Source organism: Pinus tabuliformis, chromosome 4_2 (assembly GCF_031772625.1).
Source record: "Pinus tabuliformis cultivar Carrire ecotype Pingquan chromosome 4_2, CPIR1, whole genome shotgun sequence".
Classification (NCBI taxonomy): Eukaryota; Viridiplantae; Streptophyta; class Pinopsida; order Pinales; family Pinaceae; genus Pinus; species Pinus tabuliformis.
In genome coordinates this window covers 10,935,421-11,007,509 of record NC_142304.1, presented here as the reverse complement: position 1 = coordinate 11,007,509, position 72,089 = coordinate 10,935,421, and the positions used below count along the sequence as shown (strand labels likewise).

Below are 72,089 nucleotides of genomic sequence, written 5' to 3'. Positions count from 1 at the left end.
CTCAATAATGTGAAAAAAGCACAAAAGGTACGTATGGCAACTGTATATTTGGAACCAAATCAGTTTGTATGGTATCAATGGCTTTGCTCTCGTAAACAATTTATCACTTGGGCAATTTTTACGGAAGAATTGATAGCACATTATGAAGATACAAAAAGCAACACTTTTTTTAGCCAATTGATAAGTCTCAAACAAAAGGGTTCAGTAATGGAGCACATTGAGGAGTTCCAAAAATTGAACATAAGGGTAAAAGATATTCCAGAGGAGCATAGGATTGATGTGTTCATAGGGTCTTTAAAGGATAATATCCAACATGATGTTCGCCTTTGGGAACCTGATTCATTAGAGAAGGCATTCAGGTTAGCAAAAAAATGGAAAGCAAAATTATGGCAACCAGGAAGCATACCACTCACAACTATAAAGACGGAAGTGTTGTTGCCCCTAGTCTTCCACAACCTATAAGGTTGACACCACAACAATTGGAAGAAAAAAGAGCAAAAGGGCTTTGTTACAGTTGTGATAGCAAATACACTAAAGGTCATAAGTGTGCTGAGAAGAAATTATTCTACATAGATTGTGAAGAGGAAGAAGAAAAGGAGCAAGAAAGGTCAAAAGAAGAAGATATACTCCAGGAACAAAGCCTAGATGAAGAACAAATAAATCTGACCATATCTTGTAATGCATTGGCGGGAATTACCACTCCTCAAACCATCAAGATAGAAGGACAAATCAAGAAGAAAAAGGTAATAGTGTTGATTGATTCAGGAAGCACCCACAATTTTATTCATTGTAGGGTAGCAAAAGAATTGAATTGCTTCCTATATCCAGCACCAGAGTGTCAAGTGATGATTGCAAATGGAGGAACAATAAATTGCTCTGGAAAGTGCCATAATATCAAGCTATCCATGGGAGAATATGTATTGACTAGCCCAATGCTTTCCATTCCAATGGGAGGTGCTGATGTTGTACTAGGAGTCCAATGGCTACAATCCTTGGGTACAATAGCTTTTAATTTTCAAGAACTTTTCATCAAATTTTCTACGGAAGGAAAGGAAGTTGAATTAAGGGGTATTGCAGGGAAACCAGGAAAGATAATCAGCTCTAATGGTATGACAAAGCTTCTAAAAAAGGAGCAAAGAGGTGTAATTGCACAATTATGTTCGCTAGATGTTTCCACATTGGAATCATCTATTTCTCCAGATCTCCAAAAAGTCTTGGACAATCATTCCAAGGTATTTGAGACTCCCCAAGGTCTCCCACCTATGCGTGATCATGATCATGCTATTCATCTGATTCCAGGAAGTGTTCCTCCAAACATCAGGCCGTACAGATATCCCTATGTCCAAAAAATGAAATTGAACGTATGGTTGCAGAAATGCTAGAGGCTGGTATAATTCAACCGAGTCAAAGTTCTTTCTCAGCTCCAGTAGTATTGGTGCACAAGAAGGATGGATCATGGCGCATGTGTCCAGATTATAGGGAGCTCAACAAGCTCACTATTAAAGATAAGTTCCCCATTCCTGTTATTGATGAATTACTGGATGAATTGCATGGATCAATTTACTTCACCAAGTTGGATCTTCGTTCGGGATATCATCAAATCAGAATGAAGATTGAAGACATTCCAAAAACATCATTTAGAACTCATGAGGGTCATTATGAATTTTTGGTCATGCCTTTTGGCCTTACCAATGCACCTTCAACATTTCAAGGTTTGATGAATTCAATTTTCAAACCATTCCTTAGAAAATTTGTGTTAGTATTTTTTGATGATATACTAATCTACAGCAAGTCTTGGAAGGATCATGTTGAACATGTTGACAGGGTGCTACAACTATTGGAGGAGAAACAATTATATGCAAAAAGATCCAAATGTTTCTTTGGAGTCCAGGAGGTGGAATATTTGGGTCATATTGTATCTCATGAAGGAGTTAAGGTAGACCCTAGCAAAATTAAAGCCATTAAGGAATGGAAAATCCCCACATCCATAAAGCATCTGCGAGGATTTCTTGGGTTGACAGGGTATTATCGCAAGTTTGTTAAGAATTATGGGAGAATAGCAGCACCTCTAACAACATTATTGAAGAAAGATTCATTTTCATGGACTCCGAAAGCAACAAAGGCCTTTGAACATCTTAAAGAGGCAATGTGCCAAGCACCGGTCTTAGCTACACCGGACTTCACAAAAACCTTTATTGTGGAATGTGATGCTTCAGGAAATGGAATTGGTGCTGTTCTAATGCAAGATGAAAGACCCATTGCTTTTGAAAGTCGTCCAATCAAGGGAAAGTTTTTAAGCAAAGCTATTTATGAGAAGGAAATGTTGGCAATACTCCATGCACTTAAGAAATGGCGACCCTACCTAATGGGAAGACACTTCAAGGTAAAAACGGATCATGATAGCCTTAAATACTTTTTAGAACAAAGATTATCCTCTGAAGAGCAACAAAAGTGGGTCACAAAGATGTTGGGTTATGACTTTGAAATCATCTACAAAAAAGGGAAGCAAAATGTGGTGGCAGATGCACTCTCAAGAAAGGATGAGGATGTGGAAGCATTGTTGTGTGCCATTTCTATTATCCAACCAGATTGGATAAACGAAGCAAGGGAGGAATGGAAGAATGACGAAGAAGTGTGGGCACTTATTCGAAAGCTACAACAAGATTCCAGTACTTCTGATACATTTAGCTGGCAAAATGATTCGTTATGGTACAAAGATCGCTTATACCTCTGTAAGAATTCCCAGCTAAAACAAAAGATTCTTATGGAATTGCACACTTCTCCCTTAGGAGGGCACTCAGGATTTTTAAAAACTTACCACAGGGTTAAGAAGGAATTTTTTTGGGATGGCCTTAAATCAGATATTCAAAAGTTTGTGGCGGAATGTTTGGTTTGCCAGCAAAATAAAGTTGAAACAATTAAGACACCGGGTCTATTACAACCTTTATCCATTCCAAGCCAACGTTGGGAGGAGGTTTCAATGGATTTTATCACAGGTTTACCCAAGTCTGAGGGAAAGAGTGTCATCATGGTGGTAGTTGACAGACTTACCAAGTATGCACACTTTTGTGCATTATCACATCCATTTAAAGCCAGTACAGTTTCTACTGCATTTATGGAAACAGTTCAAAAGCTACATGGAAACCCAAAGATTATTGTAAGTGACAGAGATCCCATTTTCACTGGAAATTTTTGGACAGAATTATTTTCTTGTCTTGGTACTCAGTTAGCTCATAGCTCATCTTATCATCCTCAATCTGATGGGAAAACTGAGATAGTAAACAAATGTTTGGAAGGATATCTTCGTTGCTTTGTATCTGATAAACAGACACAATGGGTCAAATGGTTGCCTCTGGCTGAATGGTGGTATAACACTTCCTTCCATACAACAACAAAAATGACCCCATTTATGGCACTTTATGGGTATCAACCACCATCCATCACATCATATTTAAGAGAAAATTCTAAGGTTCAGGCAGTGGAACATCACATCGAACATCAACAACAAGTCCTCCAACTCTTAAAGGATAACCTCGTGTTGGCACAAAATAGAATGAAACAACAGGCAGATCAACATCGCAGTGAAAGAAGTTTTGATGTAGGTGATTGGGTATTCCTACGGCTACAACCATATAAGCAAATGTCCCTAAAGCAAGCTAAGAAGGATAATAAATTATCACCAAAGTATTATGGTCCGTACAAGGTGTTGCAAAAGATTGGTACTATGGCATACAAATTGGAGCTTCCTGCAGCTTCTCGATTGCACCCAGTTTTCCATGTTTCATGTTTAAAGAAGGTTATAGGTGACAAGCTCCCAATTCAAACAATATTGCCAAACTTGATGAGGAAGGAAAAATTATATTGGAACCGGAAGCAGTCACAGAAACAAGAACTCGACAGCTACGAAATCGATCAATTTCAGAGTATCTTATCAAGTGGAAGAACTTATCCGCTGAAGATTCCACATGGGAGGATGAGAATTTTATACAGAAGTATCCAGAACTACTCAAGCATTGAGGACAACACTTTTTTGAAGGAGAGGGGCATGTTGGGTCCCTATAATACTAGTGATTACCCCATTACTATTGTAGTTATACCCCTTATTTATATTGTTGTGCCCCTATTACCCCCATATTGTTATTTCTGTGCCCCATAGAATCCCTCTATTGTTATTTTTGTGGCTTTATATTATTATTGTTAGGTCGGCTGGATTATATTGTGACTCCTTAGACTCCTATATATAGAAAGGAGGTTTTGTCATTTGTATCATCCAAGAATTGTTCATTTATGTAATGTAAAGGAGGTTGCCCCCTCGAAGAGGCTGAATTCTAAGGCGTTGATCTATCTTTTCTATCTTTTCTTGAGCTAGTTTCATAACATATTGGAGGTCTAAGTAAGTCTCCATGGATTCCTTGGATGAAGTGAAGTAGGAAGCATCAATGGAGGACCATTAAAGCTCTAAAAAAATGTACCAAAAGGCTAGAAAGGCCTCAAAATACAACAAAACTGGTCGTAGTTCCATAGATCAAGAAGAGACCAACATGGTTCAAATCCACATTAGAAGAGGTAGAAAGACATGTAGATCCTAATGGAACATTTAGAGAAGTTAAGAAACCCAAGAGTTTTTCTAGCTATGCAACTCTCATGAAAAACCTTACTAATGCATAGCCTTCAACATATAAAAAAGTAGCTACCCAGCAAGTGTGGAAGGAAGTGATGAATCAAGAGTACCAATCGATCATGAAGAATGATGTCTAGGAGATTATGCCAAAGCTTTAAGGGAAGTTGGTGGTGAATTCCAAGTCAATATACAAGATCAAGGATGCTACATAAGGTAGTATTGACAAATACAAGGTGTAGTTTGTGTCTATAGGATTCTCCCAGAAAGAGGGAAAAGACTATGTTGGGACCTTTGCTTCAGTTTCTAGGTACACCTCCATTAGATCCATCATTTCTCTTGTTGCTTCGTTGGGCTAAAAATTGCACAATATGGATGTGAGGACTACTTTCCTCAAAGTTGCGATTGACGAAGAGGTGTACATAGAGAAAACTCAATGCTTTGGTGTACATGGAAATGGGTCTCATGTTTTCTAGTTCAAGGAAGACCTTGCATGGACTCAAACAAGCTCCTAGAGCTTAGTATGCATGCGTTTACAAATGTTTGACGAGACTGGGATTAACTAAGTGTGATGTTGATATGAAAATTTACTCTAACGTTGTGAATAATAAACTTTTGATCCTATTATTAAATGTTGATGACTTTTTTTTGACAGGTGTGGAGCCACTTATCGTCTAGTGCAAGAAGAAATTAGCTTAAAAGTTCAATATGAAGGATCTTTGGTTAATGCATTATTACTTGGGACTAGAAGTATGGTAGAAACTTGTCGAAGTATTCCTTGGTCAAGGAAGGTATGTGTTTGAGGTGATTGGGAGATTTAGTATGATGGATTGCAAATCCATGGTGACTCGCATCATGAATAACTTGAAGAATTTCACAGGCCCCCACTCCAGAGTGGTAGATCCATCTATGTACTGGTGGATGATTAGTTCATTTATGTATTTGGTTAACACCAAGCTGAACATATGCATTGTTGTGAACACTTTGAGTCAGTTCCATGTTGAACCAAGACATGAGCATTGGATTGTAACAAAAAAAAGTTTGAGGTATTTACGTGGTACAATGAAGTATGGCTTGAGATTTGTTGCAAACAAGGATGTATAGCATTAGGGATATGAAAAATTTTATTGGGAAGGAAGTGATGAAGATAGGAGGAATACTTTAGGAATATGCTTTACTTTGGGAGTTGTTATGATATCATGGATGAGTATGAAGCATATTTTGATTGCACTCAACACTACTGAAGCAGAGTACGTCCTGCTCAATGAGGCTTGAACTAAACTTTTATGGCTTCAGAAGTTGTTTTCAAGATTCTTTGGCCAACAGTTGGAATTAATAGTGATACACTAAGATACAAACCACAGATCTCTTAAATCCATAATCAAAGCTACAAAACCTTTAGACAATCCCATGTTCCATGACAAGTTGTAGCATATTGAGATCAATGTACCACTACATCTGTAACATGGTGCAGAGGAGAGAAATAAGGCTTGAGTGCATCTCCATTAATGAGAATACAACATATGTTTTGACAAATCCACTGTTGAGAAACAAGTTCGTGTACTTTAGAGACAAGTTGGCGATTGTAAAGATTACCCATGTCATTGAGAGGGAGTACTGATATGTATTTAGCATAGATGGGAATTATCCTAAAAGGGAAAATGGGTCTAAGAGACATAGAGTTCTCAATAGGCTAGGTTGAGTGAGTATCTCTTGGAGGAGGACCCTGATCAAACACAAAGAATGGTGGAGTGAGGCATAGTCCTTAATCACATACCAAGATTTTTGGAGTGAGGTCCCTTAGCACTAGACCCTAATAACACACTAGAAGAGTGGAGTGAGCTCCTAGACCTTAATCACACACTAGGTAGGTTGGAGTTAGGTCCTTCTATCATCTATACCTCATAACCAATTAGGAAGGGTTTGAGTGAGGTATTGGCCTAGAGTGCTCATCAGGAAGTGTGAGTGTGTGATTGCTAGTTGAAGGTTTCAACTTTTTTCCCTAGGAAAAGGCCATGGGGTTCAAGGACTAATCAATCTACAAGAGTGGGTCTTTATATTCTAATGAAATTTCCATGTGTTTAGGACTGCCCTAGATATGGCCACTTGATGATTTTGATGATATATGATGATGCTATTCACAATGGATATCCTTTTTCTTTAGACAAATTTGTCAATTTGATAACATCTATGACAATGATTATGAATACCTCCCTAGTTAATAGGCAATGTGGAATTTATAACTATGGTTAGGTTCATAATGTGTATTTGGTAAATTTATGGAATTTTATTTATCATTGTAAATCTCATTTATGAATTCTCTAGTGAAAGAAAAAAAAAATTATTCAAACTCCCATTGCAACCTTTCAAAGATAAAAATTTGAACTTTTGAAATGTAAATTTTGGCTCCGAAAGTGACAAGAAACCTTCCCTCCATTTAAAGTTGGACCTAGCTCCAAAATATACCTATTTATCCTAAATAAATAATTGTATAAAGAGATAACCTCCTCCTCCACTTGGGCATTCGATCTCTCTCACAAAAGACAGTGTCTAAGCAAGCAAGTGAGGAACAGGAAGGAGGAATACATAAAATACAAGGATGAGCTCTCTCTCTCATCTCTCTCTTGCAACTCACACATGTGGATTGGATACTCTCTCTATGGTCCAAGTTTCTCCGAGGAAGTTTTTGTAGGGGACTGAAAATTCTAAGTAATTGGGGAAACTGTTGCAGGGCTAAAATTTATAGGGAATTGGTAACTATAGGAGGGCCGAAATTCTAGGTCAGATAGGAAAAAAAATTCTTCAATCAGATTTGGTGACGTGACTTGAAGGAGATGACCAAGCTTGAACGTAGGTATATGTGTGTCTCTCTTTGAACAAGAATAATTTCTCTATTGAAAAAGGTTGCTGGCTTTTTTCCTTTGCAGGATTTCCCCTCGCAAATATTGTCTTATTTTGTGTGTTGTGATATTTATTTTTCTATTGTTATTTATGATTGAACTTATGAAGTATAATTTTTTAATGGTATATTGGAATAAGTTAAAATAAGATCTAAATCAAAATTAATTATAAAAAATTCGGAAATATTGTGCTAACATTATTTTCACTAAAAAATCAATAGGGAAAATAATTGTTTTGATGATCCCCTTGTCCAACAACTCTTGTAGTTGCATTCTTATCTCGATCAATTCCGGCATGCTCAATTTTTAGGGTGCATTGGAACCCTGTGTGGCTCGCGATATTAATTCAATTATGAAATATATGTCTCCTCTATGGGAAAGTCTTGGAATCTCATGCAGAAACAAATCCTTAAACTCTTTGATCACTTCAAGGTCATTCATATTTTTGTTTTCTACTTTATGTGTGAATTATTCTATTTATACAACAAAAAAATTGTAGCATTTATGATCACATCTTCTTTACTGTAAAGATGAAATTTTCCTAGTGGATATGGGTATAGGTATTCTTATGATAAGCTATACATTTCCTTCCTTTGTGTTATATGTAAAAAATTTATCTAGACAATGAAATATGGACCTGTGTTTCTCTAACCAATATATTTGTATCAGTAGCTCATATGAACCTAGAGGAAATAAAATAATATTTATTTACGTTCGACATCAATTTAAATTTACCAGTGCCCAATTAAACCAACCATGAGTTCTTAATATTTTATTTAATTAACGTGTGTCTGTCCATTACATAGGGACTAACATAACTAAGGTCAGCTTCTGGATCGACTAAAATAGAAACAGGTTGGTCTAGAACCATACCTTCAATCTCAATCATTTTCAATTGGTGTTTTGCATGTTAACATTCTTATGCAATGTTGATTTAGCGTATTTATGTCCACATCATTCACTATAGACACTTCATGTCCTCCCTGTAAACCTTGGACTGATCTTGTATTATAAGGACAACTTCCAAGCAAATGGGGCACTCCTTAGCCCTAACACTTTAACGATTTTGAGACATTTTTCACTGATAATCACATCAAAATTCATTTGTCGACGCTTTTGAACCAACAAGTTTGGTTCATCGTTAGGACAAGATGAAGAATCAGATCATGGAAACAAGTTAATTAGAGAGACCGATCATTCAAACGGCTAGAAAGAAACATCTACTTTTGACCAAAAGAAACAGCTACAATTAACTGCACCACATCTACATTTGACTGGACCAAGAATTAGGGCAAAGTTAATTAATTAATAATTGATTAGTTAATTTGTTTATTAAATTTATTTATTTTCACTTAAAAATTCTTTGAGCTATGTTTATATATAAAACTAAATAAAAAATTAAAAATATATATTAATACTATCATATGAATTATTATGAAATAAAAAATAAATGTTAATTATTAAATAACTAATTTATTTATTTGTTTGTTTATTAAATTTATTTATCTATATGTTACTATATATTATCATCTTTTAAATAAAATAAATACAAATTTATATTAAAACTATTATTGGAAATATTATGGGATAAATTAGGATTAAAATTAACATGTATTAGTTAGTTAGTTAATTAATTAATTAATTAATTTGATTATTAAAATATATACGTAATTAAATATATTAGGAGTAAAAATAAATGTTTATTAATTACTCAATTAAATTTTTAATTAATTTATTAAATTTATTTATTTTCATTTAAAAAAATATTTTCAGCTATGTTTATAAACCTAGTTATCATGTTTAATAAAAGCAAACAGAAACTTAAAGATATCTATTATTAAAAAATTTATGTACCTAAACTAAGAAACTAACCTAATAAATAATTAATAAGGAACTAAATAAAACTATATTAATACGAAATATTAAACATGATTAATAGGTTTATAAACAGAGCTGAAATTTTTATGTATATTTAGTTACATATATATTGAAATGAAAACATATAAATTTAATTAATTAATTAATTAACATTTATTTTTAATCTTAATATATTTAATTACATATATATTTTAATAATTAAAATAACTAAATAATTAATTAACTAATAAACATTAATTTAATCCTAATCTATCCCATAATATTTCCTGTAATAGTTTTAATATAAGTTTATATTTATTTGATTTGAAATAGGATAATATATAGTTACATATAGGTAAGTAAATTTAATAAATTAATAAATTAATTACTTATTTAATTAATTAACATTTATTTTTTATTCTATAATAATTCATATGATAGTATTAATATATATTTTGATATGATAGTATTAATATATATTTTGAAGTTTTAATTGTTTTATATATAAATATAGATGAAAGTTTTTAAATGAAAATAAATAAATTTAATGAACAAATTAATTAATTAACTAATTAATTAATAAACTTTCTCTAATTTTTGGTCAAGTCAAATGTAGATGTGGTCGAATCAATTGTAGTTGTTTCCTTTGGTCAAAAGTAGTCGTTTTTTTCTGGCCATTTGAATGACCAGTCTCTCTATTTAATTTGTTTCCATGATATGATTCTTCATCTTGTTGTGACGATGAACCATACTTGCTGGCTCAAAACGCGTCGACAAATGAATTTGGATGTGATTATCACTTAAAACATGTCTCAAAAACTTGATATGGACCACAGAAGCTTTAATTCAATAACTTTAACGATTCTCACTCTTTTCATTATTATTTCATTTTCTATTTAAGTCAATTGTTTCTAGTACACTTTCTTGGTTGATGATTTTGCCCAAAATTTTTGACAACAAAAAAATTTGATTTTTTAATTCTTGCTACAAATCAGCCCTTACATTTAAAGCCCCATGGTTCTAAGCTTTCATTTTTCTCCTTGAACTAATAATAGCATATTTTGGCTTTTTGTAAAACGTAATTCATTATTTTCATATTATCAAACTCAATTCCTTCCTTATATGAAAGAGGAAGACAGTCTCATTAGGCTCAACATCAAATCGTAGAATTATTTTTCTTTGTCATCATAATATCTCTCAGTTAGATGTTGTTGCTCAAATTTATTATGGAATTCTTCTGAGTTAATTTTCTTTCCTTTATGTTGTGTACGATTCTCACCTTTTCCCACCATAATGGATTTTTCCCTTGCGGTTGATAGATGCATAGTCTAGATTTTAGGGTTTTGGAATATTCATATAATCGAAACTATTTAGTCATACTTAAAAACCATTCTTCTGATGCTTCTTCCATTTCACCATGAATGTGGGTGGTCTAATATTTTTTCATTTTCTTTGGAGTTATGTTTTCTATTTCTTTCCTAGATTATGAGGTTTTTGGGATGGTTTATCTGATTCCTCCTCATCCTCAAGTTTGTCATTCTCTCTCTCAACATTACCATTTGCATTTTTCCACTTGAAAGAATCCTCTATGTCTGCCCTTAACTTAGTATCTAGAGGTTTTTTATTGGACTCTATAGTCAAATACTTAATGAGCTTCTCTCAGTATACACTTGCCTTCAATAGACACTAATGTTTGGCCCTAATACTGGCCAACTCCTACTCCATTTTTTTTACCATTCCTAGTAGTTGTGTTGTAGAAGGTGAGGCTTAATATCCTATATGCACCCAAAATTGCTCTCCTTCACTAGGAGATCTAACAGATGATCTTGTCATTATTTTCTTCTCTCCCTCATAATTATGTGTATTCAAACAATAATTAATCAGTCTTAAGAAAAAATAATAGTAACTAAATTAAATTTTAGTTGTTTTCGCCCATACGACTCAATGTTGAACCTAAAACTCTAATAGCACATGTAATTTACCTCAAAACCATACATAATTTTTTTTTCCTACTATTTTATTTACAATTCCCTAGATGGTTCTGATTAGGGATGATACACATTTAAATGGCATGATTTGATCATTAATCATGTTTACAATAATATTTAGGCACTAGTGCATGTTAAATCCTACATTAAATCCTTCTCTAGTTATCAGCACATACAAATTCAAGCATGATCTTAACATTTTCGTAAGTATTAATCCCATATTCTATATACATGACTTGAACATAGGATTAATTTGGGATATGAAACCCTTAATTGTAGTATTGGACCCCTACTGATTTATACATGGTATGCACTAGCATTTGTAGAATGTGGCATTTCCCTACCCATTCCCCCTTATGTGATCATGGAGCTAACCCACTAATCTATAAATTTGTTTACATACCTTGTGATATAATACTTCAATATAATATAAACTTTGGTTTATGTTGGAAATATTTGAGAACTATTGAGAGGGGGGATCAATAACTAATGTGACTAATTATCAATTTTTTCCTTTTGTTGCTTCTCAATTGAATCACGCACTTGTTATTGCAAAAATTCATAATATGTTAGCAGCATATGAGTAAATAATAAACATGTAAACATATAAGGAACAAATACTAAATAAAACCATCAAAGCACAACCATAAAAATGATCATCACACATGAGAGACAAGATATCTAGTGGAAAACCCTTCATTAGGGAAAAAAAACTACCCTTGTTTCTATTGCGCTGCTCCAGATCTTCTATTAAGCATAATATGTCTTTTACATAGATTTTCTAACTCCCATTATCATGGAGACTCAACCTCATATACAATAAGCTGACTCCCATTAGCATGGAGACTAGATTCTACTCATCATCTTGGAATACTATGTTCTCCATGGATCTACGAACTACCATCCGCTGAAAGCCACTACAATCAATCGATCCTTTCCCAACACCAATTTAGCTATCCAACTACCATTGGATTGAGAAATTGTTCCTTTTGCTCAAACTTCGCAATCGCTAATCCACATCAATGAAGTCACTAGTACTCTACTCTATGCAGACCTCCTTTCATCTATTTTCAAACCTGATCGAAGACACTATGCTCAACCCTTATTCATCTCTGCTATCATGCTCTTTGTAGCAATATGTCATCATAAAATAAAATATAAGCACAAATATGTTATCTCAACTCAAGAAAAATAGTTTTCACATCAAATATGAATACTATCAAACCCTCACATCAATATAATATTTCATATTACAAGTAACATCATAAGACACTATGGATATGTACCAAATGCATCAAAAGCTTGTTGGGCACCAAAACAGGCTATCTTTCTGTTGCATTTCCATCACTCTTTTTGACCTTTTTGCATTTATTCACATATTTTTACTATGCTAAATCCATGAGGTAATCACCCCCTTTTTGTCTATTGGAATATTTTATTAATGAAGTAAAGTCACAGGTTTTTTCCTATTCACAGCACTAAAACATATGTTTGACCGTAGCTTCTGGAAAATAGATACCAATCTCGTAGTGTCCCACAGTAGATCCACAATTCACGACAACAACCAGTCATAAGGAAGCCATGTAGCTGGAGTCACAGATCCCCGAACCATTCTTGGACCACTCACTGATCTTGCTTATCTAGTGCTAGTGTCATTCCAAACTAATGTACATTTTTGGGTATACAGTTACCAGGTTTTGGGGAAAGATGTTGTTCTCCCTTTCTTTGTATAAAAGACAGCTTATTCCTGTAATTGGGGGACTCCCCATCGATGTTGTAATAGCCATTTACAGATTACTAAAATATCATCTCTTTTGTTGCTCCATTCTTCGGTGTGATTACTGCAGCCCTGATCAAAGAGCTGGGCCCGCTCTCCTGATTAGGTGTTGCGTATTTCTGTGTGTGTTGTTTGTTATTTTATAGTTGTTGTTACAACTTGTTAATTCCTGCAATTACTTTTCTTGAGTTCTATAGCTAGATAACTTTAACAGCAATGTTTTGAATCTTAATCATGAACCCTTGGTCGGTAGCGGATGGTACGCTTGCCCCTACATATACCTTATGCATTGCCTTGAAAGGATACACACGTGGATTGATAAATTAATGTAGGAAAAGAGTGAATAGATTGTTCATACCTGGATCCCAACACATCTCCTGCAAAAAAAAATGTGAGAGTCACCAAGATAAACACTATCCAGAAGCATACAAAAAGTCTCTAAACAATCTCTGCTCCAGCAACTTCAAATCTAATCTATTCTATAGCATGCTTCAAATCTGCTCACTATGAAGCCACTAACACTCGTACATTGAAGCATATATGCTCTCCAAAAGGTTTGAAGCATAATAAATCTATACATCCTCTTCTTACACACATACACTCAACATCAACAAATGATCAACTCCAAAATTAAGAATATAAAACATGTAGGGTGAAATTGAGCTTGGGGATAGGATCAAGGGTGCACAAATTGTACCAAATAAATCCATTAATCCCGCTACTTGTGCACTAAAGGTGTTTACATAATTGTAGGACCTTTTCAAACCATTCTTGATCTTTACAACTAATTCTTGAAGCGTTTGGGAATTTCTATGCTAATTTCCTTTCGATTTGCGCAAGGAATGAGAAAAAAAATCATGAAAATCCTTAGTCGCATGCACAAAACTGGAAAAACTTGATTGGAACCTTCAATTTCTCCCATAGGCATATCTTCCAGTGACTAGATCCTTTTAATCGCTCTCACGGTCTTTCCTCGAGGCGACTAGGGATAAGGATGAAGAAAAACGTGAAACCTTAAACTCCAAACCTCTACCACCTATTCAATGCTCTTCTTCTGATCATGTACATCCGTCCAGAACATTGACATAGCCACTGACACATATTCAAATCGATGAAACAATTCTCCCAAATATCACTTCTAGGTTTACCAAGAAGGCAAACAAATAAGGTTGGCGAGAGTGCCAACAAGTCCCCCACTCCCCAACTAACATATGCACAAGTTGCAACACCTCTAACAAGATCTGTAACACCTATACATCATCATCATCATCATTATGAGACCAACATACTACAAAATGTCATCTCCACCACATGTAGATCTGCATCATTCACATGTAGCAGCATCATCAACCAAACCAATTCCATCATCTCACGATCATGAGTGTGACATCATACGGTTGACATCAATGCTAACACAATCATCCAAATGTCAAAAAAATGAGACGAACCCATTCTACAATGAATGGCATCCAAACATTACCTAGGATACAAGGGTTGACATCAATGCCAACAGTAGCAAGCTTCCATCATGAACCAATTCCAACATCAGCTAATTGGGTCGATGCCCACCATAATGTGAACAATATCCCCCTTTGGCATTGATGGAAACCATACACAAACTCCAAACCATGATCCAATATCACTCCCCATTTGACATCAATGGAAAAGGGTAACTCCATATCATAAGATAGTAAGAACTGAACCTTAAATATTGGAGCAATTGATCTCTACATCCATGGTCGCAGAATGATGCACATCAACAAGCATCCATGTCTAGTAGTAAGTAGCACATATCCCAATCATCATATAGAGAAGGATACCAACCAACATCCTCTAGCAGCAAAAATAATATGCCAACATAAGGGAACCATAAGCAACATATGCAACATCATATGCAATAATATGCACATCAAGGCACATCCAACATCTCCATAGAAACCACATAGCAACAACCTAAAAACATCTTTGAACATGACATGAGGCCAAAACCCCAACTATCATATCATAGCATGAGGTACACCATGTCACCTATAAGTGGATCATAATGCCAACAACGCATGGTTTAAATGAATAAGAGTAAGTAAATTCTCCCCCTGAACACATGTCATCTCCAAGAAGTACTAATTGCTTCCGGTGTAAACAATTCTTCTTTTAAAAAATAGAAGCATCATATGCACCAAGAATCCACATGACCATAACAATATGACATATTCAATTATAAATACATGGATTTAGCAGCAACATAAGACCTCATACATTCTTTCATATGACCATAACATGACCTCATGACTATAAAACATAAAATATAGTACAATATAAGTACATGGCTTCATGAGCATTTTACAGGAATATGTCAGTTAATACATAGCTACTATGAGGATCCTCTATGTACTAATGACTCAAATACATGATACATCATGAATATTACATCATCATTAGCTCATATATATGGCTGAATAATAGACTCATGATACTCCTCCACAAGAAGCCTATCACCATGATGACTCATCATACTAGAGACTAGACTCTCAAACAATACATAATGATGATAGAATAACAAATGCATGGTTGTAGTAATCATCATACAATATCTCATACATGGTTGGTCCATGTCACATGCCATCTCTATACATCGATGGAGTGTTACAGATCCATTTGGGCACATCAATCCCATCATCCAGATCATTGTTTTAGGGCTCATCAAACCCTAATTTCAGTTGCTACATGCCTTAAACAAGTCACCCCTTTGAATTCCTCCTTCCCAAATAGTTTCGTGACTTAAAGACATCCATAAATGGCCTCTAGAGGGACCAACACATGTAGGTCCATGGTAGGGTGCTTTGCAAAGCACTTAGGCTCCCTTTCACCTACGCTGGGCGAGTTTGAGTGAAATTCACATAGGGTTTGGGGAATATTCTTATCTTTTGGAGTCATCTAGAAGGTTCCCTCACTTATCAACTCCTATGAGCTCGAAAATGGATGAGGAATGAGTTAAGATGCATCTTATTCTCTCATCTCTTCCGCCATGGAACTAATTCTAAGTATGGAAGGCCATTCAATACCACCATTTATGACAAAACCTCCTTCATCTCGCTATAAATTGACCACTCATCTAAGTGATCAGGGGTTTGATTATGTTGAATTGTAAGGAGATAATGTTGCTATGAGAATTGGCTTTGAAGCAAGTATTGTAATGCTACAATTTTGTCATGCTTTTGATGTGATGTGGATGGGATCCAAGCTATAGGACACAATGGTTGTAATTCCTTCTTCTATTCAATAGAGTATTTGAACCTTTCTCCCATACGTTTGTACTGTCTTATAATGCTTATATGTGTGAAATGTATCTGATTCCATTCACTTATATTTAGAGATATTTTTCTTTGATCGATTTGTTGTTTTCTATTTGTGTTTACAGGTACTTCTCAAGCATATTAAGTACAGAAAGGAGTGATAGGATCGATACAAAGGAGACGAGAGAAAATCAGAACTACAAGTAGGTCTTCTCATCTTCTCATTTTATCTATTGCTTATAGGAAAAGACTAAAATACTTTAAACTATTGTTCTAGATATGGCTACTTATCTAGGGAATTAGTATTTATCCGTAGATACCAAATTCTCCAAAAAAAATTGGTGACTCCACTGGGGAAGATCATATTTCCTAGTAGCTTATCCACCTCCTTGGACATTCTTGCAGGCCCTACTTGTGTTAATTGATTATATTTCAGCTCTTTTGCATTGAATATTTGGTAAAAAATGTGTCAAATTGCCTTTTGAAATGGCTCACTGTCAGCAGCACAAGCTTGTGAGGGACACACTGCACTGTAGAGCACATTTGGCTTAGGGAAAGTGCTTTGAGGAGTATTGTCTCCCATTTAGGGTTGCGCTGATCCTCCTAGGGTCAGTTTCCCACCTTTGGAATGTGTCTTTGCCAACTTTTCTCGACTTGTTTGCTTGTTGATTGATTAATGAATGTCATGTCTCAGAGAACAAGTTTTTATCTCCTTGTCTGATCCAGACTTAGACAGGAATGCAATAAAACACCGATATAACCATAAACACATATATGCAGCGGAAATAATACTTCATTTCATTAATGGAGTATACTGAAATCTGCTTACAATCAGAAATAGAAATAAACCAGCTAGGGCGATGGTAGCTTATCTCTGAGAAGAGATGTAGCGGCTACATGCCTCTAAACTGTTCTAAAACTATGTTACAATGAGGCTCAGAGGCCTATTTACTGTTGAGAAACAATGGAAAACCATTCACATCCCAAAACCTAACCCTAGAAGATGAAACGCCAAATTGTGGGCCCCGTTTGGGTAAATTGGTACATCAATTTCCCAGGGTTGTAACTTTGGTATATGATCTCCGTTTGAAGCGTACAATAGCTCGTTAGAAAGATCTATCCAAGCACTACCACTTTGGGAGGCAACATCGGTCCATGGACCCATGTTGCCCCAGATTTCCCAAAAAACGTCGTTTAGGGCCTCAAAACGGCTCCGGAAGTTCAGGACCCAAAAAACTGCTAAAAATAGTAAATTGTGCTACAATTTAGGAAACTGAAAAACTGAAAGAGACAGCTGTGGGGGTCCAAATGGGATAGGTGGGTGGCCACCAACATCCACCTGGATCATTGTCTATCCATACTTTGACTTGATTGATTAATGTTTCTTAAATGTTTTCTTTGTCATTATCGGTCTATAGTCAAAGTTAGAATATAATTGATTAATCTTTGTGCGAAAGAAAGTGTCGTAAAGTCTTCTTTTCCTTCGAAACATAACTATCGTAAAAGCCTTCGTTCTTATTAAAGATTGATTGATTGTATGTGCATAGTTTTCTTTTGTTCATATTCACATTAAGGAAATCGAAAGGAAATACATGCATGTTGCATTCAAAAAGTTTGTGTGTGCTCATAGGAATAGTGTAGGGAAATTGCATTAGATTGTGCTCCTTGCTTTTTGATCGAAAGAAATCTAACTGCTTTATCCCTAGTATCTAGGATTTTCATTGTTAAATTAAATGGAAAAAATGCTTATCACAATAATTTCATTCTAGGAATTGCAAACATACATGATGCGGTGAACCTTGAAAGACAATTTCTAAAGAAGATCAACTTAAAATTCATTTGAATTAACCTAATGGAGCATTGTAACTTAGCACATAACATTTAGAGGTTCTAGGCTAGAGACATGTTCCGACATTGTAAAATATAGCAGTTGTCGCTAACTTGTCTGCAATACATCCCGAGTGTGATACCTCATTCCATGTATGTGAGTATATCGTATCTCGTCCACATACCTTCAGGTATATATGGCAATGTTACAGTACGTAAAGTATATGGGAATGCTCTCACTGTGCGGTTTTACATTAGACAATGTTAATACGGATTAGGCCTCCACGTACTTTTGAGTATATATGGGAGGAAAACACTAGGTTTGTATCCATCCTTGACTAACTGAGTCGGCCTCCTTGTACAGTGTGATACACCAAACACAACATTCGGGGAGATTGCTTGTCCATACTTCTCGGTTCACTAGGAGGGATCTGCAGTTCAGAGTTGCTTGGTAAACCTTTTGCCTAGATTATCCCTCTTTTGTTTTGTTATGTTACTCTGATTAAAATAAATTTAATTGACCGCAAATAATATCCTCCACGCTCGCTCCTTAGTTTTTCTTAGGTTGAGACATATGGCGATAAATCTGGAGTCCACTGATCAAGGAATTCCTTTTGATGGGAATCCTCGTCCTTTTCCTCCTTTCGGAAATATTGGTGCTCCTTATACGGCTACATTGTCCCTTCCGAGACTTACCATTAGCTTTCTAGTATGGTTGTTTTCAACCTCCTTGGTTCAAAATATCGTGATTTCTCCACAATTGAGTACTCGAACTGGACAAAATCAACCTCCAGTTGATCCTAAAGTTGACCCTTTGCCTTCTTCCTTGGTTGTTTCTTCCTCCCCTTCTTCCTCTCCGCCTGGTGAAAGTATTGGTACTAGTAACCAGGTGGCTAAGAAGAAGAAGAAAGGGAAGAAGAAGAAGAAGAAGAAAATTAAGCAGGGGGGAAACCAAACAACCATTGCTTTGAATGAAAATTCTGATGAGAAACCCTCTTGATAAGCCTCACAAAGTTCAATATCCATGCAAACTTTGTACTAGAGACCATCTTCTTCGAAATTGTCCTCATATTCCTCAGATTTTAGAAGAATGGTCTTCTCGTTCGCATCATCCTGTGCCATCAACTTCTGGAGGTCATGCTGGAGACACACCATCAACTAGTGGTAGTAAAGTTCATGGAAACAAGGGTAAAATTAAGTTTCCCTATAGGTTATGCAAAGGGAATCACCCCATTCACCTTTGTCCCTATCTGGATGACGCCAAAAAAGTGTTGGATAACTGTCTTGCTTCACCGCAGTGACTTCCATCTGGTTACAGGAGACTCTCCCTTAATCCTTCACTAGTTGATGATTTGACTGAATCAAATCAACCATCGGTCAAACCCACTCTCCCTGAAAGTGAATCATATGAGTCTATATGCAACCCAAATCAACAGGTCGAGGAAACAGTTGACTCGATTTCACCTTCAGTTAATCGTACCTTTTCCGAAGAGAGTGGATATGGTACCACTCAAGTTCTTTTTGCTCCTACAGATTCCAATGAGCTTGGAGGCAACCGTCCTGTTCCATCAAGATAGGAGGAAAATCCTCCCACTCTCATAACTCAAGGGGATAATTATCCCGTTCTTATGGTACCCCTTCCAAGTAGTCTGGTCACGTCCTTCGATTGGAATCGACTGACACGATTCTATCTTCCTTCTTATGTGCCTTTCCAAATCATAGTACAGGTTTGTAATATGATTGTATCTGGAAATGTTATAGATGAAGGTGCATCTGTGAGTAGCATTTCCTCTACTGCTTGGAAAGCGCTCGGTTCACCGCCACTTGTACATGTTACCCATAATCTGTTGGCTTTGAAAGAGGAATCAGTCAACCATTAGGGATCCTTCCTCAGTTGCCTATTACTTTGGGAGGAAAAATCATTTTTTTGAATGTGATGGTAGTCCCAGGCCCTTTAGATTACAATTTACTTGTTGGGCATGACTATGTTTATGACATGGGAGCTATTGTTTCAACACTCTTTCAAGTGATTTGTTTCCTGCATGAAGGCAGAATTGTCACCATTGACTAGCTTTCATTTCCCGGACCAAATAGAGCTTCCAGTAAGCCATCTTCCCTAAGTGGTCCTTTTGTACCAATGGTATCATCCCCGCCATGCGTTAATTATGTGGCAACCCGTTCCATGCCTACATCAACTAATGATCAATTCAGTGATGTTGTACATTATGTACTAGGGGCATTGGAACCAGATATCTCTAATGGATTCCTTGTTATGGATCCATTCCAGACCATTTTTCTCCCATTCGATGAGAACCTCTTGGAAGTCATGACTTCTTAAGAGTCGTGATCAAGGAATATGAGGATAGTTATTTTACTGTGTCGACCTCATTAAAAAATGAAATAGATCCCACGAGGATAGTTCCTGGTCTTATGTCAACCTCGTTAAAAAATGAAACAAAGGTTATGAGCATGGTTCCTTGTCTTGTGTCAAGCTCATTAAAAAATGAAACAAGATCCCTTGGGGCAAAGTTCCAAGTCAAGTCTTTGATTAGATCTCATAAAATCCCAGTTGAGTCTTTCACTTGATCTCATAAAAGAACCTTCATTCCATCCACATGATATCCACAAGTAGTATACTTAGGTGAATGTAACGAAGCTTCGGGGGCATGCATCTAGTGGTAAAGTTAAGTTTCCCTGTAGGTTATGTGAATGGTATCACTCCATTCACCTTTGTCCCTATCTGGACGAAGCGAGGAAGGTGTTGGATAACCATCCTGCCTCACCGCAACGACTCCCATTTGGTTATAGGAGACTCTTTCTTTCATCATGCCAGGGGCATGTAAACCAATCTCAAGCATAGTTCTTTGTTTCAAGCTTGTGTAAAAATGAAACTGAATCCAACCATAGTTTTTAGTTTCAATCTTGTGTAAAAGGAAACTGAATCCAACCATAGTTTGTTGGTTCAAGCTTGTGTAAACATGAAACTGAATCCAAGCATAGTTCCCTATGGTTCAAGCTTGTGTAAAAATTAACCCATCTCCATTTTAACCATCGTGATTGCCATTATATCAGCCTTTTCCGTTAGATGAGCTCTAGTTGTTTTCATCCCATCACCACCATCCCTTTTCCCGATCATACACTTTCACTTGGTTATTTTACCTTTTTTGAGGAACGGTTAGAATGAGTGGTCTTATTAGCCAGCCTCTTCACAGAAATCAACATGTTTTGAGAAGTTCCAGCATCACCGGAACCAGTTTCTATCCCAAACACCACTCGTTCCTCAAAACAGAGTCCTCTTTAAGCTCTTTTTAGACTTTCAAAATATGAAAAGATTGTCGAGCGATTGTTCTTTTCAGCTCGTTAACGGATTGGAAATGACATCTACTCGGTATAAGTTTAACCCTTTTTCGGGTTGAGATAGATTAACTACGAAAAATGAATATGTTGACCGAACATGGTCAGTAGGTTGTCTCTCATATTGTTTTATGTTTTTTCGGGCTTGAGAGACAAATCTATGAAAAATAACTTGTGGAGTTTTCCTTTTGTACCTTTTCAAACTCTCTAAACATGAAAAGGATCGAGTTATCTTTGTCGTTAAACTCGTTAAAACATAAAATAGTGACAAACTTGTCCATCTAGACAAGACCGAGTTTCACCTTCACTAGACTCGTTAAAACATCACATAGCGATGGATTCACACGAAGGGTGAAATTATACAACAAGCATATGTTATCCTCCTAAAGCTTGATAAAAATAAAGAGGTACTGGTTAGCAATGACTGGGGAAAATGGGAAAAAGAGAAAAACCACTTTATGGTAGCAGGTCGCTCTTGAACATGACATTTTAACTCTATCGCCGTGACTATTTGGGTTGGGTTAGAAGCGTGATGGTTATCACACCGTTGGTCTATCATACCATCAATCACATTGTGTTGGGTCAATGCTACCAATTCATTTCATTGTCGCCGACATGTTCAAGAGAAGTCATTCAATCAAAATTCATCCTTTGCAATACCATAAACCTTCATTTTCATGACCCCCATTTCTAAACCCTGTTTCGTCAATCGAGTTACATCTCTAAAATCACTACACTCGTTTTGTGTCGTTGATGTGGGATACATCAAGGCACTCCTGCGACGATTCACTTCTTGTCGACATCAACACATTATCCAAAAGGCTGACTTAGAAACACCCTTCCAGTACCTTGAGGCTTGCATACATCAATGGCAAGTTTCTCACTTTTGGCGATAGGTTGACATCAATGGCCTTCGACAAAAAGACTTTGTATGGTGTTCGACATCAAATCATCCATTCACACCATGTAAAATGTACTGCAATGCCTTGAGGATCATTATCATTATTGGCGATTTTAGTGACAGTGGTTTCTAGTTGTGATATTGAATGTAATGGACGTGATTACAGATTGATCAAAATTATTTATGATTCAATAATATATGACGATGGTGGATATAGTTTGAAATGATATGAAATAGAGGTCCACAGCGAAGTTAAAGAAGGAGGTAGGTGCCTCCACTTTGGCTTAATCATCATTCAAGTTGGACCTAGAGTAGGTTGGAGCCAACTCATTATTGAGATTGGATCCTCAATTAGGTTGGGGCCTAGAGTAGGTTAGAGCTTCCTCATTATTGTGGTTGATGCCTAATGAGGTTGTAGCCTACAGTGAGCAATTGATTGCATTCTTTTGAGGTTGTTGGCTCACTCAGGTTATACCCTACCACAAATGACATCTTACATTTTCTCTTGTATGGGTTTCCACCTAAAATTTTGTGTCTCTTTGTGATGTGATGATTCCTTGATTTGTTATTGATATGACGATATTTTGATGATGCATTGCTATAGTTTATGAGTATGAAAAGTTCTGATATAGTAAAATTAATCTCACAACGATTCACTCTCCTCCTGCGACATGCACACTTCTCAATCTGACCTTTGGCCAACAATAAGGATGTTTGTTCATAGCTATAGCATTGGATGTTAAATAAAGACTTCATTTTGCAAAGTAAATATAATATTTGAAATATTATTAGCTCAAGGATTAAGGAGAATTTGTGGTATGATAAGGAGCTCGAGAAAGAAAGAACATGAGCCCTACAATGAAACTTGGAATTTGACAAGGATAATTGCAAGAACGCTCTTTAGATCAAAGAGTGTACCACCTTTATAAAAATAAGAATCTTGGAGATAATGAATTTAGAAATATTTGTCACACTACAAACCTTTTTGAAAACTAAATTCATGGAATAAATTTTTAGTACTTTTTAATAAGAAAAATAAAATTTTAAACAAATCCAAGCAATATCTTACCCTCACACAATCTGAAAAACCATTTTTAATCTCAATACATGTTAAGCATCCACATTATCATTATCATACATAAATAACAATATTTAATTATAAATACTTCACTATAATTTTCCATATATTTTTAATCTTGATTCATATATTCTACAATTTCAATATCTAATTATAAATATTTTAATATATACATTATTAAATATTATAATACAAATAATTATCAATTATTGCATTTTTTTAAAATTACACAATCATATAATGTAAAAACAATTAAATTACTTTTAAAAAATAATTATTTTTAATATTTTTAACAAAATTATTATAATTTTTCATGAATTTTAATTTTATTACCTTTATTCCTTTTTCCAAGTTTTATTACTATTTTGAAATTAAACTTTACTTCTCTATACGATATTAAAACTTTTTATAACCAAATTATAATTAATGCAAAAGCTTGAAACATTTTTAAAACGCATGTATAGCTTGCCACGCATCTCTCCTCAATCTACGATCTCCCCTCTCTGCAAAGATTCATGACTTATGGAATGTTGGATAAGTATCCTCTCATTGATAAACCTGCTACCATTTTCACATGAGAAAGCTAAATATATTGGAAAACACAAAGCTCTCCTTGGAATTTATGCTGTGGCGCATATTGCTGGACTTTCCATCATTCCAGTTGTACTGATTCCGTTTGTAACGATGCCACTTAACAATGTCGAATCGACGCTATAAAATCTTCAAATTCTCTAAACTATCCATCACTTTTTTTTTTTTTTTTCGGGTTTTTGGTCATCTCTTCATTTTTTTAATCCACAAATCGTCAACGGTACAACACAATCTTCTGTATAGATTTTCTTTATTATTCTACATCGGTGGGCCTCTTATTAATGGAGTTTACGCGGTGCAAACACCGTAGTAGTATCGGCAGCCTCTATAAAAAGGAAAAAAAAAAAAACTTTTTAGAAACGTTCCAGCGTATGACAGCGGGAGATATCTCATCTCGTCTCATCTAGAGAGTTAGACACAGCCTCGCGGCATCTGATGTCTCAATTTCCAAAAAATATTATTAAGAATGTTATTGAATTTTATTTGAATTTTAGAGGTTTTTTTTATAGTTCAGCCTGAACAGATTGTGTATATGTTGTTGTTTGTCTCTTTTAAAATAAAAATAAAAAAATAAAAATTATATTTTAAATAAAAAAATAATATCTATTACAATAAAAAAATGAGTATATTGTAAAATAATTAAAAATAAAAAAGCACTGTGAATATAGTTTTCAAGAATATTTCAACAAAAATTTAAATAAATTATTTGAAAATCTATATTAACTATATTTTAAAGTAGTATATAAAAAATATTCATTTATCAATAAAATATTTGAATAAGAATTAATATTGACATCTATTTTAGAATATATTAATAATAAAAAAAAATTGTTTTAATTTGTATATAAAATGTGTACATGTTATGTAAAACATTTATATGTGAATTACATATATATTATATACTCTGTTACACCATAACCACTTCTAAGAGATGGGAAACCTGTGAGAACCACTCCCAAGAGATGGGAAACCTGTTAGAATAGTTCTCGCGCACCGGAGCTTTGGAAATGTTCGCTTTTCACGGGGAGCTGCAATGGGAGCTGAGAATTGGCATTGTATGAGAACGTTCCCTTTTCAGCGGGAGCTGCAATGGGAGCTGGGAAAAGTTCCAATTTAGTTTCATCCTTCCCTAGGGTTGGGGAATACAAAGCCTAGAGAGAAATATGTTGAACTTCCCACAAAACATGAGCCTATGTTGAAACTTTAGGAGGATGAAAGGCCAAAGACATTGTTAACACTAATATCCTTAATTGAGAAATTGGAGAAATCTCTTGATGGGTTAAGGAAGCCTGTGGGTGGCACCTTCATGTAAGGGCGATATCTAGGATGCCACGCTGATGAGTATTTATTTTGATTTTTATGTATATATATACCAGAAGATTGTGTGTGCATATTGTATGTGGCAGTGAATGCTTAAACATTAGAGTTGCTTTGCTTTTTATATTAAGAATAACTAGAGAAACATATATAAAATTGTTCCTTTGTATCTTTAAGCCAGATTGTTTCAAACACTAGTCATGTATCAAAGCACTGATAATGAAGTTGACATTTTGATATTTTATGCATATAAAAGGGAGACACTCAAAGAGAGATACTGAGAGAAATATTTATATATAAGAGGGATTATATATTTATTATTTATATATTTAAATTGATTTGAATATTTGAATATTTTGATTCCATATCAATTTTGATTATTATATAAATTATATTATTTTTTACTTATATATATATATATATATATATATATATATATAGATATATATATATATATATATATATAATATAAAAGTTTCTTGTGAATTTTGAGGAAATTTCTAGCCATTTCATGTAGATTTTGGGGAAACTTCTAACCCTTCTAACGCTCCCAACATGCGTAACCAAGTTTCCAAAGTTCCCACATTCAAGAAACTCTTGCAACATATATTATATATCATTTAAAAAATTATATATATATATATATATATATATATATATATATATATATATAATTATAATATATCATGAAAAAAAAAAAATTATGGTTAAAAATTTTATTTAAAACCATATATATTTTATTTATCATTAAAAAGACAAATTAAACAATAAAAATTAACTCATTATATTTTACACTATTTAATCTTTCTACTTTGGATAAATCTATACTGGTCCTATTTTGAATTGACTTGTTCATATTTATTTAGTGCATTGAAAACGCATGAAATATTCTTGTAGATTCCGGGAATATACAGGTGAGCTTAAGTCGATTGTAGATGGTGACTTTAAGTGGATTGTAGATTCCCGGAATTTGCGTGGTCACGGTCAAAAAATTGACCACTCCCATGTCCGTCACGTGGGCACGGTCAAAAAATTGACTACTCCCATGTCGGTCCGATTCCCAAATATTAAGAGAATCTGCAAATCTGCAATCGACTTAACAATGACAGGAAACTTGGGAGTTTAAGTCGACTGTAGATTCCTGGAATATTCAAAAATCTGACAAACATTCGGATCTTCCGATACTAATAGCGGCTAGTTAATCACATTTGCTAAATATATGAAAATACCTCCCAGGACTTCCTCGCGTAGTCGTTTCTCTGGCACAGGGAAATAATCATTGACAGGACGTGCTTGAACGGTTTAACCGAACACTTTCGGCAAATGAGGGGAAATAGTGGAAATAATGTACTTCATTTATCTTCGTTCTGTGGTATGATGTTTACCAGAATACGAGGTCGGTCTCTATTTCAATTGGACCACGGCCGTCTGATCAACGGCGGCAATAGTTCAACTTTCCTGTGTTTTTCTTGCCAGAAGTTGGCTCGAAACATAGGAGCGACAAACAGAGCACTCCAAGACCATAATCTCCGCATGCAATTTTTGCTTTTAATATATATATATATATATATATATATAACCTTTTAATGGACCGAAAATCTCAAACAAGAGGTATAACGACTTTAACGGTTCATAGTTTGCCGCTTTTCGAGGGAACTAACCATCACGGTCGAGTCTTGCTCGGAATCTGAAAAGGGTTGCGTCAAGTGATTTCAACTACCATTCACTACAACTTTCTGCTACATATAATCATTGCCTTTCATGGAAGGACAAGCTAGGAAATGCCTAATGTTGGCACCAAACAACCAAAAGCAAGCATAATTGTTTTTCATAATTTCCACCCTATCTCAACAATGAAATTGTTATAAGTTCTAAACAGCGTCGGGTTGGTGAAATGTTAGCACAATACACTATGAAAAGATTGTAATTTCTACCGTTATCACTAGGTAATGTGTTCGGCCGCATCCTCATCCATGTGCGCTTGGTGGAATGGCTACCATGCACCCTCCCACTTGGTGCATCCCAATCAACCCACGCAAGGGGGAACACCATTCCCTCCCAACTCTAAACATTGTTGTTTCAAGCCTACATTATGTAAGGAACCCCATAAGAAGCTAAAATCTTTGTGTTGCCTTTGCATCTTTCATTAGTTAGGTAGTTTGCAATTTCATTCTCACATCGTCAAATACGTGAGGTGGTAATTACATGAATTGAGGGAATGATGGGTTTTATTCTATTCATTTTTTTTATGAGCATGGTCATGATGAACTAAGAATCTCCTTCTATGGTTTGGATAATCTTTGGGGTCGAGATAATTCAAAGACCATTCTAAACTCAAGGACCATTCCAAAAGTTTCAATATAGGAGGAATTTTCTATTGATTCACATTCGTCTTGAAAATAGTAAGTGGATATTTTCCTAGTGATTCATTTAGAGGTCCATTAAGATTTAGTTTTGTAAGTTTTATTGGAGACGGATTCCAAACGATTGGGATATATAAGGGGAACATGAAAAGCTAGAGTTTTAAATCTAAAGAGGCCCAATAACAAAAACCCAACATTTATAAAGACTAGATTTTGGATCGTTGGTGTGTCCATTGTTATTAGTCCAATGTTGAGATGTTATTGGTTTTTTATGATATCCCTAATTTTAGTCCAAAGAATTTCTTGGTGAGAGATGTTATATTTTTTTATTGTTCTATGTTGTATGAGCTCAATTTATCTTTTCATTAACAATGCATCAAATTATTAGTAGTACAATCAATCATAAATGTAATTGAAGAAAGAACAATATATGCAGTGATAAAGAAGACAATAACACAACCGTAAGAGATAGCAGATTCGTCCAAGACCAAGGGAAACCCTTTCAAATCTTCTTCTTTAGCAGATCGTCATCAAAGGATTTTAGCATTACATATAATAAGCCAAATACATAGGATTGTAGCAGATAATAATAAATCAGATCTATGGATCTATATAACAACAGAGAAAAACCCAGATCTACCATATCATTGAAGTCAACTGAAGCCAAGATGTCAAACCTTAGATTTGAAATCTGGTCGCCCTCATCACAACCTTTTTTTGTGCGACCAAAAGTCCTTGGTCGCTCTCTCAGTCACTGTATTCGGGCAATTGTGACTGCACAGTCACTCTCAGGAATTCTTTATGTGAGTGACTGAGGTGAAAGACATATAAAATCCAAAGTCTCTCCCTTATGGTTGTTATGTGAGCAATCGAAATTTCCTAGACGCTCTCAGGACTTCTCTGTGTGAGCAATCGGGGACTTGAACTTTCTGATTTGCTTCTCAACCTAGAGTCGCTCTCACCAAACTATCTCCCATCGACCAAAGAGTCGTAGTGGCTCCCTTGCCTATTATGTGCCTGCGACCAAGGACAAAAATTTCTTGTTATGTGCCACCGACCGAGATACAAAAAACCCTAATTCACAGTGAACCTTTCACCTGTGATTTCGGACCCTGTGTGAACTCCTTTCGACAAACATGTGTGGGACAAAACAAAATAGAAGAATAGAAAATTTCTTGATCAAATTGTGTTGAAATGAACTTGAGGTCACTTCCTTTTATGGGCTTTCTTGAGAGTTTACTTGGGGTTGAGATTGAACCAAGTAGTGACCCATCTGGTTAGGGCCAACCCATTCCATAATGAATGTATGAATAAAATAATTCAAAACTTAACTTCCCCTTAACCAAATTAGGTAATCTTTGGGTTGATTTTGGTCCTCTCGAAAAGAGGAATGTAATGCAAACATCATCTTGGTCATCTGAGTTGTCCAGTGTTGAATTTGACCCTAGTTTCAAAAATTAACAAGAGAATAGTTGCGAAAGAAACTATGATTCCTTTCCTTCCATATTTCCCATTGGATGATCCCAATTACAAGAAACCAAATTTTATTATGGATTCAATTTAAGTAGGTATACTTTCACTACTCCTTGATGGTATCATGAATGTTATTTTTATTGTGATCCAACTGTTGCGTAGTGGCTCCCATTACATTCCATATTACTTCTACATAAGGGAAACCACTAAAACTATGTTCCAAATATTATGATTCTACTCTATAAATATGGTAGAAATAAGGTCTAACGAATCCTATATTGAGGATCTTATCACAGGAGAGTGTTTCTGCTTGAATGAGGAGCCAGAGGAAAATATACAATTTTGGTCAAATATGTTTCCCCAATATGGTATATCAAATTTTATCATTGGAGTGATCCTTTAGTCATGCTTCCAAATGATAAGCTTCCTCAATATCTAAGGATCCACGTAAGTTTTGACCCCATCATAGCTTATTTCTATATTGGGAGAAGGGAATGATTATTTGTTGAAGAGAATCGAGTAAGGATTTCTATCATCTTCCTTCTTGCTTTGGTTGCTAGTCTTCCCCTTCAGGCGATTATCTCTATTGGTTTCTAGAATTGTTTTGTGCTAAGTAATCCATGATTTTATGCTTGTATTTTGATTTGATATTGATACTTAACTCTTATAAGTGATACAAGAGATTGATTTGTGTGAGTTTCTACCAAGAGTCTTCGTAGAAAAGTGCATTATGGTCATCTTTTATTTCAAAAAATAATTCTATTGAACAAGATACATACCTTTCTTATATAGATTTCATATGAAGGATATAGGTTTAGAGAAGAAGGTTCAGAGAAGTGCATCCAAATGAGTTTATTAGTGGTAACACCATTTATATATAACAATTCCATATTTTTCACCATAAGTCTTTTCCTCCTTTGATCCATCTCCACCATATATTTTCCCACATAATTATTCTTAGAGTATTAGAGTTTTGTGTGTAAGTTTTCCTCTTAGCCGAGGGGAGAAAAATCTTATCCCAAGCTACTCATACCAATTTCCTTTCTTTTTCACTCCTTCCTACAGTAATTATCTTTCCATTGTTCAAGTGGAATTGGTATCCGTCATTCCCGGAAAGGGACAATATGAGATAGATTTAATGAATGATTTTAGAAGAACAAGCTAGCCTACTATGATAAGAGAATATAACATCTACCTAGAAATATTTCTATTATTTTTTCCACATCAACTTTGATCAAAGCTTAATTTTTATCGAGTTTTCACAAGTAGGGTTCCTAAATATCTGGAGGAAATGTTATAGTTCTTGTATCCTAGTAGTAAATCTACTTCAATTTGCATCAAAAGAGGAGTATAAAAAAAGAATAGTTGAGATCGAGTTTCATTAATATCCATGCCTAAGAAACTCATGAATTGCTTCAAGACCTTGGAAAATATCTTTCCCTTTTATCACTATATATACTACCATACACATGGAATCATCAAATTTTTTTTGATGGGATATGGGTAAATGTTCCCCAAATATCCTCATCCCTCTTAATTTCTTCTCTGATATTGATGCCTTAATAGCATCAAGGATAAAAAGGAAGAGATAGCTAGTGGATTTCCCTCTATTAGAAGGAGGTCCTTGTTTGGGATCCATTCAACAACACTGAAAGAAAAATATGAGGAAATTAATACTTTAATCCAACTAATCCAACTAGTCCAAATATCTAACAAATACAAACAATGACAATACTTGAGAGAGTAGACTAGACGAGTTTGTCAAAATGATTTAGTTATTTCTAGCTTAATGAACATTCCTATAATTTTAATGCTCTTTAAGGATTGAATTACCTCATGGAAAACCAATATCGTATAAAGAATATGTCAACCTTCAACAAAACCTATTTTCATTAGTGAGACGCATTTAAGGATAATTGGCATAAGTATATTGGCTATTACTTTTGTGATTATTTTGTGGATCATGTTGCATAGGGAAACAGATATAAATCCACTTTGCACATCAAGTTTCACCTATTTGGGAGAAAATTTTAGTTATATATTATCCAATGTAGGGAGGACTAATAAATTTTCCTATATTATTGTACAACATACCAGGGGTCCTATCCAACTATTTGCTAGCATATCTAGAAGAGACAAGTGAAAAAACTATTCAATCTTACTTCCCTGTTTTTAGGCATTGCCTTGACAGTTTTTTCCACATATTCAATGGAGATGGTTCTTAGTAATGATTCATTCCATCCATATAACACCAAGGCTTTCATAATCTAATTTATTCTATTTATGGAATCTTCCCTATCTAATTGCAAACTAATCAATAAGGTTAATTAATAATGCACTATCACATAATCCACTTCCTTGTGATCCTATAGTTTGCTTCCTGCATCATTTTTTTCTAATGCTTTCTATTACAATGACTATGTTTTAGCATATACATATATAATAAGAAAGTTTTCCTTTTCCCTTCCTTTAACAATTGGATTTGTGACTTCTACTTTCAAAAACCCTATTCCTATTTTCACTTTCTTCTAATTGGGATGCTAAGGTAGCTTATTCCTTGACCAATTCATATAATTATCCTACCTATATTTCATCCTATTAAATCATATGCATTATTTCATTTGTCTCTTATTTAGCATGGAAGATGTTTCCAAAGTCTTCCCTATTCCATATTTTGACCTAGGCTTTGACCTGTTTGAGTTTTTTTGGGAGTTTATACATTGCATAGCCTTTTATGTCATCTACTTCATTCCCCTATTCCTTCATTTTATCTAATAAATTTTTATGTGAAATATTAAATACCATAATCCTTAATGATCTATTTTTTTCCTTGCTTTGATTTCTAGATCTATACTAATCGACCATTGATCCAAAGGTTGGCATGGGAGAATTGAATCTTCTATAAAAATATCATTTCCCATCAAGTTGTTTGATATTAAGAATGTTTCTAGGAAAACTACCATTAATTAGGAACCTCCCCTTCTACTTTTCTAAGTGAAAGCACCATTGGTGGTGTATAGATATAGAATATTTAGAATACCTACATTAATTTTTGATAATGATTAGATCGTGTTGAAGTATCCACCTAAGATCCTAGGTATATTCCATATGAGTAGCTATAGTTTTCTCATGGAATTTTAAAACTTGTGTTTATCTCCATGTAGTTTAGGTGCACAAACATTTCATAAAAACTAGATCTCGTTTGATCCTATAGGCTAGAAGTTCATATTTAATATTCTAAATGTAGAAAACACATCTAGAAAGGGTTTTTCTTAAGGATTCCATATAATAGCCAATCGCCCCTACTTGTTCTTGTGCATACAACCCTTACAATATTTAGTGTTTGTCAAGAATATTTTCTCACTAGAACTTTTGTTTTCCTCAATTATAATAGATGGTTGTTGACCCTTCCTCCATCTAAATTTGAAGAGCCTCTGATTCACTTTGAAATTCAGGCCCCCAATTTTCCAAGATATAATCCCCATTTAGAGTTAGGGTAACTGAAGAGATAAACCTTCATTTTCATGTTGATTCTCCCAAAGGTTACTAACATTTCTCCAAATTCTTTTGAAATTTGTTCATGCCTTAGCAACCCCTTTTCCTATCCTCTTTATGTTCCTTTGTGTGATCCTTAAATTGTGAGTATATACTCCTACGTGTTAGTTAAAGACATTAATACCTAGTGGATCGTTCTATGCCTGAAAATGAGATTTGATGTAAATGTTTTCTAATATCTTTACTTCATGTTTTCAGATTGAATGAGTTTATTTTCCATTCCAAAAAAATTACATTCCTTGCAATTCTAATGCATATCAACCCATGTACTTTACTTCTCCAGTTTCAGATTCCTATTCCACTTTTTCCCTAAATGCTTGTATAACTCACTCTATTGTCTCCCTTATTTTTCTTGGGGTTGTTTCCATAGTGTTTGAATAAGTTGGTTATGCCTCTTTCCATTGCTTAAGATGATCAAAGTGCTCTTCCTACACTATATCATTTCCAGGTAAGGTTTCTAGATGTATAAGGAACTCCAAACTATGATTATTTTGTTGGTTTCAATCTTTTATTTTTCCTATGAGGTCGGGGATCTATAAAAGCATAAAAATAATTGTTTTTCTGTTAATCTAGTCAATAAACTAGTACCATTGGGGGGGGGGTACCTAAACAAGTCCCCATATTTGTGGCATCTCCTACTTTGGAAGGGTATGCACACACAATATAGGGTCTTCTTCTAGAGCATGTCTTTGTAATAGATGTCAATAAATTCTAGGAATGTTTTTGATGTGTTCTTGTATACCAAATACTTTATATGGAAAAAATTCTCACTTATTTTTTCACTTCTAAGAATTTTACAAAGTATCTTCGAACATTTTCAATTTCTTCCATTATCTCCTCCTCGTAGAAAATCCATGGCGAAGAATATATTCTAATACATGTTGAGGCTTCCTTGAAATCTTAGTTTCCAAAATAAAGTCACAATAACCATTTTTAAGGATGTTCATTTTATCTTCTATACTAGAAACAATAACCATGAAAAATCCCTTTTCTGCTAGCTCAATCATGATCCCTCTTCTTCATTTACACTTCTATTGAATCCACCATGTTAGTGCATTTTATAAGGGACAAATCCCAAAAAACATCCTAATCAGGGAAAAACCCTTCATATAATGAATGAGTTCTCCTATTTTTCTTGATTTAACCTCAAAATATGAATTGATCATTTCTTTAAGCAAGAAACTCCCTGGTGTAGACCATTTTGTTTGTTATTCGATCTGATTCACTACAAAGTTGCTTGATTCTCCATTTTTAGTTGATGAATGCAAGGATTTTTTGTAGATCCAAATTTTACACTTAGGTGGATCATTTTATTGTAACCATTGACCATGTTTCTGTAAGAGGGAGTGTTAGTCACTCCTATTCCTTGTGCCATGCTTAAAGCCACAAAAAAACCCTAGGAAGAATCACAAGAGATAAAGTTTTAATTGATGACGAAGATAATATATTTTCTCAATAATATATTTTTCAATAAATAAAGTTATGTTGAATTCAATTATAATGTTAATATTAATCCATTAAGAAAAACATAAATGGTTATTTAAAAAAAATGAGAAAAAGAAAAAAATTAAGTAAATTATCTCATCAAAGAATTAATGATAAAGATTGGAGATTTAATAATAAAAAAAACTAAAATATATTGATGCATAACAAAATTATTATTTTTTAACAAAGTTAAGCAAATGGAAATTAAGAATAAAGTCAAAAATAAATGAAAAAAATATTTTGAAAGGAAAGACAAAGTATATATTAAAAAATTTAAAAACTATAACAAAATAAAAAAAAGAAATAGAGAGACGTCAAAAATAAAGTAAAAAATTAAGTATAAATAAAATGTAGAAAAATAAAAAGAAAAATAATAATAAGAAATAGGAAATAAGAATAGAAAGGGAAAACTAAAGAAACAAATTGAAATAATATAAAGTAATTGAAGAAAAATGTAAAGGAGAAACGACCTAAGAAGGAAGTAAGGGAGGAAAAAATGAGACAAAAAATAAAAGAATGGATGTGGAGAGAAGAAAGCAAGAGCAAGAGAGAGTTTTCTTATCAATAATTATTAGGTTAGTTGGACACAATTGTGTCTTTGAAATTTACAATTAGATCTCATAATGATTTGAGTCATGTATAATGTTTATATTTTTATACTTTTAACCCATGACAATGCCCCAAGGTTTGAAGACTATCATAAGTAAGTGGTTAGCTTTAGAAACCTCCATATTGATGATTGCAATAAAATATTATTAGAGGGCTTAATTTTTTTTTTTGATACTAAGCAATATTTTAGTTGAATATATCTCAACTAGTGTCGAGAATGACATTAAAGGGATTGCAGAGAACATCAAGGAGGGAATTAGATAATATTGATTAAGAATACTTATGAGAAAGCTAGCAAAGGGTGACGATCATAAGCAAGTAGTTAGTTTTAGAAACCTCCATATTGATGATTGCAATAAAAGATTACTAGAGAGACAACTCAATTGTTTTTTGATACTAAGCAATATTTTAGTTGAATATATCTCAACTAGTGTTGAGAATGGCATTAAAGGGATTGCAGAGAACATCAAGGATGGAATTAGATAATATTGCTTAAGAATACTTATGAGAAAGCTAGAAAAGGGTAATATTAATAATGAAAAATATGTTTTTATTTTAAGAGGATTCATGATTTTGTTTCTCGAAATTTTTACAAACGTGCCATTATGATTAGAATGAACATGAAATGTTATGTTGATAAGAGGTTGTAAATTGTTAAACGTTGTGGGAGATACAAAAATATTAATAAAATCCCCCTAAATAAGATTGCAAAAGAAACCTTCAACTATGTTGAAACTAGTAGAAACATTAAGAAGAAGAAATTGATTGTCAATATATGGCTTTGCCAAATTCATGAGGATTATTCTTGTTTCAGACTCATTGTCAACACCATTGAGAGAACTACCCATTTTATTAACCAATGACAAGGTTGCATACTCAACATTCTTGTTCCCAAAAACAATTCTTCTATTAGGGACTCCAATTTCTCTTTTAATATACTCAAGAATTTTAAACATTTTAAAGATGAATTTTCTTATCTTTGATGTGTTTTTCCCTTTCACAAAGATTCCTATTAATAGGGCCATAAGTGTGATCAATAAAATAAATAACAAGGATACAACAAAGCTAGTCGGGATAAGTCTTATATCCATATTTTCTTGTTTCGAGGGTGGGATATATGACTAGACCTATAGGTAGCCATTGGATGTCCCTTTTACCACCACCACTAATATATTGATGGAATATCCTGAAAATAGGTGTTTCTATTTCATCCCATCTTCAACCTAGGTTGTATATTAGAGTCATCAATGTTTTACTTTTCAGTTGGATCCATGGACATGATAGTTTACAAATATTCAAGGATTGCCTAAATAGTTAATTTGGATATATAAAATTCCCCATGGATATCTTAGTGGATGAAATCCTTACATTTTTAATCGTTTGTATCACTAAAAGTCAAGATGGATCATTGGTACACCAAGTGTTCAAAGAAAGGACCTACATGGATCAATATATGCATGTCAAGACCCTCCATCATATTCCTTAGAAGCTTGTGGTTGTTAATACTCTAAGAATTAAAGCCTTGGGAATATATGAACTTCTATCATTTACAACATGAAAAGAACCATGTCATTTTGGTTTTCAAAAATAATATTTATGGAAAATATCAAGGGATTAAGACCTTCTAAAATGAAACTAAATGGCATAATACTAATGAGTGCTCGATAATCGAGATCCCAAAGGCTCTTTTCCCTACATAAAGGGAGAGGGGAATATGAACAAGATTATTAATATCTTAAATAAAAAAAATATTGAAAACTTTTTTAAGGATGGAAATTTATCTTAAACTTCCCAAATTTACTAGTTCTTAATAAATATTATTGTTACTTAATACACAAATAGTATAGTCTACAAAAATATTTTTATATACATATTTATATTTTAAAATATATAATAGATTAAATAATTTATTCTCATAAAATTTCCATAGAAAAAAGAAAAATTAACAAATTTCTTTTCCTTTTTCCGTATGGAAAAATTTGCCATGTAAAAAATTGAGACCCTAAACTTTTCCATAATTCTAAATTAGCTTAAGTCAATAAAAAATGTACTATTCCGACTAATTAGAAAATTTTCCTTACAATTCTAAGTTTTTTTGAAAAAACTCACATGAATTAAACCTGACATTTCATAAGATTTAAGTTCTATTGACATTCTACTAATATCAAACACAAACATACTCATATATCCACATGAGCTAAACACACAGACAATATAGACTATTATATAATATAGACTATTATATATTATATATGCTTCAATTCTTGCATAGTAGGTGACTACCATAATTCAAATTTCATGGAAGAAATTGAAATGGTAAAGGTTCCCAATAATGTTAATGAAGATGATGGTTGGAACATTAATGACAATTGGATACTTATAGTATCTGTCAATATATTTTTAACTAGTATTTTTATATTAATCATCTTTTATTATTTTAGTTTTATTTATTTATTTTTAATTATTTTTTTCTCTTTATTATTTTTTAATATTAATTTTTTTTTAATTTTTGATACTATTTTTTATTTCTTATTTATTTTCTTTTTATTTTTCATATTTATTTATTTCTCTAATTACATGTCTTTCTCTCTAGGTTGGACTAAGTAAATTCAACCAATTTTATCTTTCAATTTTTGTCATACTCTGTAAAAAAAAGGTTATACGATGTGAAACTTGAGGATCACATGATAGAAATATGCCCAAGAAAGTAATTTGCAAGGTTTGCAAAACAACACTTCAAAATGCATAGGTGCGAGCTCTAGGAAGGCGAAAATGGTGACTTAGGGTTTAGAGCTAGTTTATGGTTTTTTTCTCGTTAGAAATTCATGGTGGGACAAGGTTTTCTATGTCCCTTCACTACATCTCTCGGGCACTCAGGGGTTGGCCAGCACCCAACTTTTTAACTATGGTTTTTTAGTTTTTCCTGTTCCGTTTTGTTTTGTCATTTCTGGGGTTCTTTGGGTATAGCCTTGCTATTTTTCCCGTCGAAGCGCTTCACCTTTTCCCTTCGTTTTTTCCTGGATTATTCCGCGGTCTCTTCGGTCCTCCTTAATCCGCAGGCAGTTTACGTTCGGGTTTTTTAACCTTTGTTTCCCCTAGATGGTTTCTGGTCCCCCACCGACCTTCCCTCTGGTAGCCATCAGCCTGTTTCTAGGCGGTTATGGAGGAAAACGTTTTCTCCGGGGCTTCCTCAGAACAGATGTTGCTTTGGTCTCACACCGGAACCTCTGTGGACGATTTCCTCACCTATGAGCAAGAACTAGCTACTGAAGTGGAAGCCCTTCCCCCTCTCTCTCAGTAGCTCAATCCCTCCATCTCGGTTGCTCCTGAAGCTGTGGCGATTCGTGATTTCGTGGGTCCTTATCCGCCTAGGGCTCCCTTCTCTCAGGTTTGGGGCGACAGCGAGACTATTTCCCAGGCACTTGAACCAGGCATGGGACCTCTTCCAGTGGGGCATGCACTGAACAAACCCTCGGACAGTACCCTTATTGCATCTAGCAATGTTTCCCTCACCGCCTCCTGATCAGGGAACCCCCCCCCTTAAGGAAATTTCACGGATATTGGCATCATTTCAGGGTTCTTCGATGATTTACATGATAAAGGTCCTCTGCCGGAGAAAGAACAGGCAGCATTTGTGGCCAGCCCGGAGGATAGAGCGGCGGCAGCACCGAACAAGGTTTCTCCAGGGCCTTCTAAGAGGAAGAAATGCCTACCCCTGTGCAGCAATGAGCTCTTCTTGAAACTTGCCAAAGACACACCTTTCAGTGAGGCAATGGACTCAGCTGAAAAGGTTCTGGTTGGACGGGTTAGGGGCAGACACTATAGTGTCGAACGGTTGCAGAAGTGGACGATGGAGGTCTGGGGACATCACCTGTCAAAACCCCCCCGAGTCCAAACTTTTGTGAGGGGTTGGTTTGCTCTCTGTTTCAAGACCATTGCCAAAACTAACTAGGTCCTCACAACTATTTGGCACATCGACTAGGCACTAGTCCTCCTATGCAGATGGACTCCGATGTTCAACCTCGAGACTAAAAAGGCGGGGACTAGTCCAGTTTGGGTTCAGCTACCGGGTGTACCTGTACATTTATGGTCGGAGCAAATTTTCAGACAGATTGGGGACGCCATGGGCATGTTCATTACTTATGACGAATCATACCTCTCTACAGGGAAAATGGCTTATGCCAGAATCTTAGTTCACTTGGACCTCACTGGTGGACTCCCGGAATTCATCAACATTCAATGGAGGAACTCATCTCAGAGAAAAATGCTGGATTATGAAGGGGTTCCCTTCAGGTGCAGGTGCTGCCATAAGTGGAATAACAGGCACTCAGAGAGGTCTTTGTCGCAGTTCACGCCGGTTCAGGATGCTCTCTCATAGGGAGCCCCCGCAAGAGATGATTTGCCTCGTGCCACCGATGATTTCCATCGCTTATCCACTCCTCTCTCTGGGGGCACTGGCACTTTTTCAAGTCAGGATCTGTGTTCGGCGGAGCTGGCTAAAAACACTCCGAGGAAGCGTGGTCGTCCGCCGCTTCGCCCACCTCCACCGGCTCCTGGTTCAGCAGTGACGGCCTCGGGTGACTCCTTTTCTTCGGGTATGCTTTCCTCTCCCTTACCCGCCTCAAATTTCTTTTCTGATATTCATAATATAATATCCGAATAGTCTTTGAGTCTGGGTTCTGATGTAAATCTGGAGACCCTTGTTCCTTGCAATTGCGCCATCTCCCCTCCCCTCACCGCTTTAGCCCCCACGCCCCCTGTCCTACTTGATTCCTCCCCCCCGTTGACCTCGACCTCTTTGGTGGAGTCATCTGCCCCTCGATACCTCACCCGGTCTCACTCGAGGCTTTCGTCTATGGACCAGGTTGGACTGGACATCCTCCACCCTCCCCCGGCTACCAAATCCTCCCGAGGCCGTCCTTCTGATTTTAAAATTGCACAAGCTCAAGTGGATGTTGACATTGCTTTGGGAAAGAAATCCACTATCACTGGGGTTCTTAGAGCAAGAACAGCCCTGCCTGAACCCCCTCCATGAAGATTCTATCCTTCAATTGTCGAGGGCTTGCTAGGCCCGACAAAAAACTAGCACTCTGTCGGCTCCTCTCTGCCGACTCTTTGGATATCATTTTCCTCCAGGAGACTTTGGGACTCGCCAGTGATATTGTGAGAACCCTGGAACCTTTTCTTCCGGGCTGGAGTTTTACAGGTTTCGATGCTCTTAGTTATTTTGGAGGTCTGTTGTTAGGCACAAATAATTGATCTATTAAAGTGACCAGTTGCTGGGGTGGGTGAGGTTTTATTGGGGTCGATGTTCACTCTGCAGAGTTGGGGACCTCTTTCAGAATTGCCAATATTTACGGTCCCTGCCTAAATCACCCTGTTTTCTGGGAACACCTTCTAGATTCGGAGAAATTCTCTGCAGGCAACCTGATTGTAGGTGGGGATCTAAATTTTTCCATTGGTTTTGCTGAATCTTGGGGTCAGCGGGCACAATCGGACCCTCTCTTAGACTACTTCTCGTCTATCCTGGAACTTCACCATCTAATAGACATCCCTATTGCGAAATTACAGGCCACTTGGAGAAATAATTGGGTGGGTGATAGTGCCTTGCTAGGAGGTTGGATCGTTTCCTGGTGAAGGAACAGATCATGGATTTGGGCCACAATATTAGACAATGGGTGGGTACCGGAGGGCTCTCAGATCACCTACCAATTTACATGGAGATAGGACGTGGAAGCGACAAGTCGAAGGGTCCTTTTAAGTTCAGCACTACCTGGCTAAGGGATGCTTCTTATATCAGCATGGTCACAAATTTTTGGAAATCAAACCCTCCAGGGGTTGGAAGCTCAGTTACGACTGGTTTTATCAATAACTTAATAGAGCTGAGGAAATTGTCTAAAAATTGGGCCCATCATAAAAGACTACAGGATGATCATTCATTGGCACAAATTGAGAAAGACCTGGAGTTTTTTGAAAAAGCTCAGGGGGGTCTTTATAGATTGGAGGAGCACAAGAATCATATCACATCCCTCTTCTCGGCTCACGGTAAACTCCTAAAAGATAAAGAAGACAAATGGAGATTAAGGAGCAGGGCCATCTGGATTCAAGAAGGCGATGCTAATTCTAAATTCTTTCATAAATTTGCTAACGGGAGGAAAGTTGTCAATACAATCTGGCAAATGCAAGATGATCAGGGAAGGACAGCACATACATTCCCCCAGCTCGCTGCTCTTGCTACCTCCCATTTTAAACATGCCTATAGGGACCCAGGGGAGACTAACTTAGCTGAGATTATTAGGGTTGCACAACTCTTCCCTCGATACGTGGATCAGGAAGAAGAGGAGGTTCTGATTTAGGAGGTAACTCTGGGGGAACTGGAGGATACCATGAAGGGTTTCAACAAGGACAAAAGCCCTGGACCTGATGGATGGACCATCGAATTTTACCTGGCTTTTTTTTATTTGATTGGACAGGATTTGCTCAGAGTGGTGGAGGAGTCTAGGGTTTCGGGTCGGATGGAAGCTGCCATCTCATCCACTTTCATTGCTCTGATCCCGAAGGCAGACAACCCGTCCACTTTTGCTGATTTTTACCCTATTTCGCTTTGTAACTGTCTGTATAAGATTATTGCTAAAATTATTGCTAACAGACTAAAGCCCATTTTATCTAAACATATCTTGCCTGAACAATTTGCTTTCCTAAAGGATAGACAAATACATGAAGCGATTGGAATGACTCAGGAGGTATTACACTCTCTTCACAGCAGGAAGGGTGAAGGTATGATAATGAAGGTTGATTTATCTAAAGCTTTTGACCAGGTGAACTGGTTATATCTGAGAATGCTACTTACTCACCTTGGTTTCCCTTTCATTTTCATTAAATGGATTATGGGATGTATTATTAACATTCCTTTCAGTGTTTTGGTCAACGGAAGTGCATCCCCTTTCTTCTCGTCAACTCGTGGCCTTAGATAGGGGTGTCCTCTCTCCCCTCTATTATTCGTCTTAATCATGGAAGTCCTTGGTCGGTTAATTTTGGAAGAGCATCGGAGAGGCAGATTTTCTGGCATGAAGATCACTGATGAGTGCACGCTCACCCACTTACTTTTCGTGGATGATGTGCTAATTTTTCTCAACGGTAGTGTGGGGGACTTAACCTCACTCAGAGATATATTTTTTGGCATTATGATGCATGTGTTGTACTTGATGGCAACCAACTTGTAGAAGATCAACTCACTTATATATATCTAGATGAATCTATGGAAGAGATATCAGATGTGACAGAATGCATGGGATGCTGGACAACTCAAAGGAATCAGATGACAGTTCTCAGTATGACAAGTTAGCTCTTCCATGAAGTCCAAAGGGGGAGATTGTTGGCATTATGAGACAAGTGTTGTCCTTGATGGCAAATCACACAGATGATAAATTATAGTGTCGCAAAGTTATTTTCAAGTTCACGCACTTTCATGCAGAGAAAAGTTTCTTTCATGTAGAGAAACGTTCACGCACTTTCACGGTTGGTTCATGGTATTAGTCCGACAGTTTTTGATCCTATGGTTTTGGCCCGTGGTATTGCATCCAAAAGTGTTGATCCCAAGTATTGGGTCCATGGTATTGAATTGTTATGGTTTTGGTCTGTGGTATTGCATCCAAAAGTGTTGATCCCAAGTATTGGGTTCATGGTATTGAATTGTTATGGTTTTTGGTCTGTGGTATTGTGAAAGGCCGAAGGCTATAAAAGAGGAAGGAGATCATTTGGCAAGGCATCTTCTGATTAATTGAATATCTGATAAAGTGCTAGATCTGGAATACGGTGATTGGGTTATGGTGTAGATCTAGATCTGAATAAAGAAGGAACCTGAGCTTTATATGGCGGATCTACTGATGAGTCGAGATCTCCTTGACGCATGATTGGATCTATAGATCTGATAGTCTGGGGTATGAGTAAAGTCTGCAAAATTGATCTATACCTACAGGACCGCAGGTGCAACACGACTGCAGGTGCGGAGGACTGCAGTCTAGGCAGGTAGTTTACAGCAGCAGGTGTGGAGGTTCGCAGGCCTAGAAGCACCACAGGTGCGGAGGTTCGCAGGCCCAGAAGCGCTGGAGGTGCGGAGGTGCGCAGGCAAGCCGTAGACTAAGGTGCAGAGGTGCGCAGGCAAGGAACAGGAGAAGGTGCGGATGTACGCAGGTTTTCTATTGCTGAAGTTGCGGATTTTTCATGAAATCTATTTGGCTGCTCCTATTTATTATTGTAGTACTCTGGGATCTGAAGTGATGTCTAGGTACTGGTATTGTGTTCTGATAACAACATTCTGAGAAGTGAATGATTGATTGATTATGTTCATCATGACTTATCCTTATATGATCTAATGGACTAATCTGATTGCTAACACACATATTATCCTTGTATATGTATTGATCTGGTGAATGGGTGACTCAGAAGATTGGTTGATTATGTGCTTCTATGATATTTATGGGTCCAGTATGAAAACTGGATGAAACGTGGCCTTTCAGATTATGTGTTGTGCTTCAGGTGTATCCAGTCTGAAAATGTATGAAAGGTGGTACCCAGAGGACAGAAGATTGTAGGTCGGCGCCTACATACTAGTATCTTAGCTAGTACAAGAGCTAAGGGGGTGGCAACTCCCTTTTAGTAGCAGTTGAAAACATTGAAGCATTGCAGCAGGTAGCAACCTGCGTACTAGTAAATGGATCGGCTAGTACAAGAACTATGGGGGTTGTAGCTCCCTTCCAGGAGAGACTGGAAAATGAGAGAGGGTTTTAGCTCTCTGCAGGTAGAAGCCTGCGTACTGGTACAAGACTGCACCAGTACAGAAATATTGTAAAATGATTTTCTTATTAAGAAGAAGATTGAGATGACTTGCAGCAGGTGGTTTTCTCCCACATTGGGTTTCCACCTTATATCATGGTGTTCATGTGTGTGGCTTATGTGTGATGATATCTTCTATTATACCGCACCTGTTTATTGTTAATATGGTTGATAATGTTCTAATGCACTCATTGAATATCAATTAACTGAATCATAAGTTTACTGAATATACGTGGGTATTCTTAACTGAAGCAGCATATATGACTCAGACTATGGAAATGAAAAAGTTATATTGATTTGATAATACTGATTCACCCCCCCACCCCCTCTCAGTATTATTTCCAACAATTGGTACCAGAGTAGGTCCTTTGGTAGAAGCTTGATCGCTTGAAGGAGATCCGTGGAACAATGGGAAATAAGCTTAAGAAGAAAGCGCCTAAGCAGAAGAAGACATCTGAGAAGAACTATGACATTGGGAGAATCGATTGGGGATTATGTGGAAGAAGCACTTCAGATTCAGAATCATTTCAGAATGAAGATGAACTATCAGGTATGAATTTTTTATCCTCTGATGTTCCAGCTATCTATCCATTTGAAGGTGATGTAAGTGATAATGAAACAACTGAATGTGCTCTTATGGGTGAGCAAGAAGGATATCAAATAGAGGCAGAATTTAAGAGGCTGACGGAAAAAATTAGAGATCAAGAAGATCTATTGAACATAAAGGATGGTGCCTTCAAAGAAGTAGCTACCAGACTAAAGGCTCAACGTGAGGAAGGAAGCAAGGTAAGGAAGTTATTCAAGGATAAATATCAAAAGTTGCAGGATGAAGTAACATCTCTAAGAAATGAAGTCAATGAAAAGAGCACAACAATCAAGAAACTCAGAGATAGATCCAGTTATTATGAAGGGCTTGAAGCTATGATTCTCTCACTAAAGGAAGAACTTGAAGAATCAAAGAAGCAGAATAAAGATCTACTCCTAACTATTGAAAAACAAGAAAACGAAGTTATCAGCTTAAAATCTCAGCTAGAATGTGCCTTCAGAATTCGTCAAATGCAGCAGGATCTGAATGAAGAACAAGAAAAGGAGATTCTCAAACTAAGGCAACAAATGGAAGAAGGAAGAAAATCTGAAGAAATTTTGAAGAAGCAATGTCTGGAAAAGGAAGAACAACTTCAGGTTGAGGTAAATATCTTGAAAGGTAAATTAGAAGAAAAGGATAAGCTTTTACGATTTCAAGATAGTACTAAAGTCTTGGATGATATTCTTAATAGTCAAAGGTCTCCTGCTATCAAAACTGGTCTTGGTTTTCATGAATCTATTGAAGGTGAATCTAGTTCACAAAGTAAGACAAGGGACTCTACTGAAATGCTCAATAAGGAGATGAAAGGTCAATCTCATCATCAACCAAGGAAAGAAATTCTTCAAAGAAAATCTTTTACTCCTCCTATGAATAATGTTGAATGTTATGTATGTCATAATCTTGGACATGTTGCAGCTAGATGTAGAAGAAGAAGGGTTCAAGACCATCATGCAGAAAGATCATCACATTCAAGGTACTTTAATTGATATTGCTTTGCTTGCAATATGTTTGGTCACAGAGCTGTTGATTGCTATAGAATAAATATGAGACACGTAAGATGTTACACATGTAACAAGCTTGGACATATAGCTAAGGAGTGTAGGAACAAAGTATGGGCACCATACCAAAAAGAGAAAACATCATCATCACACTTGAAGATGTGGAAGAAGAAATAAGTAGAGTCAGAAAGAGGCAGCACAGCACAACATACAGACATAACAGAATCAGAGGGAGCTGGAAGTGTAAAACTTTAGTTTCCTAAATCTCATACGCAAGTTTCTTAAAGAGAAGTCACGTATATACACGAGTTGGTTATGGCATAGTCGTGTATATGATTGTTTGAGGAAAGGCAATAGGGATAGGTTCAGGAAAAGGATCAGTTATGATTCGGTTTATTATTTGCGTTGTTTGATAATGGTTACAATTTGCTGATGATGTGTGGAAATGACTTGATGGTTAGAAGTGTTTTGTTTCTAACTTGATAATGATGATGTCTTCATACTTCTTCCTGATATACATGATCAGATCTGACAGTAAACAAGATGGCACAGGTTTAGGGGGAGCATATGCTTTTAATGCATTGTTGGCATTATTGTTAATAGTCCTTGGTGATGGTGCTTATGAGGATAAATGATTCATCTTGCTATGATATAGTTATGAGTTGTTCAGATGATTCTTGGGGTTACATAGTTGATATTTAGATCAGATTTGTGGTTGATTCTCTAATGGTGCTTACATGGTGATCTTCATAAGGATAAGGAGAAGTACATAGCTTGAATTCACATCTTCTTTACTTGATGATGAGTCACTCATATGCTATTGTCATCATATGCATAAAGATCATATATTACAGTTATGATGCAGGATTCCTATTATTCTTGGCACATATATGGATGAGGATTGTTGGCTGGATACATGGATGATTATTCAAAGTTGCATTGTTGGAGACATGATGATGATGAGTTCTTACCTATATGATGATAGATTGTTTCGTACATATGTTGATTAATGCAGATATTCCCAATTGATGATACTTGGTTCATGTAGATCTGGATGGCTATGGTGTTTCTCACATATGATAGAATGTGAATGATTCTATATATACAGAATTCTCTTCAAAAGGATGAGCTGATACGAACATAACTTTATGATTCATGCACTAATACAAGTTGTTGGTCTAGTTGTTATTGATAGATGCTATGGAGCAGATCATATAGTGTCGTTGCTGATGTTTATCATGATCTTATTTAGGTGTTTGGTCTCTGTTATAAATGTCATGTATATCATTCGATGTAAAGGTCATATCAAGACTCATGATGTAATAGTGTGTCTCTATCTATTGTAGTCATTTAATGAGATCTCTTCAGGTCATGTAACGGCGTATGTTGGTTTCCCCACTATGCTTGGGATGAATGATGTTATTCTCTTATGTTATCATATGTAAACTTTTGGTATATCACCATTGTGATGGGAGATAGATGTATGTATGAGTCTTTGGTGATAGGAAGGTCATTTATGATGTATAGAGTCATCTTCTTCGTGTAGAACATCTTTTTGCAGACCTTGCTTACAGTCAGGGGGAGCATGAACACCATATTTCAGTAGAGCAGAGATTTCAACATGTTCTCAAAAAGAGCATGGATAGATTGGTGCACCATGGCATATACAAAGGGGGAGCTCATTCAGATATTTCAGTAGGTACTCAGGGGGAGTATGGACAGCAAAGGAAGAGAATATCTTGGTCCGCCCTTTGCCCTTGATGTCAAAGGGGGAGAGTAATTTGGAATTGTTGCCATCAAGTCCAAAGGGGGAGATTGTTGGCATTATGATGCATGTGTTGTACTTGATGGCAACCAACTCGTAGAAGATCAACTCACTTATATATATCTAGATGAATCTACGGAAGAGATATCAGATGTGACAGAATGCATGGGATGCCGGACAACTCAAAGGAATCAGATGACAGTTCTCAGTATGACAAGTTAGCTTTGCCATCAAGTCCAAAGGGGGAGATTGTTGGCATTATGAGACAAGTGTTGTCCTTGATGGAAAATCACACAGATGATAAATTATAGTGCAGCAAAGTTATTTTCAAGTTCACGCACTTTCATGCAGAGAAAATTTTCTTTCATGTAGAGAAAAGTTCACACACTTTCATGCAGAGAAAAGTTTCTTTCATGTAGAGAAAATTTCACACACTTTCATGCAGAGAAAAGTTCCTTTCATGAAGAGAAAAGTTCACGCACTCTCATGTAGAGAAACGTTCACGCACTTTCACGGTTGGTTCATGGTATTAGTCCGACAGTTTTTGATCCTATGGTTTTGGCCCGTGGTATTGCATCCAAAAGTGTTGATCCCAAGTATTGGGTCCATGGTATTGAATTGTTATGGTTTTGGTCTGTGGTATTGCATCCAAAAGTGTTGATCCCAAGTATTGGGTTCATGGTATTGAATTGTTATGGTTTTTGGTCTGTGGTATTGTGAAAGGCCTAAGGCTATAAAAGAGGAAGGAGATCATTTGGCAAGGCATCTTCTGATTAATTGAATATCTGATAAAGTGCTAGATCTGGAATACGGTGATTGGGTTATGGTGTAGATCTAGATCTGAATAAAGAAGGAACCTAAGGTTTATAAGGCAGATCTACTGAATGGTCGAGATCTCCTTGACGCATGATCGGATCTATAGATCTGATAGTTTGGGGTATGAGTAAAGTCTGCAAAATTGATCTATACCTATAGGACCGCAGGTGCGACACGGCTGCAGGTGCGGAGGACCGCAGTCCAGGCACAGATCAGGTGCGGAGGTCCGCAGGTGGTTTGCAATAGTAGGTGCGGAGGTTCGCAGGCCCAGAAGCACCACAGGTGCGGAGGTTCGCAGGCCCAGAAGTGCTTCAGGTGCGTAGTTGCACAGGCAAGCCGTAGACTCAGGTGCGAAGGTGCGCAGGCAAGGAGTAGGAGAAGGTGCGGATGTACGCAGGTTTTCTATTGGTGAAGTTGCGGATTTTTCATGAAATATATTTAGCTACTCTTGTTTATTATTGCAGTATTCTAGGATCTAAAGTGATGATTGGGTACTGGTACTGTGTTCTAATAACGGCATTCTGAGAAGTGATTGATTGATTGATTATGTTCATAATGACTTATCCTTATATGATCTGATGGACTAGATCTGATTACTAACACACATATTATCCTTGTATATGTATTGATCTGGTCATTGGGTGATTCAGAAGATTGATTGATTATGTGCTTCAATGATATTTATGGGTCCAGTATGAAAATTGGATGAAACATGGCCTTTCAGATTATGTGTTGTGCTTCAGGTGTATCCAGTCTGAAAATGTATGAAACGTGGTACCCGGAGGAGAGAAGATTGTAGGCTGGCGCCTACGTACTAGTATCTTAGCTAGTACAAGAGCTAAGGGGGTGGCAGCTCCCTTTCAGTAGTAGTTGAAAACATTGGAGCATTGTAGCAGGTAGCAGCCTGCATACTAGTAAATGGATCGGCTAGTACAAGAACTATGGGGGTTGTAGCTCCCTTCCAGGAGAGACTGGAAAACCAGAGAGGGTTGTAGCTCTCTACAGGTAGAAGCCTGCGTACTGGTACAAGACTGCACCAGTACATAAATATTGTAAAAGGATTTTCTTATTAAGAAGAACATTGAGATGACTTGCAGCAGGTGGTTTTCTCCCACATTGAGTTTCCACCTTATATCATGGTGTTCATGTGTGTGGCTTATGTGTGATGATCTGTTCTATTTTATCGCACCTGTTTACTGTTAATATGGTTGATAATGTTCTAATGCACTCATTGAAGATCAATTAACTGAATCATAAGTTTACTAAATATACGTGGGTATTCTTAACTAAAGCAGCATATATGACTCAGACTATGGAAATGAAAAAGTTATATTGATTTCATAATATTGATTCACCCCCCCTCTCAGTATTATTTCCAACAATATTTTCCTTATTTCAACAGACCACTGGTATGATCATCAATGAAGGAAAATCTTCTTTGACGATTGCGACCTGCGCTTAGCATGAAATACATTATGCGCTCCACGGATTTAATTTTACTTTACTGGCTCTAGAGGAGGGGCTGAAATATTTGGGATATAAGCTAAAGCCGATTGGTTATAACATTGTAGACTGGACTTGGCTTATTGCTAAGTTGGGAAAGCGGCTAAATACTTGGTACTTAAGATTCTTATCCCGTGTAGGCCATTTGAATCTCATGAAGAGTGTTCTCGAAGCAACTCCGGTTTATTGGATGTCTCTAGCCTGGATCCCCAGAGGTATTCTGGCAAGAATTCAAAATCTTTGCTGCAGATTCTTATGGAGGGGCAATCAGCCAGGAAGAATTTTTTCTTGGGTCAAATGGGATGCCCTCACCCTTCCAAAAAAATGGGGCGTTTGGGGGATCAAAAAGCTTGATGATTTCTCCTCAACCTTGGCTGCTAAACTTGGTTGGCAGTTGGTTGTTTCGGACAACCTTTGGACTAGAGTAACCTACTCGAAATATATCACCCCTGCTCATGTTCTGGAATGGATTAGAAGACCGGATAGGCTCTACTCTGGCATTTCAATCATCTGGAAGGCTGTCCTGAAGGCCTTGGATCCCATTCGTGTGGGCATCACATGGAGAATAAAATCTGGGAACAAGGTTCGCATTGGCATTGACCTGTGGATTGGCTGCGGCAATATGCACAGACTACCGGCCGAACTCTTATTGTACCTAAGGGAGCAGCATATCACCCACCTTGAACACATAGCTGATGATTTTAACACCTCGTTTCTTCAACAGGCTTGGAAATCTGATCTTCACCTCAACATTCCCCCTCCCTGGCAGCAGCACTGGAGAGACTATATACAAGCCCTGCTAGAGGCTCATATCAGGCTGACAGAGGGTGATGATGAGATCATCTGGGCGCTGGCAAAATCAGGGTGATACACTCCAAAGGCGGGTTACACTGTTCTGGCGGAGCCGCGTAAGCCCCCCATGCTACAAAAGTGGTGGAAACACCTCTGGAAACTCAAGGCGCCTCCTCGATCAAGACTTTTAATGTGGTGCATCCTTCGTAATAGAGTTCCTATGGGGGACAACCTGATGAAGCGTTCCTTCTTGGGCCCACACTGGTGTCATTTCTACAACAGGGACGGTGAATCTGCTTCCCACATCTTCCTAAATTGCCTGAACATCCACCACTTCTGGAACCTTGTCTCATCTGTCATTCCTTCCCCTTATACCTGGCTTCCGAGCACCCTGGACGTGGCCTGGATCGATTGGTTTTCTTCTGTTTCTCCCACCAAATTGAGGAATCTCCCCTTCTTATTCTATTAGGCTGTCTGGATTGCCCGTAATCATCTCATTTTTCATAATTCCCCTCCTCGGTGGCCTAGTTTGGCTACCTTGATCAAAGCTAATTTTCACCTCATCCCGGATGACCCCCCTATCTCTCGTCCCCATATTATCTATCCTGAACTGATTGATCCTACCTGACCCTAGGCTTTCTTTGACGGGGTTGCACAAGAAGCTAGGTGTGGGGGAGGGGCTATCCTTCACCTTTCTGAGAGGCACTCCTTCATGCTATCCATGGGTCTGCGGGGGGATTCAAATAATTTCGCTGAACTTTCAGTACCCTATTTCATCATCCGATTTGCATCTGAGAAGAACTGCCATGCTCTTCAACTGTTTGGTGACTCCATGATTGTCTGCGACTAGCTAAATAAGCGTTCCTGTTGCTGGTCTTTTTCATTAAGACACATACTTGATGAAGCTTTAAGACTGATCTCCAATTTTGACTCCTTCTCATGCAATCACATCTACAGGGAGCGGAACTCCGAGGCTGACCGCCTTTCCAAAGAAGGCGCGAACAGGGGGCAAGGCATCTGGCTGATTACGGAGCTGATCGATGGAGCTAGTTACCAGTACTATCATAGACCATTTATGGACATAATGGTCTAATTTTTGGACAGTTTCTTTATCAGATTATGTACATATTTTACTTTATTGTTTATGTACTGTTCAGTGGCCAATATGATTGGCACTATTACTTTTTTGGTATTATCCCCCTGCGTGGACCAAATAATACATATTTTGACTGTTTATGATACTTTCTATGAACTCCTCCCGGACTATGTTGGGTCTACTACCTAGATGTTTTTTCGGTAGTAGTTTTTGATATTTTCATCTTTTCTTCTGATCAATGAAAATATTGGCATATGCATATGCATCTACAAAATGTAATTTCTTCCATAAATGAAATTACGGATTTTTCCATGAGAAAAAAAAGAAACTTGAGGATCACGTAGCTCAGCTAAATTATTTTTATGGTTCAATTCCTATTTGCTATGACAACCCGATGAGTCTCTAATACCTTGGCCTCAATGAAAATGACTTTTGATTTTCAATTTAGTGAAATTCAATTTTCCTCAGATTTCTTTGTTTAACGAATAGAGCACAGAGCACTGAACCTGTGACATTCATTCTATTGTGTTTCTCTCTCTCTCTCTCTCTCTCTCTCTCTCTCTCTCTCTCTCTCTCTCTCTCTCTCTCTCTATATATATATATATATATATATATATATATATATATAAAGATCCAAACCCCCAAATTATTTGTCAGTGAAATATTACTTATATGTGCTTGGAGGGTTCATATTTTTTAGAGCAGTGAGTGCAGTTTCTAAAGCAACTCCACATGTTCCATTTAATTTTGGGGGCATGCATCTTCTCTGTTGTGATTCTTCTATCTAACTTTCTTTGTGTTTACGCAGTGAAATTTTTAGGCATTGGATTGTGAACCTCAAAAACTAGCAGAAGTTGGCATGGCCAAAATCCTTACAGGTTGGTTTTTTTCATTTAATCGTCTCCCATAAAGTTTATGTTTAGGTCTTGTAGCTTGTTATTACAGCCATAAGAATGCTATTACTGTAAGGTCTTTGAGGTCTCCTTGATGTTATGTTGCTTGTCTAGCCATATGATTATAATGGACTTAACACCTCTTCAACTCTAAATTTTTTGTCTCTTTTTACCTTCAATTTGTTGGGTAGCTCCTTATTGGCTTCTTATGGGTTTTTATTTTTCAAATTATCTTTGAATACCTCAATAGTAACTTAAAACTTATTTTCTACACATTTCAACAAAATGGGCTTCTTTGGGATCTTAAAAGTTGAAATCATCATACCTGGTCATCATCAACACCAACCAACTTGGGATTTAAAGGCATGGTTGACACATGCTTATCTATATGCCCTTCTAGTTTTCAATACTTATCTATGAGTAGTTCATGAAAGGGAATGGTAATAACTAAAGAGATTGTGTGTGTTTTAAGTTTTTATGGTATCTTGAATGGAGGACTACAAGAATATATGAAATAGAAGACCTTATGAACCAAAATTATGCCCATTAATATCATTGGAAAGTGGTGAATGGTAGTGGTTGGAACTAAGCCTATGAGTGAGAATGGAGTTATCCTTAGTGTATATATAAATAACTGGCTGGGTAGTTCAATGCAAGCCTAACGTGAGTGCTTTACAGGTCAAAAATTTAGTTACGGTTGCATTGAAAGTATTGGGTATTCAGTTGAGCATCATGTTTGGGACGTTTTTCCTTATATTGCTGTCAGATCTTTATTATGTCTTGATGTGGAAGAGGCACAACATTCTAATCAAAAGAACATGCAGAATAGGCACAAAGTGTAGTGGATAAAGAGGAAATTCTTTTTATGAAGTAGCATGGGTTAGGTCCTTCAGGGGCTACTCTTCATTTTCTATGGATGCAGATTTTGTAGCAAACTTATTCCCCACGAGACTAGAGGCCATTGGTAGTGACACATGTTCATGCCTAGTGTGTTTAGGAATCCAAGGCCTCATTTCACCATCAAATAAGAGATGAAGGAGGCTATGGAGTTTAAGGAGCTTGAAAACATTAGAATGGGTTTTTTGTTTCCACTACTACCTATTTTCTTCCTATTCAGGGTTTGCAGTATGCATCTTCAAAGCCAACATCAAAATCTCCATCTCCAAAATACAAATAGCAACAATAGCAAAGAAGGAAATTTTCTTATTCAATTGGGGTAATCCAAAAACCATAGATATTGAGGTAAATCTCTATCAAGTGCATCCCATGGATTACTACACCAATGAAGCAACAAAATGAGTCAAATGTGTTATAGGAACCATTAGATTCATCCTCACATTCCTACTATAGCATTCCTTCTTCTCCTTCCCATCGTTCTTCCTCCACTTCTCCTTCTATGCAAACTTCTTCCTCCATATCTCCTACCCTCATCTCTTAGAAATACCAAATATTTTGCGGCTCCAGCTCAAGTTCTCCTTAGCTATTCTGCATCTCCAAGACCATTTATGACTTGAATGTATTTCACTCCAGTGTATTTTCTTGAAGAAATTTAGAATGAAAATGAAAATGAATCTCCATGCCATGTCCAGTTTGGTAGATGTCCATCCCCACATGATGCTCAAATTCCCTTTGACACACCAATGTCCTCCCCATTTATTCTTACTCCAAGTGGAGCTCCACCCATGACACCTTCTCTCACATCCATCAAAGCTTGAAAAAGTTGCCATGGGTTCTCGATCAAAATGGATATTCATAGGTTTGAAACAAGCCACACTTCATCAATAGACACCAACCCTTCCTTCTTGTCATCCTCAGAGAACTGCCATAAATCCCCCATTTCCTATCATCAAAAGAGAGCTTCAAGCACTCTTCCCATTATTCTCCCTTATTATGTGTACCCTTCTACTAAGAAAAAAATACACTTATGTATAGAACGACATTAACTTACCTATTCAATGAGCCTTCTACTCAACCTCTTCCTAGAGGGTCTACTCGTTTGAATGGATTCCATACACATCGAAGGGTTTACAAAGGAAAAACATCAGGCTCAAACAAAATCTCCAATACTTGTATCCCTTCTACACCTTTCAACACATGCCCATATACTCCTTTATGAACTTCATCTAAACCCAATCATTTCCCAATAATTGACCCAAAGGAAAAATTCACTTCTCACTCCATGATGTCCACTTGCCCACACACTTGAATGGATGTTTTTGAATTGAGGGAGAAAATAAATGTTGATGGAGCATGCCATTGCATTACAAAGAGGAATATCTGTAGAGTTGAATGACTTTGAAGGCAATAGTAGCTATCATATAACTTGTGAAGAGTTTGTAATTTCATTATATTATTTTTTTTACCTTTTATATGGACATTTATGTAAAACCTTGGGGATCTTTAAAAATCTGAGTTGTTGTGTTAATTTTGTTTTCTATGTTAAGAAATGTTCTCTTATTTTTCTTTTCTCTATTTATTTTGTTCTTGCAATGAATTAACATTAGAATACCATCTATAAATGTTATGCATCTCTTCATTTCAACATTTCAAGGTATATGTTCTTCTAGATGGGCTCTACATGATAGCCACATGTCCTAGAGGACGTGTATTAAATGATAGCCCAATATCAATGTAGTGGGAATTTTGGCTACCTACAAGATATCAACCGACACAAACCTCCTCTGATCATTTTTATTATTATTCATGATGACTCTAGAAAATGTTACCTCTACTAAAATATGTTATTTCTTTATTAAAATAATTTGTGAGCAATATTACTAAGTCTTGTTGTTATTATTCATGATTTGGTTGAATATATCATTATTCCATTTATACAAACAAATTTCATTGGGATTTTGGTATTTGGTCGAAATTTTCATTGTTATAGGCATGCAAACAGTCTCATTAGTAATAGGGTTGTCTTTTGACTTAGTTACTGGAGAATCCATAGTAAAAACCATTTAATATTAAAAATGAGAGGATAGAATGTGATGACATCCTTTTTAGCTTTGACGTAGTGTCCTTATTCACCAAGATTCCTCTTGATGAAGCCATTCAGGTTATAAAAGATGTTACTGATCCAGGAACTGCAAAATTGGCTGAAATCTGCTTGCGGTCAACTATTTTCACCATCCAAGGAATATATTATGAGCAGACATCTAGTGTGGCAATGGGATCACCCATTTCACCAATCGTGGCCAACTTATACATGGAATACTTTGAAAAGAAAGCCCTTGAATCATACCCTTTGAAGCCAGCTTGGTGGAAGTGATTCATCGATGATACCAACATGAAATGGACACATGGTAAAACAGAGCTTGACAAGTTTTTTTATTCACCTAAATTCTATCTCTCCATAAATAAAATTTACTATGGAGCTAGAAGAAAACATGAGCATCCCATTTTTAGACGTACTCCTCATCAAAAAAGAGGATGGCTCTTTAGGGCAGAAGGTTTTCAGGAAGTCAACCCAATCAAAAAGCTACCTCCACTCTGATTCCCACCATCACCTAGCCTAGAAGTTTCGTGTTCTAAACACTCTTTCTATTAGAGCCCTTCGAATTTCTAACTCTAAGCATCTGAATGAAGAGAAGAAGCATTTAGTCTCAACCTTTAAGAGTATAGGCTACAAAGAAAAAGAGATTAAAAGAGCAATAGAGAAAGCTGAAAGAAGGGTGTTATCTCATGAACCTAAGGCTCAAGACCAACCTCAATGTGGTAGGGTATTTCTACCTTATATTCATGGAGTAACAGATAAGATTGCTAAAATCCTAAGGAAGAAAAACATAATCACACAATTCTCAGCACCTGGAACTATTAGGCAAGGTATGAGGTCTGTCAAAGATAATATTGATAGACATCAACTTAAGGGAGTCTATAAAATAAATTGTTCATGTGGAAAAAGTTACATTGGTGAAACAGGTCACTCCTTGCAGACAAGACTCAAGGAACATGGAGCTGATATTAGGAATGAAAGGTCTTGTACTTCAGCCTTGGCAGAACACTCCTCAAAAACTAAGCACCATGTCTGCTTGGAAAACGCCTCAATTGTCACAAGGGAAGAACAGCATCATAGGCGAAAGATTAGAGAAGCTCTTGAAATTATCAAACATCCGCATAATCTCAACAGAGACAATGGTATTGAGATTAGTGGAAGCTGGCTTCCCTTAATCAGAGAAATTAAGATCACCAATACATCTCAGGTATAACAATCTGTGGGTAGATATCCCTCTCCTATTCTAATAGTTAGTAGTTAGTAGCATTACTATAATAATTTAAGTATAATAATAATAATAATAATTAGTATTTAATTACAACATTTACAATAATAATTATGATAATAGCTATTACTATTATCATTAACTATTATTATAAATTGTTATTATTAAGTATTAATTAAGATCTATTAATTAAACTATTTATAATAGTTAAACTATTTATAAAAATTAAATATTTCCTAGTAAATATTCATAATAATGATTACTATTTTAATTATTAATATTAATTATTAGGTCTTGATATTAATTATCAATTATTAATATTGATTAATTTTAATATATTAATTATTATTATTATTAATATATTTTAATATTAATACAATATACTAATATTACTATTCATTAAATACTAATATATATTTAAAAAGAATAAATATTTCACATACTAATTTATAATTAATAATATTATACTAACAAATATTAAATATTAAATGCTTATATGAAGTATTAGTATAATAATTACTAATATTTATAATAACGATTACTACCTTAATTATTAATATTAATTATTAAAATTATTATTATGGTTTAGTGTTTTTATGATTAAGGATTATAATAATAATTTAAATTAATAAATTAACTCATCAGTAATTAATCAAAAAATTATTCAAAAATCTACAATTAATATTATTAAGCAAGCTGACATTCATCTCATCCTTAAAATCTACTCTCCTCATAACTACTTAAATCCCTCAATTAAGCTCTTCTACTATCAACATTCAAGAAGTCCTGATGATGGATCCTATTTGGGATTTGAAACGTTGACGGAAAAATGGTTTTTACTGTGGATTCTCCGGTAACTAAGTCAAAAGATATAAACCACAGATGTCTTAAATCTAGAATAGGGTTAACATGCTGACTGAACTCTCATGAAATAATTAAATAATGAATTGAAGGTTAAGAGTAGAACATGCATGCAATAGTGGGGTGCTCGATGTTTTCATGACATTATGATAGGGAGGGGGGAAAATGTTCTAGATGAGTCTCATGCCTTATGTTTTTACTTACAGTTCACTCATCAAAGGTTTTGTGTATAAGAGAAGGTCAAAGAGGTAGAATATCTATTGTGTGAAATGTATGATAGAGGCATGGTTCCAAATTACATCACATAGAATACAGTTATAGATGAGATTCACGAAAAGGAAATTAGAGAAAGCATTGGGATATTGTCTACAAATGGTGGAGAATGCTTTAGTGCGCGATGTTAATTTTTCTACACAGATGGGAGCTACATGGAAGTTAAAATGGAAAATACTTTAGGGTTGTATAATGAAATGTTTGTTAAAGGCATCATGCCTGATATTGTCGATTACACTACTCTAATTGATGGATGTTGCAAGGAAGGTAACGTACAATAGGATTTAAAGTTACATGATGAAATGGTAGAAATGGGTTGTATGCCCAGTGTTATTACCCTAATTTATATAATCAATGGGCTTTGAAAGGAAGGACAAGTGGAGAAGGCAATGGATTTTTTCAAGGAAATAATGACAAATGATTCACCTATTTTCACAAAAACTTATAGTGACTCATTAAATGAATAGATGAATCGTCATATTTGTAAGCCAAATATTTTTACTTATACCACTTTGATTTATGGATAGTGAAAAGAGGGTCATTTACAAAAGGCTACCCACCCATATAGAGATATGATTGAATGTGATCTAAAGCTTGATGTTTTTACTTATACTCTCCTAATGTGGGGGCACTGCAAAGGAGGATGCATTCGGGATGTTATGAAGCTATATGTAGAAATTTAGAAATTTTAAAAAATGGTATGGTAGAAAACGCTCTTGCTTATAATATTATAATCAAGGCTACCAAGTAAAATAGTTCAAGTTTTTTAAAGTGGAGACTACAATTAACACACATGGTTTTATAATGGACTCATGATTCATGCCAGTTTCTATGCTCCTCTATAAACTTTTGCGGGGTCCAACCTATACCATCCTATTGAAACAATCCCATTTATTTGAGTGCATTTACAAGAATCCTTTACAAGTCAACTCTTTATGGATGTTATTGGTATTGACACTAGTTAGAGAATGCTAATTTTCAGTTCAGTTTGGATTGATTCAACTTGATTTCACCCCTAGATTTTTCATTCATTTGGAAGCACATGTTTTTATAATTGAGATATGGATATGAGTCTTCAACTTCTAGATTATATAACAAAATCTATGTGTCTTATGCTCTAAATCTGAATCTGCTCCTCCTAATAAATTCCTTCATGCCTGGCTTCATTATGGGGTATACATATGCTTCCAGTGCCATATGCACATCAATAGGACCAAAATATCCTTGCCCCTTACCAATGAAAATGAAATCTCTACATCGTCAACTTTATTCCAGTTAGAAGACATACAAAATTATCATCATTATCCACAATAGTTCATCTTCGCATGCATAAGTATACATAGACATACATGCACTTATAAATATCTTAACTTTAGGATCAACAATAGAATGTGTATAACTCAAGGCACTTGCATGTGAGTCTCAAATTTTTGATTATGCTATTTACAGGGGGTGGAATATGGGGAGGACTTCATTTCTAGGTGTCCTAACTCCCATATATGATGACATTAGAGGAAAATACCACTCCATTTTCTAGGATTTGGCGAGATCGCTATCCACCTACATTTGATATTTTTAGAAAAGGAATTTAACTCTTTAGATGGGTAAGGTGTTTAAACAAAATGTTTCTTATAAGCCTGTCATTGTTAGATTATTACCTACAACTTGTTTAAGCACTTAGTGTCGCTTAGTAATAGATAGATCATCTAATGACCAATACACCAGGCACTAAGTCAATAAGCCATGTATAACATCTCACTCTAGGTCCAATCGAGTCATTCCCATTGAGGTTAGGAGTACCCATCTCCAGCATATACTAGATTGACGATCCAATCTTGGCCAAGTCCAAAGTAATACATGCATTCACACATTCCATATCTCAACTTTTTTCAAATACTTTTTATATATAATATGTATTCTATTAACGTTGTTTTAATTCTTCTCAGACTCACTTATGAAGAGTATGAGTGTGTTTATGTATAAAATGGGATTTTATATTACATACACAACATGGTTACATAAATCCTACAAAAATGCCCATGTTGTTTATCTATGAACAGGTGATGCAAACCCAAATATGAGCCTGCTTTAAAAACCCCATAATGCTTAATTTCTTTGCAAAGGCTCTTCCTTCAATCTCTCCTCATTGTTGCTTTACATGATTACAAATCCCTTTATACGAATATTATAGTGGAATATTTAAATATAAGTGGGAGGATCCAAAAAGGTTGTACGTTCAACCCCCTTCCTAGACGATGAGCCTAAGTATTGCGGTAAAAATGCTACAACTCCTAGGGCTACCAATTTTACTTTATCAACTCGAGGTTTCATACAAACTTGGAGGTGACAATGATATATACACAACAGATGCATCATTATACTCATGTCACTTCTCAACTGAGGCACTTGACCATTAGGGTTCCATACCATCCCTGTATTGGACTAAAGGGAGTTTGACTACTAGCAGTGGAATGTAAAACTATTTCTAGTGCATGAAAAGTAAATTCTTGTCATTTCAGGAAATGAAAGTTGCTAAATTGTAAATGTTATGATATGACATAAATCATCTAGCTACGAAATGACATAAATCGCTTGCAAGAAGGAAACTATGTTAACCTTTCACTTGATCATCTACCTACTAGGACTACTTAAAAATAGGAAGTTATTCTAACATTTCAAAATCCAAACATGTATGCATTTACATATCTCCTTCACACTTGCAAAATTGATAAAAGCCCTACTTGCTAAATTCAGAAATATAAAGGCTAATGTTATTCGAACTTGGAGGAGGGAAAGGAATGGAAAGACTCGTCTAGGTGGAAATTTTGGTCATGGAGTCCAGGATGAGGGGTTAACCTACTACTACACTAGGCTATACTAACCTTTCATTTCTAGACACGGTTAAAATAGACAACTACAGGTTTTCTACAGGATGTTCTATAATGCTACAGGAAGTTGGTTGAGAGGTTTTGAAGGACTATAATGGTGAGATGAAGTGTTGGAAAGGTGAATGGAAGTTCTGTAAGGTGTAGGGGAGGTGAACATCACCCAAGGCCAAGCCCAACACTTCAACAATGTTAGATCTACCCAAGATAGCTTGCTGATGGTGGCTAGAAAACAGATGTTCGAAGTATGGGCTGATATGATTTAAGAGAAGGTGGAGAATACCTAGGTGGAGTTGATTTGGGGTGTCCCTTCCCGCATATTAACAATCCCTTCAATAAAACATGTTTCTATTTTCATTTACAAATTATGTCATGTCAACATGGAAAAGGTGAGTTGAATTTATAAAGTCTGACCTAGCTATTGTTAGAGACTAGATATATGGAATGGACTACCTGCTAAGCTACAACAATCTTCAGAAGCAAACTAACAACTACAAATATTTCCAAGGAATCATAAGCAATTATCTAGCTAAAAATGAAACTTAACCTAAGCAATGAAAAAAAGACAAAATCTATTTTTGGGCTGTGAGAGTGGGGTCCCCTAATCATGATCCCAAAAGGGATATGGGATAGGCGTCACTATCACAAGCTTTTCTTATATATTTTACTTCACTAGACTGCAACACTAATCTACTCTTTAAGCTAATGAAAGCATGGATAAGAAACAACTTTGATCAACTTCCTAAGCTACACTGAAAGTAAAAATAAACCTCAGTAGTAAATCAACATTCTAACCTAAGAATACAAATACAAAGGAGAGGAAATTCTGCTACTAGGGTTGGGCTCTAAACTAAGAGCTTCTGCACTCTGATTCAACTTAGTGTTGTATCAAAACAAAATTTCTCATTATCATAAAAATGTCAAATACATCTTAACAATAATAGTAAAATGTTCTTCAAATTAATTGCCTCTTGGCTACGATAAAAATTTGAATCATAATGAGTCCCTTAGCTTGCTTACTTATACAAAACTGGAGCTACCAACAACTCCCTAGAAAATATGGATATTAGGTTCCCTAACTCGAGAATAACTCATCCTTGACTGGCACTAGCTTGGCTGCCAATGCTCGGCTTGCTTGGTAGCTAGTGACACTGAGCTGATGAGATAGATAAGGAGAATCTTCAAATGATTTGAGGAGTGAAGGAGGGATACCACTTCCTATAATCTCTCTTGCTTGTCTACTCTAAGTCCTTGCACTCAAATCAAATCAAAACGCTCCAATTTCCTGCATTTAACACACTTTAGGCCATAGGAAATAGTAACTCACTTTTACTCTTCTCACTAAGCAAAATATAATAAAATTTTTAAATAAATGTGAGAAAAGATAATTTAATAAGGTGGAGAATGGCATTGTGACCCATATAGTTTACCTATTGATGAGTGTCATCATCACCCACCTACTGAAATTGTTGCTCATCCTCTGAGAAACCTAGTCATCTATATCCATATCCTTCATACCCTTGGTGGCTTCTCTGACATCCCAAGCTTTTGTGGATGGTGTCTCTTCCTGAGGATAGAACCCTGCATTTTTCTCTATCTCCTCCCACTAATTTATTTCCTCTTCTTCCTTCCTACCTTCCAGCAAACCCAACAAAAAAGTTGGATTGAGCTTAAGTCAAATCCAATTTATCTCCAACCTTTGCATGGCCTTTTTATATGTGGGTGTTCTCGCTAATGCATTCCTCTATCTCTCAGGAGAGTGATACTCCCTGATCCTAAGAATGTGTGGCAAGTTATTCCATTTTCTTTGGCTCTCTTTTTTTCTCTCAGTCCCCAATAGTCTTAGAGTGTCCTCAAAATGGTTGATGGCATGTTCTTGGGTAGCCAAGTATGTTGGTGAAAGTTAAGCATCATTGGAAATGATGTTGTGGTTACTGATGACAACACTTGAATTTATTTGCTCAACCCTGACGTAGAGGGGTTCATTTTCCTCTTTCTACTATTCTCTTCACCTCCTGAGCTTGGAAATCCTCATGAATCATCCATGATGCAAGGGCCATCAGTTGTAAGTCTCCCAACTTTGCATTGGGGTCCCAAACATTCATGTATGTTAAGGAAAGGTTGTGTAGGTAGAATTCAGATACCTTGGCCTTGTCCTCAAGGGTACTATTGTGACACCAATCAATGAACTACATGTAATCCTAGAATGGCATGGTCCCCTATTGTGCCAATGTCTTAATTTGGAATTACATCCATTGGTCCTTGAGGTAAAGTTCATAGGATTTTGATTTCACTCTACATTGAATTGTCTCCATGGACAGGCTTGCAATGGTGGCCAATTGGGTCTCCTTTTCTTGCAATTTCCTCCTCAACCATGTGTTTTCTACCTACAACTGTGTTTTCATGGTGTATTAGATACCTCTCAATTCACTCAACTCCATTCTCATCTCTAGGAGTTTCTCTTCCATAATGCCCACATCTTCTACTTTCTTTGATCTAACAATCTACATCCATCGATGTGTCCTTCCTCTTTCTTTTTCAAGTTCAAAGAAGATAGGGATTGCAAATTTATGTGGGATCACTCTGCCTCCTTCAATGAATTTTGGCAATGGGCTAGGATCTTGTAGCTCTATAAAATATCCCTCAACTGTCTTTGAAGAAGCTGCCCCCTCCTATGCTTGTGGCATTGCTTCTTTTCCTCCTTGTTTCTCCTACTGCTCTTCCTATAACACTTTCTTCATTTCCTGTAGCACTGCTAGTGTTTCTTCTAACACTATTTTGGAATCCTACAACACACCTTTTCATTTTTGTTTGAGTGTTACATGTGCCTTGGGTTGCTTACTTGAGGTTGACTTGGTTCCAGGATTTCTGACATAGGTAATGGGAGCCTTTGGGGTTTCTTCTGGTGATGTGACTTTATCAACCTTCATTCCCATGTATTCTAGCTCCTCTTGTTTACTTGGTGACTCTTCAATTACAATAGGGTTTTTTGTGGGGGTTTGTGGTTTCCCCTACTTAATCCTAGTGCTTCTTCTTGTTTTGAAATAGAGGGGATTTTGTCCTTGCATTTTCTTTGTGGATTTGATGGATGTGCTCAAAGCACCTAAGTCAGCAATTGCCTCCTTTTCAGTGGTTCAGGAGAACACCTTCTCTGATTTGGGGATATCTCCTCCTCTTCAAGTGCACTAGCCTTCTCAAGGCTGGTCTCTTTCTCTTGATCCTCCTCTTACTATCTCTTTTCTTCTTCCTTGTATTCTTCTTTTCTTTTGTTCCTCTTTGCCTCTTCTTATTATTTTTCTCCTTCCTATTCTCCTTCTTCTTCTTCTTATTTTTTTTCCTCTTCTTCTCCTTCCTCTTATTCTCATTCTTCTTCACTTGAAGTCAGGTTCTCACTAAGTTTAAGGACTTGGGTCTCCAGGAATTCTTCTTTTTCCATATCTCTAAATGTGGACCAGAGGATAGGGACTCTTCAGCTACTCAAAGCATCCTTTAATATCATCTTGATGAGACCATGGTGTTGTTGCTTTCCCTCTTTCACATTCTAGCTCATGTCTATGATTGATTGTAGGAGAAAATAGGGCACACTTAAGCTTTACGTTATATGAAACCTGGCTCGAAATCTCAATTCATGGAGAAACCTGAATTGGTAGCCATATAATACACTCAGTCTCCCTTCACAAGAAATGTATTTAAGGATGTGGTAGGATACCTCATTCGAGGGATAGGGAACACTCTCCCTTCTGACACCATTTTTGTCTTTAATTGGACTCTCATCATTGGTGAAGATTTTTTCCTTAGAAAATGTGTTGCTAGCCTTGTCTTCCCTTCCCCAATTGACCCCTAGAGGAAGTGTTATCACTCTGTTGATTAACTCAAGATTGGTGGTAATGGATAACCCTCTTACCATAGTGGTAGAATTTTTTCTTGCTTGAGGGTTTAGTACATGGAAAAATCATAAGTTAAATCATCATCGTATCCCTTGATCAACTCAAAGAAACCTAACCAATGATTCCTCCTGAAGATGTCTACCACAGGGGGATGAAGGTGAATTCTTGATATATCGGTGGGCTCTCTTTTATTGAATTTCCCTACCATTTTCTTCTCTGGTTTCAACTAAGTGCAGGAGGTTTTGTAAGATAGCTTCAATATGAATTTCAGGGTAGTTGAAAGCTAAAATTCTTAGTGGATGAATGCAACAACTACAACTCCTTATAGCCATAGTATGTTTTAATTTTATAGCCCCAAACACTTTCTAATTTCCAAGATGGTTGTAATTACTATGATGGTGCAGAGTGTATCAATTATGTAAAACATGAACAAAGGAGAGATAGGCTACTTACTTCTCACTGTAATGCCTGGGATTATGATGATTTATGACCAATTCAACCCTAGGGACACCGTTGCAGACTTCCTCTAGAATTTCATTGTTTCCTGTAACTTCCTACAACCTTCTGGGATTCCTAGAGTTGTTTCCTTTAGGATGTCTAGAGAAAATTTTGACATTTCGATGGCTTTCCAAGATGGTCACTATCACCTTGATCTCGAAATGTGAAAAAAAATCATGAATTTTTTGCGTTTTATTCTATTTATGGTCAAGACTCAAAGCGTTGTGTTTTTTGGGAGTGGTATGAGATTTCCTAGTTGGGAACATTGGCCCACCTTTGGTGATTATTCACTTTCTCCTTGTAATCATCACCCACTCCCTCTTAACTGATTCGAACACTTTTCTAACTAATTCCTACTAATGTGACATCCTTACATGGCATGTTGACTAAAATATCACTTTATGATCACGAGCTGAGGGTGGCCAAGTTAACTGGCCACCTCCAACTTATAGAAAAGACCTTTCTTCGACATTTTTCACATTTTTCATCATATCGTGCCTAGGTTAAAGATGAGTAAGCTACCATACCTAAGCCTACCTTTTGTTTATTCTCGTAAGCCGAAGTAGTTGAATTATTTGTCAGTGCTCAGGGAGGTTCTTCCTTGCTCTCCTGTGTTTTCCTTTGGCTCTTGTATAGTTGAGTCTTTGTCTTGCTTATGTGTGCAAGTGCTTAGTATCCTTTTGTTGATGTTGTTGCTTTGGAGTCTTGTTAGGAAGAACAAGGTGCCCATGGATGATGGTATTCTTCCTTACTTTGGTTGGGAAGACAAACTAAGCTTCAAGCTATTTGCAGCAGTGGTACAAGCTGTTATAGGAGACCTGTAGCTTCTACAGGAAATCTTGTAGCAGCCCCTTTTTCTTCCTTTTCAAGTTTCTTTTCTTCAGAGGGATGGTAAAAAGTGGTGTAGGTGTTGGAGGGTGATAAAAGATCTCTGATGGAGTGGTGAAGGGTTGGGGAAATGGAGGACATGTCTCCTTCTTTTTATTATAAATTTTTTGACATTTTCCTATGTTTTTTTGTTTAATGAGACAGATCTAAATATGGTTTATTTGATTTGAATTAGGAGTGCATGGGTGATAGGTGAGTGGTTTGATGAATTTTACGGTTTCTAATTGGTCTATAATAGGCATGCATAGTCATTTTATTATCGAGATCTCCTTTCCTATAGCATTTCATGACATTCCGTAGTGCTACAAGATCTTCCTATAGTAGCTACAGGACATCCTGTAGCACACCAGAAAATGCTAAAAAATGATTTTTGAGGCTCGATAATGGATATGAGTGGTAGGGACATGGTTGGAATGGATGAGATGGAGTGGATGGAGGGAGAAATGGAATGAAACTGAGCATGTTGTCCCTATAGCTCTGCAATTTCTACTATTTTCAAAAATGTGCAAAATGACAGAATTTATTAATGGATAGGTTGGAGTTCCCTCTCAGGGTATTTTCTTTTTTTCATTTTATTATCCTTTTTTTAGGGACACATGAGCTACCTTACGGAGAGTTTTTCAACCTGCTTGCCTGCCCTAGGTGCCTCAAGGGAGGTTTTCACCTAGGGATCTTTTATTTTTATTTTCTCTTTTTTCCACTACTAGGCTGCCTCAAGGAGGTTTTCAACCCAATAGTTGGCCTAAGATGCCTCATGGAGGTTTTCATCATGGCCTCTTATTGCATTTATTATTTATTTATTTGTTTATTTTTATTTATTTTATTTATTGTTTATTTTTTTATTATTTTATTTACTTTTTTTTTCTTCACAAATAAAAATGATTTTCAAAATTTATGTGACTTGGAAGCTAGGAAACTTCCCATAACATTTACCTCCTTCTTAATGGTGCTGATGAAATCTTCCCTGAACAGAGGTATTTTGTAAGATTGAAACTTATATCCATTGACAAGAAAGAGAATGCCTTCCTCATCAATGGTCCTGATTTGAACAACTCCATTATCATGGCACTTCTCTATCAAGTATGGGCCTAACCACCTTGCCATCAGTTTTTTTTTTAAGTCCTTGAACCTGGAGTGATATAAAAGAGCCCAATCCCCTTCTTGAAAAACCTTGTCCTTGATGTTCTTATCATGCCAAACCTTCCTCTGTACTAGGATAACTTCATTGTGTAGGAGGGCCTACATCCTGAATTCATCTAGGTCATTCAACTGGAGCATCCTCACTTGTTGTGCCTCCGTAACATCCAAATCAAACTATGCTTCAATTCTCAAGGTGCTATACTCAAATTCAATGGAGAGACAAGCCTTCTTTCCATAGACTAGGTCATAAGGACTAAACCTAGTAGTTGTCTTCCAAGTTGTATTGTATGCCCAAGTGGCCTCCATTAGTCTAACTAACCAATCATTTATGATGTTGTTCACAACCTTGGTGAGGATACCTTATAATGCCCTGATGGTAACTTCTACTTATCCATTGGCCTAAGGATGATAGGTATTAGATGTTTTGTGTTTTATCCCATGTTGTTTTAACAAATTTTATATAATGTGTGATGTGAATTGAGCTCCTTGATTAGTGACTAGCTCTAGGGTACCCAAATTTGTAAAACACGTTTTCCCTCAATAACTCATCCACTATCTCCTCTGTTTCTACCTCGACAACCTTAGCCTTAGCCCACTTTGTCAAATAATAAATGCATACAATTATGTACCTTTTCTTCCCTGATGGTGGATCATTTGGACCAATCAAGTCCATGCCCCACTTGTCAAATGGCTTTAAATCCACCTAAGATTTCAAGGGAATTTCATCCTTCGGAGTATATTTCCCCATACTATGACACTGATCACATCAACTGGTGTATCTTATTACATCTTGTTGGAGAGTGGGACAATAGTAGCTAGCTTGCAGTACCTTGAAAGATGTCCTCTTGGCAGCAAAGTGACCTTTACAAGGCCCATCATGACAGCCTTAGAGGATGTCAAAGACTTCCTATTCCATCACATGCCTACTTAAGATTTGTTTTGGGCCTAGTTTGAAGAGATTGCCTCCAATCCAAGTGAATGGGGTGCTCTTCCACACAATCCTTCTCTTCTCCCTGGATGACATATTTGGAGGGAACTTTACAGCAAATAGGTAGTGGGTTATGTCAGCAAACCATGGAGAGAGAAGTGAAATAGAAAATAGGTGCTTATCTGGCAGCTGGTCATCAACCATCCCTTCTTCCCCTACAGGCAATGTAAGCCTAGACAAAAAATCTACAACTACATTTTCTTTTCCTGACTTATCAATGATGCTTAAATCAAACTGCTGCAATAAAATCAACCATCTAATAATTCTAGCATTCACATCAGGCTTGCTCATTAAGTAATTGATAGAAACATGGTCATTATGCAGAAAGGTTTGATAATCGGTGGTGTAGTGTTCGAATTTATTCAAGGAATGGATAACAGCTATGAGTTCCTTCTCAGTCACAGTGCAATTCAGTTCATCCTTAGACAATTTTTTTCTAATGAAGTAAATTTCATAAGGCAACTTGTCATCAATCTATCCTACATCTACTGCTACTGCTTTTTTAAATGCATCAGTATGGATGTGTGATTGAATACCCCAATTTGGGCCTCTAAGTATGGGCACAGTAGTAAAATTATCCTTCAAAATTTCAAGGGCCTCTTGGCAACTATCTAACCATCAAAATTAAGAGTCCTTGGCTGGTAGTCCAAACAATTGTGAGACTACTTTACCAAAGTCTTTGAGAAATATCCTATAGTAGCTAGATAATCCCAAGAAACTTCTGATGTCCCTATTCTTTTTAGGAGTGGGGACCCCTTTTATGATGGAAATTTTATTTGGGTCCACTTGTATTCCTTCCTGGAATATTGAATGATCCAGAAAAATCCTTGCATTCATCAAGAATTAACACTTCTTGGCACTAAGTGATAGGTTCATTTCAATGCACTTATTTAATACTTTCCCTAAGTTAGAGAGAGCCTCTAGGAAGTCACACCCATATGGAGTGAAATCATTCATATATATTTCTATAGAGTCATGGACTAGCTCAGCAATGATGCTCATAAATGCCTTTGAAAAGTGGCAGGGGCATTACATAATCCAAAATGAAGGACCCTATAAGAACAGGTACCCAAGGACAAGTGAAGGTGGTTTTATCTTCGTCCTTTGGGCTGATGTGGATCTTATTATAACACTAAATCCATGCAGGAGAGAGAAGAACTTCTTCCCCACAAGTCCATCCAAGACTTCATCAATGAAAGGTAGATGAAAATGGTCTTTCTTAGTGGCTTTGTTTAGCTTAGTGTAATCCACAAAGATCCTCCACTTTCCTTTCCTCTTTGGGACCAAAACTAGAGGCGACACCCACTCAGTATCTAAGATCGGGTAAATGAACCTTACATCAAACAATTTATCCAACCCTTCCTTCACTATGTCTTTGAGGGTTGGGTTCACTCTCCTCTGAGGTTGGCACACTGGTTTTCATCCTTCCTTAATGTAGATGTGTTTAGTACACATCGAAGGATGCACTCCCTTCATTTCCTTATAGCTCTAGGAAAAAACATCAAAGTGTTCCCCAACATGTTGCACAACTTCTCTTCTTGGATGGCTAAGAGAGAGGGGTTGATTTTCAATGTTTTAGATGGACCAAATTCTACCATTTTGACATGAGTAGAACTAGGGTCGACTAGGCATAAATCATTCCAAAGGTTATCTTCGGATTCCTTCACTAGCTCATTAAGAGACATGGTGTTGGGTGGTTGGGTCTGGAGAATTTGATCAGAGGTCATCTTTATCAGGTGGAACCCCTCCTATAATAGCATCTACGATATAGATTGTATAGGATGTGGTATGATATACTTCATCTTCATCTTCCTCTTCCAACCATAAGGGTAGGTCATGCTCTAAGGATGGTTGAGGAGGAGGGTACAAGACCAATTTTTTGAAAAAATGCCTATTCTTAATGGTCATGTTCCCACCTCTGCAACTTATGTTATCATTAGCAGTCACTAGCCATAGTCTTCCAAGGATGAGAGGATAACCATTGAATTTGGTCTTGGGCTGGAGAACTAAGATTTCAGTAGGATACTCCCAGGAATCAATAGAGACCATTACATCCTCAACAACTCCCAAAGGAGTTACTGTGGACCTGTCTACAATTTGTATTACAATAGTGGTGTTTCTTAAGGATCCTTGGATATTTAGTTTCAGCATGGTCTCCTTAGTCATCACATTTATGGCATCCCTGAGATCAATCAAGATGTGAGGGACAATGATGCCATCAATGTGAAAATCTACCACAAGACTTCGAAGGTCTAGATACTTCAGAAAAATTACTCTCCCCAACATTAGGTCAGACAATTGACCAATGAAATTGATGGTAGGGGTGTATTTCTTTATCCTCCCAATATGTTTGAATAATTTATCCTTGATTAACTTGTTGTATATGGGGACATCCTTGATGGCTTGGAGGAGTGGGATTTTCACACAAAAAATTTTCAATTCTCCTAGAACTTTAGTCTCTTCTGGGGTGTGCTCGTTAGGATGGATCAATCTTTCAAGAAAAGGAAGTGGATTGGATTTGGGAACACTCTCTTCCTTTTCCTCTTCAAGCTCCTGAGGTGGAGATGGAAGTTGGTTATCTCGTAGCACTCTTCTAGACCTGAGGTGAATTTATTGAATCTCCACAACATAGGTGGGGTAAGATGTGTCCCCATTGTAGACCTATTATTCCTGCTTTTTGTTCAGGTTCAGATTTGGTTGTGCATGCGTATGAGGTTGCTTGGGTGGAGAAGGATGAATTAGCTATGGTTGAGATGGAGGTGGAGGCAATAAAGCAGGAGGTTGGTTGAATTGGCCTCCAACCTTGTGATGGGGTATTCCACAGAGGATGTGGAGAAGCATATGGTTGAAATGATTGATTGGTAGGTTGGGAAGGATACTGAGGTGCATAAGACCAAGGAGAAGGTGTTGACCATGAAGGGTGATTAGGAGAACACCAAGGGGGCATGGATGCATTCCGATTTCAATGGTAGTAGGAATAGGATGCACCCTACATGCCTTGCTAGTATGGCCTAGGTCCTTGAGGCCTAATTTGGTTGATATAACATACTTGTTCAACCCAACCCTCAACCCCTTGGTACACAACATTCAATCTAGGTAGAGAAGGGAACTTATATGTGATCCAAATGGATCTTATAATACTCTCTAAGTCTTTAAAAATCATTCAAAATATCAAAATAATCGCATGAGATGAACCCTTAGAAACAATATAAAACACTATCAGCAGCCAAAAACACCAAGAGACAGTGGAAAACAAGCTTATCAGAGGCTTGAACAGTGAATGCACAAGAGCCATTGGATCTGGTCGATCAATGGTCTAGATCCAATCAGAAAATCACTATCGGCGGTGGTAGGAGGAGGATATCGATGCATATCATATAACAATTGTGATAGCGATCAGCGGGGTCAACGAGGACTGTCAATCAAGTGTGTAGATCGATGGCCCAAGTTGCATTGCCATATCGCATCAACAATTGTCGGTGGAGCACTTACCAAACGGCCCGGTTCTATGTGTGATGTGCAATTGCGATCAATCTCATCGCAACATCGCATCTGAGCAACCTAACGGAGCAGGGCCGATTTAAACATAACTCGCGATAACCAGACCCGATGGAAATATAGGTGATATCGTATATATTTTGAAGTTTGAAAAACCACATTTTATTTTTGTTTGCATTTTCTACCAAATAAATAAAATACAAAGGAACTAGGCCGATGCAATGAAACTGGACCCGAAAAGGGTTTATGAATGCATGTGTATAATATTTCAGGTCTGATATGGGCCGTTTCACGGGATTTGATAGTGTTTTAATGCATTTTTAATACAAAGGAAAATCATGATATAAGCGGGATTTTGAGTAGGCCAAAGGTGGTAAGTGGTTTGGGTTGGACTCCGCTCGATCCCATACATAAGCTACCACATGTCTAGGCTAAGGAGAGAGAAAACCACCCTTATCAGGCAGTTAACCTCCGTACGAAAGAGCCACCTGAAATTAGCCACAGCCGTTGGATCTGGATCTTCCAGATCAACGATGGAGATGCGATTTTGCTACAAAGGTGGACCCAATAGGAGTTATAAGACGGATGCATAATATTTCAAATCTGATGAATAGTGATTTGGTGGATTTTCCTGTGGTTTGCAGCGTTTCTCTGTCTAAACAAAAAATGACCAATTTTGGT

General features: G+C 36.4%; 1 protein-coding gene across 1 annotated transcript; it reads left to right on the top strand.

Annotated features, from left to right (window-relative positions):
* Positions 1 to 40,703: 40,703 nt before the first annotated feature.
* Positions 40,704 to 50,357, top strand: LOC149168131 (uncharacterized). The gene is made up of 3 exons (XM_089424819.1): positions 40,704 to 41,330; positions 41,460 to 41,763; positions 49,558 to 50,357. Exons 1-3 carry the CDS (start codon positions 40,704 to 40,706, stop codon positions 50,355 to 50,357), a joined length of 1,731 nt encoding a protein of 576 aa, XP_089280945.1.
* Positions 50,358 to 72,089: the final 21,732 nt, after the last annotated feature.

Coding starts and splice junctions, on each gene's coding strand:
- LOC149168131 (XM_089424819.1), top strand. CDS start 40,704: ATGGAGATAGGACGTGGAAGCGACAAGTCGAAGGGTCCTTTTAAGTTC. Junction 41,331..41,459: donor TGGATCAGGAAGAAGAGGAG/GTTCTGATTTAG, acceptor TTGATTGGACAG/GATTTGCTCAGAGTGGTGGA. Junction 41,764..49,557: donor TCACAGCAGGAAGGGTGAAG/GTATGATAATGA, acceptor ATAACATTGTAG/ACTGGACTTGGCTTATTGCT.